Below are 72,089 nucleotides of genomic sequence, written 5' to 3' on the forward strand. Positions count from 1 at the left end.
CTTGTTGACCCATCTCGCCAGCTCTGAATACATGTTCCTGAACAACAAGCCCTCTTCCCTCACCCGTGGTTCTTGTGTGCATCAAACTGGAAGCATGTTGATGCTGTGCTTTGGTGTGCTCTTTTATTTCCCTGACACTTGGCTCTGACATAGAAAGATTCAAAAGCAAAAAGCTGAAGGTAGGTTAGTTTATTTTGTTTTTGAACCTTAAAATCATCTAACATAATCGCTACATACAATAGTGCTTGTATAAGATAATATGGATATTAAGCAAGACAAGAGATGAATCTTTTTGGCTACCGTGTAATAAACAGCCAATGTACTCATAGGTAATGAACTGTACTTCATATAGTAGGAAGAGTGGAGACCTGTTCATGCACCCCCTTCCAACCTTGACATTCTGCAGGGACAAACGTTACCATGACGTCATACGAGTCCCTGAGAGTCCTGGGGCTAACTCTGGATTAGTGCAAACCTGATATATATGAAATGTTTAAAGTTTAGACAGAGTCCGAGGGGATAATTTATATAAATGGCTTATGTCACTCAAATGTGGACACCTGTCAATTTAAACAGTCAGCCATTGATCATGTTCCCGATTCTCAAATCTTTGGGACATGCTGTTTTTAACTTCATCCTGTCCTAACTCAAAGTTGTCTTGGTTACCCTAAGATTTTTCTCACATGGTTGTTCTTTAACTTCTGTAATATTTAACAATTGGCATGGTCAGAATGTCACGCAAGGCTGAGGTCCTGCCAGGAAGCAAGTCCAGGGTCTTGCCAGCCTGATCCAGGGCTCTCTCTCCCAGCTCTGTAACCCCATCCACTCCTGTCAATCCTAGGCACCCTTTCCTTTGCAAAAGAGCCAGTTTTATTCAGTGTGCTAAACAAAAATATATCTGCTTTAGCCTACTGTCTTGCAGCTAGAGATCATGTGACCCCGTGGTGCCCCATGAGAGAGACCCTAGACACGTGCCTTCCTAACATGTATTGAGCCCTGCCCATCTCCTGTCTTCTACGTAGCAGGAATCAGATTTAATACTTAAAGATAAATAGCTGTCTTGCACAAAAAAGGAGGAAAGCACTAATATTCACCTTATTATAACCCTCATTCTGAGGATGGTGGATGCAGAAATGGGAAGTGACCTGTTGAGATCCATCAACTTTGGATTGCCCTTGATTTCTTCTTCTTCTTCTTCTTCTTCTTCTTCTTCTTCTTCTTCTTCTTCTTCTTTTTTTTTAAACGAATCATTTTTGCCTTTTAAATTTCTTTATTTTTGTTTTATGTGCATTGGAGTTTTGTCATGGGTGGCCTGTCCCTTGGAACTGTTGTTACCGAAAGTTGTGAGCTGCTGTGTGTAACTGACCCCAGGCCCTCTGAAAGAGCAGGCAGTGCTCTTAACCACTGAGCCATTTCTCCAGTTCCTGATTCCTTATTCTTAATACACAGAGAAAACTTTCCCTTTAAGTTTTGGTCTTCGGGTGTCTGTTATTTGCAGCTGAACGCGTTCCTGAATCCTATTCTGTCACAACCTTTCTCCCTCTTATTTTTATGTGTGTTGACTGTATTTACGTCACACCTGCGCTCTGTGATATACTCGCTGCTAGTTACAGGTAGAAGTGTCTCTGGCTTGCTTTAATTTTCAAGGATACCTTTCATTCATGAGGCAGGATTAGTTCATTACAGATGCTTTTACCTGCTGCTCTTAAGTCACTCACCTGCTGTAGATATATGCTCACTCGGGTAGGGTGCTGCAGCTATTCTTGTAAGTCCTTGTTAAAAAGAAAAAATAAAGCTGTAGGAGCTGAGTCAAAAAGTTTAGAAAGTTTAAAAATAATTCAAAATTATTGCTGAAAAATTCATATTTATTTACTGCAGCTTTCTCTGACCATGTCTAGAACAAAGTTTGGTAATAATTATTCAGCTCAGTTCAGCCCAGGTCAAACTAGTGCCTTAATCCAATCAGTTCTGTTTCAAGCTCATGCCTTTCTCTAAACGTCTTCCCGTTGCTGTAAATCCCCTTCTTCCTCTTCTCCTTTGAATTTAATGAAATCATTGCTCCATTATGTGTAGTTCACCGAGTATGACACTTTTTAAATTATTATTATTAAATATATGTGCCTTCTGTCTCACTTCTTAGTCTTTCACTTCCTGAGGACGTATCTCTGGAGACACTTATTACCGTGTGTTCATTTGGCTTCGGCTTCTAGAAGATTCATTAGGAGTTGGTTTTGGCTGAGTAAGCTGGGCTTCCATGCTGTTCTCTTGTCTCTGTATAAATACTACCTTTGTCCCTTGCCTGGAGGGTTTCATAATGCGGAGAGACAGATTAGGAGGACTCAGAGTGACACCGGGTCACTGAGTCCTCTGCCAGCACTTGTTCCTGAGGCTCTTTCTGTTGCGCTCAGGGTAAGCCCTGGCTTCCATGCCATAGGCAGCAGCCAGGAGGCAGAGTTTCTGTGGAGACAAACCTTCCTAGCTTCCTGTTGCCAGGGAGTTCAGAGCCCATCTCCATGAGGTCCGTCTCCTAGTCTCTGTGAATTTATTCTGGCCAGTCACCCCACTATATCTGCAGTGTCAGCTTCCATTGCCTGCTCCAGACAGTTCTGATGCCTTCTTTGGGAGCTTGGATATCCATATCAAAAGCCCTGCTGTTTGTCCACTACACGTGATTGGAAGGTGGGCTCTCACATCAGCAGAGTCTGCTTTTTCTCCCCTCTGATTCATCATGCTTCAATTCACTTTATGTAAGATCAATGTGATAAATGTAGCAGTTACTAGCATTCTTCTTCTCGAGTGTTTGTTATATATGCGATAAGGGTTTGATATACATTGCTCATTTCTCCTTAGTCACTCTCTGATCCTTATCCTGACATACTTAGATGACCTCGTTATTCTGCTCATAGAACACAGGCCAGTGACACTCCTAGGTATATGCCTACAAGGACTGAAAATATAAGCCCACAGGAAACAGAAACAACTCAAATGTCTATCAACTAACAGAACATGATCATTCATACAAGAGAATGATAGTCACTTAATACTACATTCTAACACATACTACAGCATGAATAAATCATGCAAATCGTATGTAAATCGAAGTAACCAGGCACAATGGTCAGATATACACTTTACATATAACTGAAGAGCTAAGAATAGGCAAATCCGTAGGGACATAGGCTCGATATTGTCAGTAGCAAGGGAGCGCAGCTCCACACTGTCACCCTCAGTACTAACCTGAGGAATTCTCTTAATCTTTTAGGGGCCTCATCCCAGACAAACCCAAGGGTAGTTTGGATGCAAAGAATTCAGGGCTAATCAGTGCAAAGCAGGGCAGGGGCTTTGCTAAAAAATAAAAGAAAGGCACTTAAGAAAGGAAAAGCTTATGCAAGGGCATAGATTTGGGCTTCTCAAGGAAGAACGGCGGTTTATTAGAGGACATTTTAAACACAAATATTAGCCATGAACTGATGTGGGAGTGTCATATATCAATCTGTTGATTTCATTGGTTAAGCAATAAAGAAACTGCTTGGCCCTCATAGGTTAAAACATAGGTGGGAGGAGTAAACAGAACAGAATGATGGGAGAAAGAAGCTGAGTCAGTGAGTCGCCATGGTTCTCCCACTCCAGGCAGACGCAGGTTAAGATCATTCCTGGTAAGCCAGCTCGTGGTCTACAGCAGATTATTAGAAATGGGCTAGTCCAGGTGCGAGAGCTAGCCTAGAAGAGGCTAGATAGAAATGGGGCAAGCGGTGTTTAAAAGAATACAGTTTCGGTGTAATTATTTCGGGTAAAGCTAGCCGTGTGGGCGGCCGGGTGCCGGAACGTAGCCCACCGCTCCTATTTCAACAATGAACATGGGGGAAAGGCACTCGGGAAGAGGGGTTATACACAGCATGTGGTACAGGCTTCTCAAGGGAGGGTCGTAGTGCAAGAGTCCTAGGGGTTGTCTGTATACGGGGTTTTAGAAGCTTTTGGGATTTCGTGTACAACAGGCTCTTTTATTTGTTTGTTTTGGTTTTTTGAGACAGGGTTTCTCTGTGTTACAGCCCTGGCTGTCTTGGAACTAACTCTGTAGACCAGGCTGTCTTCGAGCTTCCCGAGATCTGCCTGTCTCTGCCTCTCCAGTGCTGGGATTAAAGGGATGAGCCACCACTGATCGACTGTACAAAGGATTCTTAAGGGCCACCTCCATACCTTTAGTTGTTACCCCCTTAAGTACAAAGGCCCAGGGGGTGACTTTGATGAGATATTAGTATGAGAAGGAAAAGCCAGGACCCAGTAGGGTTGTGTAGATTTCTGATGGGAGTCCTAGGACACTGCAGGTTTCAGCTAGGAAGTGAGAAAAGCCTTAAGCAAAGCAGTTGTTAATTGTGCTGGAATTCTTGCTTAGTGGCTGGTGAGAAGCTAAAGCTAGATTCCAGACTGAGGGGGGCTCCTCTCCCCTTTCTCATGTCCCCACGGTTTCCCACGTCCTTCCATTCTGCTTCAACTAGGGATGATTATTGTTATCTTATAGACAAGCAAGGCCAGGGCTTTGCTTAACACATGCTTAAGAAGATTCCTAACCCCTTAGTATGGAACTGCCTTTCATTCCGATATCTGTCCAGGACCCTAGTTCCCAAGTTGCTTTCTTCTTTAGGGTAATGAACTAGAGCAGAGTTCCCCAGCTGCGTCCACAGGCGGACTTAGCTCTTATAGAGCAGAATTCCCAAGCTGGGGGCCGCAGGCAGAGCTTAGCCCTGAGATGCAGTCTGTGTAACTCATTATTAATCTCTTTTAGATTCAAAAACCGAGTTTGTTGACAACGTTGCAGCCTTCCACCACTTCACTAACTGTAGACAGAATACAGCGTCCATACTTTTTATCTCCATGACAACCATTTGATGAGGGGAGTGGTGATGAGCCTGGGATGCTTTGTCCAGGCTGCTGCTGGCATCTCCAGTCCTCATGTCATGGCTGTCATTTATCTTCACGTTGGTGGTGTTTTCCTTACAGTACACTTCACAGAAAATATTTCTTGCAACTGTGTTTTTAGAAGAGAGCACAGGAGAAGGAAGATTATTCATGTGCAGGAAGAGTGAGTAATGATTTGTATATACAAATCATATTTCATGTCTCTTTCCAGTTAGCATGACTGGCCAGCTCATTCCTTTGTCAGCCTGCCTTCTGCGGATACTAGAGTTTTGTTTTGTTTTGTTTTTACATAGATTAGAGTCAACAATAAAGAGGCCTTGAGTGAGTTAGAACTGCTCGGAATCTCAAGATCATCATCTGTGAAACCAGAGTTTAAAACTGCGTAATATCGAAAGCAGGGAGGGGATGTAGAGGCGGAAAACGCCTTGTGAACTACAGAGTGTTATTAAATATTGTATATTCTCTGGGTCCTTCCTGGAATGCATATGTTAAGATTGTAATCTTGAAGATAATCAGCACTTTTTGGAGATGACTAGGCCATGAAACTGAAAGTAGATTAGTTTGCCCAGTCATGGTGACAATGCTTAGTTCCTTTATAGATAATCTTTCTCAGTTACTAGATGTAATTCCTGGGAAATTCTTTCATAAGCGATTTGCTGTCATGTGACAGCATTCGGGGATCCCTTTCCTGTGATGGAGACAGAAGAGAAGGTTAAGAAGACCCTGGCACCGAGATTGTTTCTCTATAAGCATGCCAAAGGACTATACTTAGGGAGGAGGTGTTGTTTTCTGAGACTCAGCATTTCCATGGAGAGATGCTTACTGGGAAGGGGCGTGAGAGGACATTCCGGGAGGAGGAGAACAGAAATACCCATCTCCAACTGCACGGTGGTACACAGGTAGTGTGCTAAGAAAGTCTCCAACTCCACATCAGTGTTGTGGTAGGGATGCTACAATTTCGTCATGGATATATTGTTGGGACTCTCACAAAATGGTACCTCAAGGCGTGCGCTTTGACATGTGGAGTTGTGGGAGTGGTCTTAAAGAAGATCCTTCTGAGCCTCCTGCCCCCTTTATCTTGACTTTCCCACAGGTGCAGCAAAGGACTTCCTCTACATGAAGACGAGACCCGCAAAAGATCACAACCGCCTTCCATTCTCAAGAAGGAAGCTCATAGTCTGTCAATGTGCATCCGCACAGGGGAGGACTTTGTCCCAAGATAACATCTCTTTCTGGCTCGTTCAGATTCCAGAGGGTCATTTATCATCTCATCTCTGTCTCCAAGTCTATCCAGTCCCTTGATAATTATTTACCATCCTTCTAAATTGCCTCTATCCCCTCCCCCATTTTATTCTCTATATGGTGAAGGGTATCAGGCATCCATGCCTCACTGGGTCAGTTGGGGAAATCACACTTCTGAGTCTTACTGAGACAGTGCAGAGTCACGCTGAACTTCGGAACCTCACTGGCTCAGTGGAAACACACGTCCATGACTGTCCCTTGTGCACACCAGAAAACTGCTGTGTCATTTCTCCTGAAAGTCTATGTCTTGTCAGTTCATCTTAGTCAACATTCAGAGGTCGAAGGGAGTGAGGGGATCCTCTACCTTTCTACCATATGAATAATGAGAAAGGCAATTAAAATAGCTAAATAGTAACCTCTTGCGTGCCCCTTGCTCACTGGAGTCTTAGTTCAAGTCTCAACTATTTTTCCTTTTTAACGAATTTTTGTTTTATTGCGCTGTGACACTGGAACCGAACCCAGGGCCTTACACACGCTAGGCAAGTGCTCTGCCGCTGAACTCCATTCTGAATTCTGTTCTTATTTTTAAGCAGGACTTCACCAAGTTTCCAAGGCTGGCCTTGAGCTCACTCCTAGCCCTAGCAGGTTTTGAAGTTACAATCCTCTTGCCTCCATCTCCTGAGTAGCTAGGATTATAGGCTTGCCCATCAGGCCCAGCTTTTAAAAGTTTTCAAGTGAGACTATGAATGTATACAGGTTTTATCAGTACCCATGCTGAGAGGGTTTGTGGATAATTTATGGGTTTTCTTGGTATTAAAAATCACCCTTCACTGACCTTGCTCAAGGTACACTTATTTCATTTTTATGCACTCACCACGCATTCTCAGCACTCTGTGGGTGTAGCCTCAAGCTATAACTTAGTACAGCCGAGGACGACTGAGTCGGGGAGTGTTATCTTTAAGGGCGTTGTCTCTCTAGCTCACATTGCTAGGTTGCCCAGTGCAACCTAGAGTAGTCACAGGGAATCAGCAAGCGCTTAACTGCTTAGTGTGAACCGGTGGCCCATTCCGTTGAAAGGAAACAAATCGTTCCCGCTGCTCTGCCGGCTCTTCGCTTTCAGATAGGTATGGGGGACCACCTAATACACGGGCAGTAGCTAGAACAATGCGTTACTTGAATCGACATGGCTTTCCTAACAGGTCTTCAGGTACAGTATGACAATAGGTACAAGCGGCAAAAGGATGGCAGGACGTAATCACTGTGCTTTGAGGGGACCTAATAAAAGGATGAGTGTAAAGGCTCTCCCCGATTTCCTCCTTTCCCTGAGTACTCTTTGCAGTAAGCTGACAGCTTCCCTCCCTCTGTAGATCCTGGTGCCTGTGGACCCCCCACAACTCTGCACCTTGACCTCATTCGTGACACCCCTAAATGCCGTGTAGCTTTCTAAACCCACTGGAAAACTTACATTACCAGAGAAACACTTCCTCCTGTTTCCCTGCTGTAATGGCTCCCACAGGATTTATGTAAACTGTTTATCTGTACCCAAGGACTCTTTCTTCATGGACTCTTCTCCCCCATCCAGACACACAAGTGACCTTAATGGTAGATACTCCCTAAGTGTTGGATGAAACTGAGTAACAATTAAAAATGAAATATTTACTTCTGTCAGCTGGGTAAATATTTAACTTGCTTAAGAGTGATTATGGCCACCGCCCAGGCAATGCCATTTCCTGCTTTCAGGGAACTATTGTCTGTTGCTAACTTGTTCCTCTGGATTTTCCTTTCCTATCTATCTCAGATAAAGCTTCTGCGGTTTATGAAGTTAAGCAAGACATTACACATTCTATCTCTACTTAAACTAGGAGGAACAATGGTGCAGGAGGTCCTTCTGTTATGTGTTGCTTTCATTGGTTAATGAATAAAGAAACTGCTTTGGACCTGATAGGGCAGAACTTAGGTAGGTGGAGAAGACAGAACTGAATGCTGGGAAGAAGGGCAGGGAGGGAGCCGCCATGGAGCCACCAGAGTCAGACATGCTGAATCTTTCCCGGTAAGCCACTGGCACGTGGCGATACACAGATTAATAGAAATGGCTTAAATTAAGATGTAAAAGTTAGCCAATAAGAAACTAGAGCTAATGGGCCAAGAAGTGTTTTAATGAATACTGTTTCTGTGTGATTATTTCAGGTGTAAGCTAGCTGGGCGGCAGGGACAAACAAACACCCTCTCCTTGCAACAGATCAAAACCCAGGTTTCTATAGCCAGCACAGAACATTCAATCCAGTTGTCTAAATTCAGACAATGTTTCCTGTGGAAAACAATCATGCCAGTACAGTCTGACACTGACTATCTAGAGGATAGATCTCACAGATTAGGTGCTTCTGTGAGACTCATCATTTGAGATTTGAGCCAATACATATGGGTACCCACATCTTTCTACCATTAGAGATAGGCTCGGGGTCTTACCTCTGTCTCTACGAATTTGATTAGTCTGCAAGCATGGCTCATAGACCTTATACTTACTGGTTTATGGCAAAGGATATAGATAAAGAGCCAGATGAAAGTCATACGTAGGGAAAGGTTTATGGGAAGAGAGATGGTGCTTCTCTATGCTTTCTGGGCCTCAAGTGTTTAGCTACATGGGAGCTTTTTGAACACTGTGTATGTGTACGCACACATTAGTGTGCATGTGCTTGCATGTGTGTGTGCATGCATGTCTGTGTTTGTTTGTGCATGCATATGGGTATGTATGTGTGCATGCATGTGTGTGCATGCATGAGGGTATGTATGTGTGCACATGCATGTGTGTGCGCATACATGTGTGTGCATATATGTGTGTATGTGCAAGTGTGAAGGCTGCACGTGCACAAGCCAGAGGGTGACCTCAGATGTTTTCCTCTATCACTCTCCACCTTACTTTTTGAGACAGGCTCTTTCTTATTGAACCTAGTGCTCACTGTTTGCTTAGGCTAGCTGGTGAGTGAGCTCTGAGCATCCTCCTGTCTGTCCTGTTCAGGGGTGCCCTTGGATTTTTATGTGAGTGCTGAAGATCAGAACTCAAGTCCTCATGTTTGGGCAGCAAACACTATTTGCTCAGCCATCTCTGTGGCTCCTTTGGATTTCTCTGAAGATTTTTTAATCGGCCCAGTTGATCAGATCATCTGCCATTGTAAGCAGCTTACCCCGCACTGCCTCTCCTTTGCACAGAGGGAGAGGTTAGGGCTTAGAACTGAAAGTTCCAACCCTCTAATCATACTTAAGTCTCTCCCATACCCACCCTTCCTCATTCTAATCACATCAAAGAGCCTTTAACCATCAGCCATCTGAGCTCACAAAAGGACTTGGCACTTCATAGATTCTGAGAGCATTTAGGATCTGAATGTCAGGAAACAGGGAGGGAGGATGAGTACATTTCTCGTAATGAAATAGCCATAAATTCCAGGTATCCACTGCCTTTTGTTTTTCAACTTGACACAAGCTATGGCCAACTAGAAAGAGTTAAGTTTCACTGAGAAAATGTTTCCATCAAATTGACGTGTTGGCAAGTCTATGGGGGCATTTTCCTGATTAATGATTGGTGGTTAATAAATAATCCTAGGTTATAGAAAAAAGCAGGTTAACAGGTTCAATTCCCGGCACCCACATGGCAGCTCCAGGATCCAATAACCTCACACAGACGTACCTACAGGCAAAACATCAATAAAATAAAAATACATTTATTTTTTATAAATCAATTTAAAAAAAAGAAAAAAGAGCTGGTTAAACACTTCGTGAAGAGCAAACCAGTAAATAGGATCTTTCCATGGCCTCTGCTTCAGTTCCTGCCTTCAGGTCTTGCCCTGGCTTCTCTTCATGGTGGACTATAAGCTATAAGGTGAGATTACATCCCTGCACCCCAGGTTGTTTTGGTCTTGATATTTAGTCACAGCCCTACAAAGCAAACGCAGACACCTACTGGCACAATGCTTACAAAGGAGTGGATGAAGCCGAAGAAAGCAGGAACTGGGGGGTCCCCAGTGCCAGACCGCTGGGTGGACTACAGGGTTCTCCACAATCTAGCACAGTGATAGCACCACGTTCTCTCTGCTTCAGCTGTGGGAAAATGGGGGTGTCATCCCCTGTTGCTATGAAGAGCAAATGGCAGCTTGTACAGAACAAGCTCTGTGTAAGCACCACCAAGACCACAGTTACTGCCACTTGAAAGTTTGCCTTGAAGTTTAGCATTGGATAGAGGTTCAGATATTGTGACTATAGATTAACAACAATGGCTCACAAGGAATGCATTCTGGAATATTAGAATCACAAACCTATATCACATAGCTATAAATATGAAGGCAAAGCAAACTCCTAGATGGGTGGTGGACAGTGAACCTTGTTCCCTTTGTCACTCTGCCATCTGCAAAGGTGTTGCTGTTGGGAGAAAGAAAGGTCGAGGAACTCTGCAAGTCAAAGCAGGCTACAAAGTGTGACAACCAGTGCAATCTCCTTGTGCTGGCTCCCCTGCTGCAAGACAGGGTGCTGAGAAAAAACAGAAACATTTGAATAGGACCTATTGGATAGTTATCAATATTTAATTTCCTAATTTGATAATTGCAATGTGATTTTTTTAAAAGAAGGTACTTATCAGGAAACATATAATGACATATTTGGATACAAAGAGGCATGATGTCTGCAACTTACTCTCATGTGATTCAAGGGAGAGGAGAGGTGTATGTGTTTGTGTGTATGCATGTATATATGTGTGCATGGAGATACAGAAAAGAAATCAAAGCCTGACAAAGAGAAAGAGAACTATGGGAAGATGTTAACATTTGATGAAACTGGTCAAGGGTACTAAAGCTTCTATCTATCATTTTATTTTACAAATTTCAAATGAAAAGTGAAGAAAGTACACCTAGAGTTTGGAAATCAGAAAACTCTGAACACTGACCTCCAAAACAAAGTCTCCAAGCCATCCCAGGCAGATTTCTGATGGAGGAAGATCATTGGTTAAAATAAAGAAACTGCCTTGGCCCTGATAGGTTAAAATTTAGATAGGTGGAGTAAACAGAACAGAATGCTGGGAGGAAGAGGAAGTGAGCTCAGACGCCATGCAGCTCTCTCCAGGGCAGACTCAATGCAGCCAGCCACCAGGTCAGACATGCTGAATCTTTCCTGGTAAGCGCACTTCGTGGTGCTACATAGAGTATTAGAAATGGGTTAAGAGACTGAAACTAATGGGCCAGGCAGTGTTTAAAAGAATACAATTTGTGTGTTGTTATTTCGGGGTATAAGCTAGTCAAGCGGCCAGGAGCCGGGCTGTGGGAAGAGGCCCACAGCCCCTACAACAGATTTCCATGTACCAAGTAGTGCATTATTAACTCTTAGTGGTCAGAGTGCCCAAGAAAAACCCTCAGGCCAAAGCTGCTGCAGTTATTATTCAAATTCTGGTATAATACAAGGTTTAAATTTTTATGTCTTTATATGATTTGTTTATATGTCTAATCCTGGCATTCTTTCGTCCTTTACTTGTATGACAACACAGTAGCACTGCATGTGCTAGCTTTGCTAAGAAACGGAGGTCCTGACACCTCATTTTTTTAAATCATCTTTCTATATTATTTTTTAATCATCAATATGAGTCTCTGTGTAGGGCAGAGGTTGCTTCAGCTAATCTAACTGTGTTTCTGTATATGCCACATCATTGCCTGGAGTGTGTAGTGGGAAGAGGCATATAACCTGAACTGTGGCCAGCCCCTCTCGCCCACTGAATCATGTTGACTTTTTTAGTTTACTTTATTTTGATTATCTTGTTCCTGAGTAAGTACAGGGATAGATGTTTCAAGAATGTCTTTTTTTTTTTTTTTTTTTTTGTTTTTCGAGACAGGGTTTCTCTGTAGCTTTGGAGCCTGTCCTGGGACTCCCTTTGTAGACCAGGCTGGCCTCGAACTCACAGAGATCCGCCTGCCTCTGCCTCCCGAGTGCTGGGATTACAGGCGTGTGCCACCACTTATGTCCTCATAAAGAGACCTCTGGCTTCTTTATGTGTGTCACAACTTCCAAGGTGTAAAAAAGACCTTCAAGTACATAAGGCTATCTTCCTAAAAGTGGGAGAAGTAGTATGTTTAGGTCTTTCCTGGGGAAGCAGTACTTTTGGAAGAAGGCATAAATGATTCATAAGAAATTTCCACCAATCCAATATCCCCAAATTGTGCAAACGAAAGTCTCTCAAGTATGCAACAGGAGATGAAGACCAAAGGTGGCACAGTGGGCATCATGTGGCTCAGCTTTGTGGATCTTTATCAAGCAGCTATGTTGGCCTTATGACTTTTGCCACTCCCATCAGATCTGGCTTTGCCAATTATTATAGATGGCTATTAATCTGTATTTCTTAATTATATATTATATTTTTAAAGGTGCTGCACAAACACAATATCCCAAACAAGAGTAGAAACTTACATACAGTATAACAAAAATAACTTTAAATTTGTAGCAATAAACTAAAATTCAAACTTATGTAAAGTTTGAAATTAATAGCTGCTTTTCTAGATTAAAGTAGATATAACAATCTATACTTTTATCATTTCATTTCTATATCCCCTCTTTTTTCTACTTAGTATTTTTTTCTTCATTTAGCTTTTTTTCTGACTATGACCAGTAACAATTTGTAACCAACTTGTCTTAAATGATGACAAACATCCATAACCAATCTTTTGGGAATGTGGATGTCACTCTCTAGACTACTTCCTGTTGTTTGTGGACACTGTTATCTTTGGGGGAACATTGAGAAAATTGGGATAATAATGAAGTCCCAGCTGGAGTAGTCTGTGAGGCTGGAATATCTCAGCTAACAACCTTGAAGCTGTCTTAGATGCTGGATCACTTGGTCCATCTATTTTCATTGGTGTCTGGTTCCCTTGCTCTGAAAATACATAGACTTTTAAAGGTAACATACATATCTGTATTAATACAAGCATAGACTGTGCATTGTAAATAAGTCTGCCAAAGATGAATTATTGATATGTGTTTGAGCAGGTAAAATATACATCATATGTCTTGTAGTTTTTTTCTGTTTTTTTCTTTATGTTTGTAACCAGCATTTTCAGGGGATCCTCCTTGATCAAACCTAACTTTCTTTAACCTGGAGTAAATCCACAGCTTCCCACTTCCTATGGAAATAAAAGCATAACCTTTCCCCTAAAGCAGTACACTTTTTGGCTTAAATTTTGAAGCAAGATATTTTTAGAATATATAGGTTAGTTTAATCTAGCAGCTTTAATCCTATGTCTCTTAGCAGTTCCTTTTTCAGCAGTCAAAAAAATTCAAAGACAACATAATAGCATTCAGTATCCAGACTCTGTGTATTTTCTATCTTTATGTGGCTTTGTTTTTTATATAACTTCACTCCCTTTTTAAGAACTTTACTATTTTTAAACTATATTTTTAAGTCTATGACTATGTATATACTCTTTGTCTTCTCTCTCCCACACTTGTGTATACTTTTAAACACACTGTAACCCGTTTAGAGGTTTTTCCTGTCTGAATTTGTCTTTACTGAGTAACTGTAATTCTTTTCTGTCTGCATGAGCAAAATTCCAATCCCGCCATGCTGTGTGCTGGTGGAGCTTGTGTGGCAGCTTAAGCCTGCAGGCAGCAGCTGGATGAAACAAGACTGCAGGAACCTGCCACGTGGTTTAGCTCACAACCATTGCTGGCTGGCTCCATCTTGAAGGCAGCTGTCAGGAGACATGTCTCTGCACTGCAGCTGGCATGAGATTGTGAGACTAGAAGCTGTGTTTGTCTCTGTTTTTGTGTGTTTAGAACCTTTTGTAAAGCTTTTTCAGGTTTTATGTGGAAATTTTTGCCAAACATTTGGGCACCATTTGTAGGGGGAGCTTTCTTCTTCGGTAGCTCTCACATAAACACACTGAGGCTTATATTAATTATAAGTGCTTGGCCGATAGCTCAGGCTTGTTAGTTCCTGACTCTTGCACTTTAAATTAGCCTGTATTTCTTTTTTTTTCTTTTTTCTTTTTTTTTTTTTTTTTTTGGTTTTTCGAGACAGGGTTTCTCTGTGGTTTTGGAGCCTGTTCTGGAACTAGCTCTTGTAGACCAGGCTGGTCTCGAACTCACAGAGATCCGCCTGCCTCTGCCTCCCGAGTGCTGGGATTAAAGGCGTGCGCCACCACCGCCGGCTAGCCTGTATTTCTTATCTACACTCTCCCATGTGGCTCGCGGCTTGTTACCTCACTGCATCTGCTGGTGTCTCTCTCAGCTCCACCCTTCTTCATCCCAGCATCCTTGGTTTCGTTGCACCACCTATTTTTTCTGCCTGGCTATCAGCCAATCAGCATTTTATTAAACCAATTTAAGTGACGAATCTTTATAGTGTACAAGAGGATTACTCCACAGAACCTGAATACCTGGAAGTATGTGTGCTTAGGGAAGGCTAAGATCCTGAAGGCAAGGCACGTCTGAAGTTTACAGTGTGACTGCTTACCCTGAGACTGTAACTCCAGAGTCCATGAATCTGAGACCTTATTGAGACACATTCAAGGACAATAGCTTGTTAAGTGGGGTGGTTATAGTATGTTTAAAAATCTTAGAAGTTTGTAAAAAGAATTTGCAAAAAAATCTACAGGGATTATTTTTATCTTAAAAAATTATAGACAGAAGCCAGGTGGTGGTGGCACATGCATTTAATCCCAGCACTCAGGAGGCAGAGGCAGGTGGATCTCTGTGAGTTCAAGCCCAGCCTGGTCTACAAGAGCAAGTTCCAGGACAAGCTTCAAAGCTACAGAGAAACCCTGTTTCTCTCCCTATCCCCCCCCACATCTAGACATACTCGTATGCCAGTTCTGAGGAGGTCACATTGTAACTGATATTTCCTTTCTTACAGGGTTTCTAAATGGCATGATAGCCCTATTTTGAAGATGTTGGGTAGAAGCAATAGTTTACTTGTACAGTGAGATTTGACTTTGATTGTAAGAACCCTCATGTAGCAGACTGAATGAGAGAGTGGGAACATTTTTACAATGTCTTTCAAGCAGACAAAGCTTAATCTAGAAAGAGCCAAAAGTTAAACTTTATAGATTTGCCAAAAAGTCACCTATTTTTTCATCACCTAGTTCAAAAGTTGGTACTAAGATCCCTAAATAGTACAATGTAGTAAAATTAAAACAAATCCTTTTATTTTGGTTTATTTATAGTTTTATTTTATGCATAGTACTTAGTTTTACTTTTATGTTGATAATAACTTATTATCAAATTATTTTATTTATTATTTATCAAGTTATTTTTATAAATCCTTCTAAGAAGTTTTTATCCTTTAAGGAAAAACAACTTAGAAATAACAAACTAACTAGTTAAGTTTAGAAACTATAGCCAAATGGAGATGAAACTGCTGTGGAATATTAGTTTAAAATATGCTACATTTGTTTATGCTGCAAAATATTTGCTTAATGATGCAAAGATGTGTTGTATTTTTTATGTTACATCTGTTTAACTCTATAAAGTTGTATTACTTTGCCTGTCTGACACACCTGATTGGTCTAATAAAGAGCTGAACAATCAATAGCCAGACAGAAGAGAGAAATAGGTGGGGCTGCCTTGCAGAGAGAATAAATAAGAGAAATCCAGGGAAGAGAGAAGGGGGGGAGGAGCGAGAAGAGGAGAGGAGGACACCAGGCGCTAGCCACACAGCCAGCCACAGAGTAAGAAGGAAAGAAAAGATATATAGAATAAAGAAAGGCAGAAAGCCCAGAGGCAAAATGTAGATAAAGAGAAATGAGATTATTTAAGTTAAAAATCTGGCTAGAAACAAACCATGCTAAGGCTGGGCATTCATAAGTAAGAATAAGTCTATGTGTATTTATTTGGGAGCTGGTAGGAGGCCCCCAAAGAGCAAAAAAAAAAAAAAAAAAACCCAAACCTGACTACATAAAAGTGTGCTTTTACCTTTCTGCTAGCAATTTATCAGAAGAGTAATTTTAAATTTCCCTTCTACTCAGCATATTAAAAAAAAAACAATTGAGAGCTGGGACTGTATCTCAGGGTCAGGTAGAGCCCCTGCCTAGCATGCTTGAGGTCCTTGATTCTAAATTTCCGGTATTTCCAATGTGTGTGGGGGGTCTTATTGGCACCTTGGAGTGGGAATCAAGGTAGTTACCAAAATAAGGTGGAAATGGAATACTTGAAGAATCAGGAACAGTGTGCATTTCCCTCCTAGCCAGGTTGAGTTGGAACTGTTTAAGAGGAGAAACCAGGCAACCAGACTAACCTTTAAACCAGAGAAAATTCTCTGAAAAGTCTGGTGTTTCCTTTGGTGGAGCAGGGCCTTTCTCTAATCCTAAAACCTTTTCGAGCTCCACAGGATGCAGCGTGTTTGTCTGGGTGGGGCTGTGTTTTGTTTTCTCTTTCCTCTTCATGCTATTTCATGCCTCTTTCCCCATTGCTTTATGCAGGTGTCAGTCACAGAAGTTGAAAAGAAGGCCCTCCTTTCCGACATGAGTAATGGCCCCATTCAGCAGAAGCCGGTGAGATCTGGTCACAGCCGACCCAGATGCCAAGGCAAACTTCCTCTCTTCCACCCTCTCCCACAGAACACACTCTAACAGCAGGAAGGCCAAAGGCAGGTGTGGGCCCTTTACTGGTCTCTGTCTGTCCTTCCCAGGAGAACTAATTCAGAGTGATCTAGCCCAGGGCCTTTCGTTTGCAAGGAGAGAAAACAAACCTAAGCAGATGAAGATTGGCTTCTCGTCTCCAAATACACTTTACAGAAATACAGCCATGTCCACTCCAGACTCGCACATGCTCCACCTCCCAGAGCCGCTCCCGGGTGCTCTTGCATCTATTTCAGTATTGCTCTCGTAATACTCTTCAAGTTTATCTAAAAATATCAGTACCTTTGCTGTATGAATTTTTTCCTAAAAGTTAAAAAAAGTAACAAATAAATAAATAAAGCAAAGACTTAATGTCATCAACTTCTGGTGTGCACTAACAGGCACTTGCACACGCAAGCACACAGCATACACACACACATAACACACACACATGCATGCCATAAACACATCTTTTCTAAAAAGAGATGTTCTTTTTTTATCGGAAGCACTGCAAGCCGTGTCATGGTCTGCTATAAAGATCCTGCAATAAAAGTCCTGCTAATTCAAACTCATCGCAAAGAGAAATGAATCTATGCCTTGTAATTTCTTGTCATGTTGGTGCAGGAGTGGCGGTTGTTTAACTGAGGCTGAAGGGCAAACCCTTAAGGTGGTAGAATTATAAGTGAGTGAGGAACCACTATTGTTGGGGATAGTCCAAGAATTCGGTTTCCCTTAAGACAGGCTGGCTTCAAGCCAGCATACCTCGTACTTCCTTCTCTTTTTTTCCCTCTCACTCTCTCCTTCCTCCTCCTATAACGAAAAACTCTTAAACTTCCTTTTTTGGCAGTGTTATAGGTCAAACCCAGGACCCCACTCATGCTAGGCAAGTGCCCTATCACAAAACCATACCCAGTTCCCCATTTACCTGTTTAACATCCCAAAAGTTATTTCTGAGAAGCTTGACGACCTCTAAGGGTTGGCTATACTTTGAAAGCTTTAAAGTCTCTTCTTCATCCTCCTATAGTGACCAGGGACTAGGTTGAGCACAGTCAATGGTATACCAGAGCATGGTGACTAGCTATTCACTGGGGGACACTGGATCTAAATAGGTTTCAAACGAGAAGCTAAGCTCAAGGACCATACAAAGCATATTTAGAAAGAATAAAAACCTAAAACAGAGCGCGAGGGTCAGGGAAATCAGGGAAACCAAGGGCTCACAGTCGTCTTGGACTTCTGGTAGATGCACGGTGCTGTGCTTCTGGTCTCGGTGCCATTAACACTAATTTTTCAGGCTCCAGAAGTTGGACCTTGATGGATCATGCCCATTTCCCATGTCAGGAAGACACTGTGAAGTGCTAGCATAGCTAACACCATTGGCATAAGTCCCTTGCCTCCTACTTTGTTCATTCTTTTCTAACCACTGAGATTATGCAGAGAGCCTGGGTAGGGGTTATTATGGGTAGGAGGTAATTTGGTAGATTAGGGGCAACTCACCTCTGATTTCACCACCCCATGGCATAGGAAAGTGGTGGTGGGGAGATCCTAGGCATGAAAAGGCTTAAATGGGGAAGAGAGTGGGAGGATGGGGGAAAGGTGGGGATGGAGGATGGCTAATAAAAGAAAGGGGTTATGAAAAAAACCACAAAGAAACTCATTGCTTTATGAGCTATTTTAAAATGTTAAAAAGGAGCTGAGAATGCAGGTACTCTACGTGGGTAGAAAATACTGCTCCCAGAGCTCACGGGCTGTGTTTGGGTTTTCAGTGAAAATCACAACATGTGAAGCACACCTCCATAAGGGTTGTTGGGCAGACAGGTCCCAGTGGCTCCCCAAAATAATATATGGTCTAGTGATGTTGTTCATGATTGCCCACCAGAAGTAAATGGTAAGATCGTATTCCTGAAGAGACCACACAGGACATAGGGAAATCAAGTTGGAAACGTGCTGGGAGCTTCCTCTCTGTGTCCAGGTCGTGAGGAGAGATGGCTCATCAGGAGTCCCTTATTCAGCTACGAGCCCAGCATGCCAGGTTCTGCTAGGAAGCATCTAACCCGCTGGGGCATAATGGCATGACGGCTTTGGGAACAACCAACCTCTTCCTGGATGGATTGGAGGCCCACTCTGAGGGAAGGAAAACACACTTGGTACTGTAAACCAGGTCAAAACTCTAAGGCTAGGGAGGTCATAGGGTCCATGGAGGAACTGGCTGCATTTGGGTTTGCTCTTTTCTTCTTTCTAGGAGATAATACACTTAACTGCAACAAACATTTGTGCGAATCCCTCCAACCACTCTTGACTGGATTCCGTGCCACCTGGTGGTGTTGGCAGAAGTTTCATTAGTCTCAACTGTTATTTCAGGGCTCCATATAGAGACAGTTTTAGTTTTCAGGTCCGTGTGTGCAAGCCCAAATGAACTAGAAAATGGGAAGATACTACTATTTCTCCCTTGGAGGAGTCCCTAAATTCCCAATAGCAGCTCAACTCTTTAACCTGACACGGTGTGAAACTGTTTAAAAAAAAACATACATTTGATTAACTGATTGACTGCTGAGTGTGAAATGATGTGGTTTGACTCTAACAGAGATCAGTGTTTAGTGAAGGAGATAGATAGAAACACATATTCCGGTATAAGGATGGCAGAACATCAAGCCCATGCTGGAAGTATCTCCTGGATTTGTGTTGAACAGGATGAGATCTGCCACCAACAGGCAAGAGCAGGCCCTCTCCCGGCTCCAGTATTCTAAGAGACCCATGTCTAAGGATCACAGGTTACCTCATGCCTGAATCATGCCCAGCACCTGAAATTTCCCAGCATCCATCAAGCTATTGCTCTGGTACTCATAATCCCATTTGTTAGCCCAGCCTCCACCCCACATTGCTGTTTCTGGAACAGAGACTCATTATAAGTAATCTTAAGAACAGAATAATTTGTGTTTTGCTCAGGTGATATTTGAGTCATACCTATTTCCAGTCTGGCTCTTGCCAGAGAACTGACATCTCCCTTCCTGATTCCTGGCTCACTCCCTGCTGGAACTCAGTCTCCTAGGGCTGGCTGTTTGGAGAGCGCAGCTGGCATGAAATCAGACATGTAAAACTTCATGCTCAGGGAATGAGCACTGAGCATCCATCTTAACCATGGCTAATCTAGCACCACGTAAGAGTGGATGCCATTTGTCATAGAGAAGGTGGGCGATGCTGGGTAAATATACTGTCTGTCTCTCCGAGCAGTTCTCTGTAGTATGTGGGAGGAAATTCTTTTGTTTGTTTTTTTTTTTGTTTTTGTATTTTGAGACAAAGTTTCTCTGTAGCCTTGGAGCCTATTCTTGAACTAGCTCTTGTAGACCAGGCTGGCCTCGAACTCACAGAGATCCACTTGCCTCTGCCTCCTGAGAGCTAAGATTAAAGGCGTGCACCACCACCGCCCAGTTTGTGGGAGAAAATTCTTACTGCATGCAAAAAGACAACAATTACTTGGACAAGTCAAGCTTTTATCGCTGTGACAAGTACCTGAGAAAAATTAACTAAAGTACAAAAAGGAGGAAATGTTTATTTTACCTAGTGGTTTCTGTCCATGGGCAACCGGTTCCGTTGCCGTGGGCTTCACGGAGGACTGAATGTCAGGATGCGGGCAAAGCCGCTCACCTTGTAGCAGACAGGAAGCAGAGGCGAGGATCTTATATCTCTCTTCAGAGCCTGCTCTGGTGACCTGTTCCCTCCTACTAGCCGCAGCTCCTGCTCTCTGACCCCTCCTCAAACTCACAGATCAGCGCCTTGGAGCCCTTAGGACCCAGTTACTTCCTAAATTGGCAATAATGCCACCAATAGATAAGCCTGAGGGGAAAACTCACATTAAACTATATCCCCACTGGCAATGGCAGCAGGATTTATCCCTACTGCATGTACTGGCCTTTTGGGAACCTATTTTCTTTGGATGAAACTTTGCTCAGCCTATATGAAGTAGGGAGGGCCTTGGACCTTCCCCAAAGCAATGTGCCTTACCCTTTCTGAGGATTGGATAGTGGTGCAGTGGGAGGGTGTATGGAGAGGATGGGAGGAGGGGAGGGAGTGGGAACTTGGATTGGTATGTATAAGAAAAAAGATAGTTTGTTTTTCTCCTCCTCCTCCTCCTCCTCCTCCTCCTCCTCCTCCTCCTCCTTCTCCTCCTCCTCCTTCCTCTTTAAAAAACTATGATATCCCACTCCTGATCCTCCAAAGACTCATATGCATTTCACAATACAAAATTAATTAAGTCCACCTTCAAGAATCTCTGGTAGTCTTAATGGTTTCAACATTTCTCAAATTAATTTAAACATCTCTGCCACTGAAGGCACGCTTAACTGCGATTCTCTGCACAATTTAAAACTGAGGTTATGTTTAATGTGACAGTTCACATTCAAACCATACTGTTAAGACAGAGGTTCTCAACCTTTTGGGAGGGATAGACCGACCCTTTCATAGGGGGTCACCTAAGACCATCAGAAGCACAGATATTTCTATTATGATTTGTAAAGTAGCAAAGCTTCAGATATGAAGTAGCTGTGGAAAGTGTATGGTTGGGGGTCAGCACAACAGGAAGAACTGTGTTAAAGGGTCACAGCATCAGGAACATTGAGGACTACTATGCTAGCGGGAGAAAATGCTTCTTAGAGAAAGCTTGTGTAGGTTCAGGGTCATCCCCAATCTGGCATAAGTGAGTTTGTCTTAAAAACAAGAACAATGGATGCCATAGTCTTGCCTTCTCATCCTACTTAAAAGCACATTTGGAGGGTTTTGTATTCATTGTGAAAGCAGAAATTGAAGGATTTTCAAAAGACGCTCTAGGTGATGTCCCAGCAACCTAAAACTGAATCCTGTTCTTGTAAATGTCTAAGTTCATAAACTCTGTGAGCGAATGTAAGAGTTACGGAACTATTCATATATTTTGGCTCATATCTTACTAAGATAACATTCAACATAACAGATATTATTAAAATACTTGCTATAGTCAGGTGTACTTGAAGTACTGTGTACACACTGATTTATATCCTACCACAGGAGAGAAAGGATCAGCAGACCTTTAGGTTCTGATAGGTTCTGAGGTGAAATAACCTAGAAACAGTAACGGAAAGACAGATTCAATATAAAGGAAATAGCCAACGTATTACGTAGATGTCCCTGTGGCTTAGAGTAGAGACTGGACATTTGTGCCTTAGGGGAAAAATGATGAGCTCAGACAAACTGGAATAGATCAAGCCTGGCCTTTTTGCTGTAGATCTGATGGAAAGCCAGGCAGGCAGTTCAGCCGAGGCATTGACCCATGGGGGCTGGCCAGGACGCCCCGTGTGAGGTGTGACTGCATTCCCACAGACCAAAGCAAGAGAATGGAAAGACGGGAAAGAATGCAGATGCGGGATCCTAAAGATCGGCCCCCTGAGACCAAGCGCTGGTGTCTGAATTCATACATACTTGGTTTTCATTAAGTGCAATTCAAATTATGGTGCTCAGTCACATCCATGCTACCTTCCGTGCGTTCACAAGCTGCCTGGGACTGCCCACAAATGTCTCATTAGTCATAGAAGACTTCTATTGGCACTCCAATTGGCACTGTTGATGGGCCATACTTGATTCTGGTTTTGGTATTATAAATACAACAGAACATAATTAAAATATTCTCTCTCTCTCTCTCTCTCTCTCTCTCTCTCTTTGGTTTTTCGAGACAGGGTTTCTCTGTAGCTTTGGTGCCCGTCCTGGAACTAGCTCTTGTAGACCCGGCTGGCCTCGAACTCCCAGAGATCCGCCTGCCTCCGCCTCCCAAGTGCTGGCATTAAAGGTGTGCGTCACCACTGTCCGGCTCTCTCTCTCTCTCTCTCTCTCTCTCTCTCTCTCTTTTTAAGAAGAGGCCCATTTTCTACTCTCCACCTCCAATCCATTAAAGCTCCTTGCACACAGCGTATCTCTGGGAGTAGTTTATTGACCTCTGGATGGCCTCTAGTCTATCTTTCTCCAGCTTCATTGATGATAGTGGCCAACTAAAGAGCCTTCATAATTTTGCCTTCTTTCAAGTAGCTTTCACACATAGTTAGTGAAAAGTAAAGCAAATATAACCTTCTCTAAAACCTAGAAAAACACAAAAATAAAAATTCAGTAAAGAGGTGAATACATAGCCTAGGGGTCAAGAACACTGATTCTTCTTCTAGAGAACTCAGACTGGATTCCCAGCAACCACATGGTGACTCACGACCATCTGTAAGTCCAGTGCCAGGACATCCAAAGCTTTGTTTCTGGCCTCCAGGGGAACCAAGCACACATACAGTGCAGAGACATACATGCAGACAAAACGCTCATACACAAAAATCAAGTAAATCGCTGGGCAGTGATGATACATACCTTTAATCCCAGCACTTGGGTGGCAGAGGCGGGTAGATCTAGATAAGTTTGAGGCCACCCTGGTCTACAGAGCAAGTTCCAGAACAGCTAAGGCTACATAAAAGAACCCTGTCTTGAAAAAGAAAAAAGAAAAATTGAAAAATAAATAAATAGGAAGAAAGTTAAATACTAGCAGAAAGGAAATACCCTAACTATGATCCCATCCAAATTCTTACTTTCTTTGTCTTGGAAACGAAGATGTTTTACAATGGGAAGAACTTGATACACTCTTAATTCTTCTCAGCTATTAACAGATTTACCACCGTCCAACGGTTGAAATGGATGGGTTGAAATTGTGAATCAACGGATGGAAACATAATCTTTGCAAGTATAATCAAGTTAAAGTGAGGTCATCAGGTTGGGCTCGCATCCAATCTGATGGGTGTTCTCATGAGAAGGAAATTTGGCCCTGAATAATGAGAGAGTAAGGAGAATACTATTTGAAGACACAGAAGCACACAGGGAAAAGATGCTCCTGAGAAAATGGGTAGAGATTGATGTGAGGCATCTGTCAGCCCAGGAATGCAAAGAGTCGCTGGCTGGTGGCCACCAGAAACTGGGAGGCTAGCGTGAACCAGATTTTTCATGTGGAAGGAACCAAACTTGCTGGAATCTTGATGTTGGGTTCATAGCTTCCAGAACTATGAAAGAGAACAGTTTTCTTGTTTCAAGCCGCCCAATTGGTGGAATGTCAGGAAACTAAGGTACAGCACCATGGCCAAAGGCACTCAAATTCTGTAGTGCGAGGAACATTCTGTCCCTGCCATTGAGGTATCTCAGTGCTAGCGCACAGTTAGTAACCGAGCTCTGTTCTTTGGTTTCACTTTTATTTGTCTTTCACTAAGATAATCTGGGGCTTGTAAAAGTCAAATGGAAAGTGATAATTCCATCCTTTCCTTTTTGTTGTGTGAATTCAGGGCCATCGCCGAGGGCAGTTTGGCAAACTGTCAAGCACTGATAATATGGCTGACAAACCTGATATGTCACCTATTGTTCGACTGTATTAGCTTTTCTGAGTTCCATGAGCTCATAAAATATAACAAAGCATTGTACTGTTTAAACTGCCCTGGACATACGGCCAGTGTTCATGTAACTCCTATTGTCTTAGTTTGTGGCCTGTCAGAGAAAAAATTCTGATGTCTTTGTTCTCTCTCAATGCCTTTCCCCTTAATTTGATCTATATTCGATGACTCAAATCCGAAGAACACCATGCACCTGGGATAGCGGAAGCATACATACACACTCGTAAAAGCCATGATTCAGTGTTACAGCCTTCTAAGGGCCTCACTCTAGAGGCAGAGGTCGGAGGTTGCACAGGAAGAGGTGTTACAGTAACTAAGGTATATTGTCTTGTCCTCTAGGTGTTTGACAGCAGATGAGTCTTTCATCCTTAAACTACTGAAGTTCTCATCATGGAGCTAAGAGGCTGATACTGTACTGCAGGGTGGATGTCAGTCACAGCTAGGATTATGAACTCAGGTCATATGGTTACAGAGTCTTATCTTTATCCTTGGCTTTCCCCTGGGATATACTCCATATTGACCCGAATATTGAATATTTTCTTTACCCACACCCCACATTTCCTTTCTCATAATGCAGAATCTAACTCTGTAGATTATGTGAAGGTTGCAGGATGTTTCTTGTGTTTAGACACCAGGTCTAGGGGACTTACGGACTGCTAATGCTATAGATGTCACTCAACTAGTGAATGATTAGGGCCATGTGGGTACCATATAAAGTTAAATTTTCTCCAATTAGGCCAGCTCACCAGAACGATCCCAATATAATCAAATGAAATGTTTCAAATTTATTTATTTATTTTTGTATGTGTCTGTATATTTATTTCTTTGTGTGTCTGTATGTGTATATAACAATAATAATTTTAAAGGCCATGAAATTAAGAGGAAGTACAGGAAGTGGTGGAAGGGTTATAGGGAAAAGAGGGAGTTGAAATGATACATTTTAAGTAAAGATAAAATTTAAAAACAGCCAGCATGACTGCTGTTTGAACAGCTACATGGAAATGTTTCAAATTTAAGATAGTGATAGTGGTTATTTGCAGCCTTATTGTCGGAGAGGAGGGCTCAAGCCCAACATGTCTTTGGGGGAAGAACTTAGAGTCCAGCACCATCTACTGTCAAAATGGTCCAGAGAAGAAAAGCTGAGTCAGAATCGCTTCTTGGACAAGGCAGTAAGTATTTCCGCCTGTCTCCACTCCCAATTTATAATTAAAATTCTAAAATTTCTTTCAGTTTCTTCCCCCAAATTGCTTCTGGTCAGCCACATACAGCGAACTAATATATCCTACACTAGCTAAGTATGTTTCTAGATTTGCCTTCAAGGGTGTTCCCAGAGATGTTTAACAAGGGAGGAGCCTCTCTGAGTGTGGGTAAACCATCACCGTAGGTTGGGGGTTCGTTAAAATGAAAGAGGGGAAGAAGGACTGAGCTAACAAAGACATCCTGTCGCTTCACGTCCACCTCGTGGTGAGCTGTTGCTCTACTGTGTGATCTCCTGCCGTCATGCCCAGGCCTGTATCAGCGGAGGCAGCCAGCTAAGGCCCAAAGCCTCTGACGCTGGAGTCAAAACCCACGTCTGTGCCACACTCCCCCCCCCCCCCCCCCCAAGCCTGGATAGAGCTGATGCAGGAGACGGAGACCTCGAGTGTGGCCATTACGGTACGATAGTGAATCTGTTAATTGTTCGTTTTAGCTGGCAGAGCTAGGATAGTGTCACGCAGCGCATCACTGAGCCACTCTTGTTTACTAACTGTGACCTTTGTACGCCCACGGCCATTCTTCTCACAGATCCACTTCCCGCTCTCAGGCTCCCCACTTCCTGTTATGTAATATGTGAGAACGCATGATAGTTTATCTTTTTAAGTTCCCCATTATTTTGTGTTTTTCCCCTCCTTAAACTCCTTCCCCACCACAGGTCCACTTTTATTTTCATGTCTTTTCTGTATATGAATATGTGTATTCACAATATAGGTATATATCCCTTAGATATACATGTGACATTTGTGTGAGTCCAGCTTATTGTGCTAACATGATGAGCTCCAATTCCATTCATTTCCCTGAAAATGACATCATTTTATTCTTAATAGCTGAGTAAAACTGTTGTAAAGGGCATTTGCTATTTCTTTTCTTTTTTAAATGTATTTATTTTTATTTTATGTGCCTTAGTGTTTTGCCTACATGTATGTCTGTGTGAGGGTGCCATATGCCCTGGAACTGGAGTTACAAACAGGTGGGTGCTAGGAATTGAACCTGGGTCCTCTGGAAGAGCAATGTTGTTCATTTTAATTTGCATTTTCCAGAAGGCTAAGAATGTTGACTTTCCCTCCCCCCAAATATTTATTGGTTATTTTTTCCCTCCTTTGAGAATTTTCTAATTTATTTTAACTAATTTTTTTCTTTTCTTCCTTCCTTTTTTTCCTTTCTTTCTTTTTATTTATTTATTTGGTACTTAATACTTGAAGTTTGTTAAAGTCTTAATCAATCACCTTTTGATGATGATCTCTATTGTTTAGAAGTTTTTAATCTATCACAATAACACTGGTTAATCTTTGCAATTATTTGCAGAGTACAGACCTCAATAAAACTTCATCTCAGTGCTTTGTTTTCTTTTTTTAAAATAAAAACAAACCTTAACAATTTTGACATTTATTTAGCATGTGGGGGGGTATTTGTACATGCCATAATGGCAGTATGGAGGTCAAAGGACAACTTGTGGAACTGGTTCTCTTTCTTCACTTCATATGTTCTGGGGATTGAACTCACGCCATCAGCGCCTTCGCTGTTGAACTACCTCACTACCCCGTGCCACTGGCCCCCATTCACCTCTGAACTTACTGTCTAATGATGGCCTTTGAGCACAAAGAGAGTAGGCTGAGCAGTTTGCATAAAAAGCAGATGACACCAGGGTCCGTAGGTGGCAGGCGCACCCAGCAGCTGGAGGAGGGGTGAGTAGTTCCTGAGTGCCGAAGAGCTGAGTGCCGAGACTTAGAAAGAGCTGCAGGCCCTTGTCCCCGGAATACTCCTAGAGACCCACTAGTAATTACTAGTTCTGCCTGCTGAGAGTAGCTGGAGGCTGAGCTCAGTGCACTGAGGGCGGAGCTGCAGCCCTCGGCTCTGTTTGTCTAGCACAAGTACAGAGGTGTAATTCCATAAAACCAATGCCTCCAGCACACAGATCTTGGAGATGTACTAGAAAGTGTGGAGTCATTAGCACTCAAAGTTCAGAACTGTTAGTGCTATTGGGACTATTCTGTAGGTCCACAATTTCTATCTAAGTAGAGCAAAGTTCATCTCAACCAGCTGGTGACACTGAGAGTTCAAGATTTTAAATGTTCAAGATTGGCTCCAAAGTCCAAGTCCAAAGTCTCTGAGACCACAGAGCAGTTAAAATTCAAGTAGTGTATTGCCTGGATACAATGGGACCTAGGCACAGGTAGTTAGCCCATTCCAAAGAGGAGGAATAAGAAAATCAAATAAACAGATAAGGAAATGGAGAAACTCAGCAGGTAAAACATTAAATCTTAAACTACTTCCCTGTCACGTGGGTCAAACTGTGGAAGGATATTAGCTCCCAGTTGGAGCCAACAGAGATATTTTCTTGGATATATTTTTCACACTGCCTTCAATTCCTATCCTCAGGATTTTGGACGTTGTGCCTCCTCTATCTTCCCAGCCTCTCCCTTGTGGCTTCAGTTTCATCACCATGGATCTAGGATGCTTCCACCCTCGGGGAGATGCTTGTGGATACTTTAACCCTGCATCACATGCCTGGCTCTCTCAAACTTTCTTTTTAGAAAAGAAGAAAAAGGCAGTTTGGCAAACTTAGCATTTGATAATAATGGCTGGAAAACTTGATATCTTAGCTGTTTTCTACTGTACTAACTTTTTTATGTTCTGGGTTCATGAAATATAATAAAGTTGAGTATTATTTGACCTTTGGAATTTATGGCTGGTGTTCATATGACTCTTATTATAGGATCTACCATGATCTCATAACTCTTGCATTTGCAAGCATGCTAAAGCACAGTACCATGTAGGTAATGCCAAAGTCTGCTAGCAGCATGAAGAGTGTGTGGATCCCCTTGAACTGTAACAGTTGTGGCCTAAACATTGGCAACATAATATTGAAGCAGTCTTAGGTGAACAGGGTACTCACGAGGCCCTTTGTGAAATGATTTTGCTCTGGACAGTTGTGGTTTGAATGTGGAATGTCTTCCACAGGCTCTTGTGTTTGGATACTCCGTTCCCAGCTCGTGGCACTGTTTGGATAAAAATCATGAATGGCTGGTGGAGATGGGTCACAGGAAGCAGGTCTTCAAAAGTTAGAGTGCAGACCTGCTTCTGGCCTGGGTGGTCTGCTTCCAAACCTGCCAAGCCGTGCTGCAAGCTGCTGCTGCTGTGGATGGAGGTGCCTTGCTGTGATAGACGTGTACCCTCAACAACCGTGAGCCAAAATCAGTCTTCCTTCTCTTATGGCGCTTCTCTCAGGTATTGTAACAGTGACAAGAAAAGGAATGTAAAAGTCTTTGAAACAATTCAACAATGTCACACTTAAAAATATTACTTATTTTCTGGATGGGTGTTCTGTCTTGTGGTAACACACATGCTTGGCGCTCTCCTAGGCCACAAGACGGCATCAGATCCCTTGAGACTGGAGTTACAGTTTTGAGCTGCCGCATGGAGTCCGGGACTACAACCTGGGTCATCTGGAAGAACAGTCAGACTTTTAACCCTTGAGCCATCTCTCTTAGCCTAAATGCTACACTTCTGAACCTGTGGTGAGTGGGTGAAAAAGTTTGAAAAAGAATGGTTGCCATAGGCTCATGTATGTGAATGCTTCATCACCAGGGAGTCTACGACTGGAAAGGAGTAGAAGGATTTGGAGGAAGTGTGTCACTGGGGTGGGTTTAAGGTTTCAAAAGCTCAAGCTAGGCCGAGTATCACACTCTCTAACCTGAGGATCAGGATGTAGCTCTCAGCTACAGCTCCTGCACTGTGCACACTGCCACGATCCCTGCCATCAATGTTTTCTTTTATAAGATTTGCCTTGGTCATGGTATCTTTTCATAGCAATAGAACAGTGACCAAGACAGTGGTATTGCTTGTATAGCAGCTTGAATGAGCAATGTCCTCCACAGGCTCAATTATTTGAACACTTGGTCCCCAGTTGGTGACATTGTTTAGAGATGTTTGGAAAACTTTAGGAGATATAGCCTTGCCAGAGGAGGTGTGCCACTGAGGGCTGGCTTTCAGATTTTGTAGTTTCCCTCTACATCCGGTTCGCTCTCTCTGCTTTCTGTGTGTGAAGAGAGCTGAGCTCTCTTAGCTTCCAGCTTTGGCCACCTGCTGCCACTATGGACTTTCTCTCTGGAACTGTAAGTCAAAATAAATACTTTCTTCTGGAAGTCATTTCTGGTCACAGTGTTTGATTACAGCGACAGAAAGGTTCTTTTTGTCAGGGCTGATCTCTTTCTACCTATTTTACAAGTGCATCTGAGTTTCCCAATCTCGGTACTTCTCTCCTGTTTTCAACTCTTACTGTAAATGTGACCAAAAGCAGACAGTAACACCCATCTCACAAACCAAATGTTTATTTTCTTGAAATCCTCTGTTTCCAGTAAGCTAGTCCATCACTCCTGAGCTTTGTCTCTCACAAAGTGTTGGGTCTGAACAAGAAGCCAAATTATTTGTCATCGTGCTGTAAGCATGGCTGCAGGTCCAGCTCCTAACAGAGTCTTCATTTCCTCAAGAGCCCAATCAACGTGGACTTTGAGATCCATATTCCTACAGCATTCTGATCTGAACCCTCTTTAGAACTTCTCATCAAGCTCCACGGAGGGGTCAAACAGATCCTGCATGCTGTTCCAAATTCCCGCAGACCACTTCCAAAGGCTCGTCCTCATTTAGATACTCCGTAATGGTCTCATTACTTTCTACCTTTCTTTTTATGTTTGTCAGCTTTATGAAAAAATACCTAATGTAACTAAATGATAAAGAGAAAATATTTACTTTGGCTAAGGGGTTGAACATATCAAGGTCAGGTAGTGCCTCCCATTGGGCCTCTGCGGAGTGTGATCCCTTGTAGTCGGGACTATGGTGGCACAAAGCATTTACATCAAATCCTGAAAGACGCTAAGAAAGAGCTAGTCAGGGCTTTGTAACACCCCCCTCCACACACACACCACATTGCTGAAACAGTGTGTAACTATGTAGTTCAGGCCCCAAACTCACTAGGTAGTCTAGGGAGCCATCAGACTTGTGTTTTGGATTATGCATATACAACTCCGAGGCAGAACTACAGTTCCCTTTGGAGGTGGAGCTCCAATAATGTAAGGTTCTCCCACTAGACAGAATCTTCTAAAGCTTCCAGTGCCTCCCAGTGCCACCATCCCAAAGTTCAAGCGTCTACAGTTGTTCAAACCATAGCACTTGATCTTTATCTAAGTGCCAAGTGTCATTAACACCTCTATGATAGTCTTCATATATAGACAAGAGCTGAGAGGCTGGGAGGTTGCCAAGCAACAGTAGGTCTGAGATTTGGATGGAGGCCGATTGTCTTTGGGACATAAATTCTTATCTACAAGTCTAAGCTGTGTGACTTCAAGAAATGAAGACATTTCTGGCAGCTGTTATCAGACGTGTTGTTTGAACTGAGATTAAGGATGAGAGACAGAGACAATTGCTTGGGTGGAGAAAGGTACCCCTAGAATCCCTAGAGATGGACAGCAAGTCCCTAAGATAGCGGACCGTTGATACGGTGCACTTTGGTAAGCTGGGAGCATAGGAAGAGAAGTGTGCAGCAGGTGGGGCTTTCTTCTGCTTTAAACTTTAGAGACATAATTCCACCCTCAGTGGAACATTGGGAAAGATGAACTTTACTGCTGATCATGAAAACGGAATGTGTCCTTACCTGTTCTGGGTGGCTGCTCGAATATTTGGGAGAAAGCACCTCTCTCATTTCTTCCTTGTGTTCTGTGTACTTTGTGTCAGAAGGAATGTGATTTGGAGGAACAAGCAGGAGTTCACGTTCTGATTTGTCTTGATTTCTTTGGCTTCTTCATCTTCTTCATTCTTATGCAGGTCTGGGGTAACAAAACGTGCCCGGGCTTTTTCATCAAAAAAATGTTAGGAAATCCATCAAAGGCGTTAGAAAAACAAAGAGAGAACAAATATGCAAAACTTAAGAGGAAATGTGTCGTGGAATTCTGAGGAGCTGCAGATTTCTGATGTCTTTTTTTAAAAAATTATTATGACTACAGTGTTCTGCCTGCATGTGTGCCTGCATGCCAGAAGAGGGCACCAGATCTCATTATAGATGGTTGTGAGCCACCATGTGGTTGCTGGGAATTGAACTCAGGACCTCTGGAACAGCAGCCCATGCTCTTTTGAGCCATCTCTCCAGCCTCCTGATGTCTTGTTTTAATGCACATTGGTAACTAATGTTGGCTATAGGTAACTCAATATAGAAATGTCATGATCTTCACCAATGCATGGAGGAGCTTTATGTTTTCAGAATGTTTCCCCATGTTTCTTAATTTTAAATTTATAGCCATTTGATGAAATAAGTAGGGTAGTTACAACAGTGATTCTTGCTATTGTAGAAACTGAGGTTCAGACCCTTTAGTTATCAATTCTAGTTTTGCATCTCCCATTTTAGATTGCTTTTCAAAGACCACAGAAAAGGCAAATGGGTACCTGTCCTTGGTACATTTATTGAAGATTTCATACCATATGACTCCCAGTAATGCTGAATTTTCAGAGCATTGTTGGGGCAGATCTGGGAGGAGCTTGGGGAGAGGAAGAGCATAATCAGAATACATTGTATGAAGAATTTTTTTTTTTCAATTACAAAAAAATAAAAACAGAAACAAAAAAAAAATTCAGCTTGAGCCTCCCTCCTTTGCTTTGGCCTCTCCCAATAAAAGTTGCCGACCATTTAGCAGCAATCTCGTGAGATCCTGCACATGCCCGCATAATCACAGCTCTTACATCATGCAGCTATAATTTGTTTGCCTGTCTTCCCAGCCTCCTGCTTCATTTCCTTCCACCCCTAGGGATGGTGAGAGACGGTCTGCTCATCTCTGCTCCCCCATACCTGGAAGGTTGCTAGTCATAAAAGTTCAAAAAGTAGGTATGCCTCTATCTGTAATTCACCACACCCATAGCTTCAGGCAATGTGCATGCATCTTCCTTCCTTTAGAGCTGTTTGGACTTAAGCCTTTATTGTTTGAACAGCTATTATTTAATTAGTGCTGCATTGTCTGCTATTGACATGCAATAGAATTACAGTTTTTAAGATTATTTTTTCAAATATATCCAAATGCATATATTCATAGATTTTCATGTTTTATATATGTGTATGTACACATATATGTACATTCACATATATATGTAATTTTATTTTCAGTGCAATGTGGAAATACATAGCAAAAATAAACTAAATATTAAACATCTAAAATATGAAATAAAGGATTACAAAATGCCAACTCCCTTAGTTAATGCATTTAGGCTAACCATAATAAAATGTAACAATTAAATTTAGCTGAAGATATTGTTGGTTAGGGTTCTTTTAAAATTTATATCCATATTTTTAAATTAAAGAAATTTTATTTAGGTAAATATTAATTTAACTTAATTTATTTTGTTTTGAGACAAGAATTCTCTATCTAGCCCAGACTTGTCTTGAACTCACTATGAAGCCCAAGCTGGCCTTGAATTCAGCCTCCCAAATGCTAGAACTATAGGCTTTTTTTTTTTTACTGATTTCTAATAACTGTCATAGACTACAGAAATGATGGAGTGTGGTTTTGTTTTGTTTTTCCCCAAATTTTCCAACCCTTGAAAAAAAATCATAAGGACAAACCAATAGGAACATCACAGCTTCCCAAAGGTTTTTGTTGGAGCCAATTTTTCTCTTTTCAAAACAAGCACCTCTAGGTGGGACCAACAATGATATCTCTAGTCATGGCCCCACTATTTTCTGCGTTTGACCAACAATGATATCTCTAGTCATGGCCCCACTATTTTCTGCGTTTGGTTGCTCAGGTCGACCTGGGGTCAGGTTCCAGTCCAGTAAGTCATCTTCAGAAGAACGCCTCTGGGAAGAACTCTGAAGCCAGAGCTGGGCATCCCTGTGGCAGAATTTGACATCTACTTCTTTTTTTTTATTATTTTATTTATTTTTAAATTTATTTATTTATTAAGGATTTCTGCCTCGTCCCCGCAACTGCTTCCCATTTCCCTCCCCCTCCCCCGATCAAGTCCCCTGTCCTCATCTGCTCGAAGAGCAATCAGGGTTCCCTGACCTGTGGGAAGCCCAAGGACTGCCCACCTCTATCCAGGTCTCATAAGGTGAGCATCCAAACTGCCTAGGCTCCCCCAAAACCAGTACGTGCAGTAGGATCAAAAACCCACTGCGATTGTTCTTGAATTCTCAGTATTCCTCATTGTCCGCTATGTTCAGCTAGTCCGGATTTATCCCATGCTTTTTCTCACCAAGGCCAGCTGGCCTAGGTCTGACATCTACTTCTTTACACAATATCTCGCCTTCCTAATCGGCTGGTATCTCAGACATAGAGCCACAGTATTCTATCACTCGGGGTTTTGCCGTGAGCGACTCATCCTCAGTATCTTTACCCGTGAGAGAAATGGCAGAACTGCTAAGGACGATTTCTCTGAGCTTTGGAAGGTCACCAGGATTTGGGCACAAAATGTCCTTCTCCTAGGAGACATTCTGTCTCCTATTCTTGAGGTAGAAATGGCCTATGGGTGTCTGTGTATTCTCAAATTTCTCAGACTTCTCTACACCATCAGGAATGTGGCTACCTATGAGAATCAATGGACATTACCTGTTAGCTGTTTTAGCTCTCTTTTAGGGTAGAAGAACCGGAAAGACTATGTATTACATACCTCATGCATATCAATACATAGACACGCACACACACACACTATTATACTATCAAATGGTTATGTGTATATCCATATATACATGAATTCATGTAAAGTGATCGCTGAGTAATCGCCCGCTAAACAGTGAAACTAGTTCTAGCATGTTTTAGAATATTTGGCCGTCGAAGGGAGAGAGCTATAATTAAAAATAATGAGGAAATAGTCACAGAGATATCAATCTTGTAAGGTTGCTTAATAAAGAAATGAGTAGTAAGGGTTTTGTTGCCTAACTCCTTTCACCTATGTTTCCAAGCAATTTAGTCTTTGGCCTCCAGCCAGCTTGGATAAGGTTTTAGTTATCATGATGATGACTTGATTGTTCTCACCTCTAGTGATTCCTGGGGTGAGGGGAGGTGCTTTGCATGTAGTGGACACTCAGCAAGTATTTGATGATGAAATGAATGTAACATTGGAATAGAAATCAGTGAGCAGTAGGTCACGATGACTCTACCGCTGCCCTCGTTCCCTCGCCCCAAACGACCTGACTTCTGTTGTACACCAGGCATTGTTCTAAACACAGGAAGCGTGGCAGTGAGTCAGGTAGACAAAACCTTCTCTCTTAGGACACGTATTCTTAAAGGGATGCCAGAGCATAAAACAAGAAAATACACTATGGCGGTCAACTATGATGGGTGATGTGAGTGCCTTAGAGACAGGGAAAGTGGTCCCCTGGCAGGAGCTGGGGAGAACCGTGATCCCGGCCAGAAGCACAGTGCTGAAGCCAAGAGAGTGCTGGAAAGAAACAGAAAACAACCACATCTGATCACTTGCTTCTACCTCTTAGAGACTCATGCAAAAACGGGCCACAGAGTCAGCCTGATGATCGTACTCATCATGATGAGTATGCAGATGATGTAGGTCATCATCTACAGTATGATGTAGCCCCTGGAGCTGAGGCAGCATGACAGGGTGTGTGATGTAGAGAAATAACCAATGAACCGAGTCAGCTAGAAACCCTTGACTAATTCTGATCCCTTTGAGGGCAGAAATTGAGTTGAATTTACCTTTCTCTCTCCTGGGAGAGGCCTAGAGCACAGAGCTTGCCAAAATAGGTGCTTGTTAATTTAATTGCTCTTCGTAGAGTTGGCTTTCCTCATCTAATCATTGTGTTCTGGGCAACAGAGCCACCTCCCGGAAGGTTCCAGCTCTTTACTGTCCCTGAGGAAGCAGTACCTTGCTTGTTCATGGGAGGATTCTTGCTTCAGATTGATGCCTGGCTGTGTTGAGTATTTGCTAAACAATAGAAAGAATCAGTCTAGCATACAGTGTTTCCTTGGCCACACACATGCAGAGCTATGTTTCCTTGGCTACACACATGCAGAACCGGGATGCCATAAAATACAATATTTCCTTGGCTACACATATGCAGAGCTGGGGTGCCATAAAACGTCTCTTAACTCACAACTCTGCTCAGCGAGAAGGATCAGGAAGGCCAGGAAACAGGACTCGGGAGACAGATCACAGTTATCTTATCCTCATTCCCCTGGCCTCCTCACCACAGCAGCCAAGAATATAGATGCACATGAGTCCTCTTTTAAGCTCTCTGTATGTATGCTCTTCTTCCCAGACTGCTAGATATGGAGAATTCCTAATATGGATGGAAGGAGTTGCATTAAGTTATAGACATACAATATGTGCTAAACCTTATGATAGGAGTAATATCAGAATTGTAGATGGAGAGGGAAATGGGGGCCCAGGCTAGAAACAGTGAAGATGACAGTTTACAAACAGTTGATGCTTCTTGGTGGTCTGTGGGATCTAGATTTGTGCAAACACTTTCTAGCTACATCCACATAAAACCTTTCCTAACCACGCTTGCCTCTAGGTAGGGTCCATAGGTACCGATTTGAGCAGATTACAGATAGATGACGTCCACATTCAACCTAGCAAAAACAGTTTTGTTTTTTTTTTTTTTTTCCCTCAGCTTTCCCCTTTAACCGAGAGTGGAGATCACCCTAGATGGAAGGAAGCAGAACGCTGGAATGTGGCTTCTCTGGTGAAGACCTAACTGTCACTCAAAGCAGCAAAGCCAGGTTAAGAGGCCTGGGCTGTTTACTCTTGTCCTTGGCATTCTTTTTAAGTCGGCTGTAAGTGAGGGGTGGAGAGAAAGAGCTTACATAAAATTTGTGCTCCTCACATTTTTCTTTTTTCTGGAAATAATAGTGAAAGAAAGCCTGTGATTTCAGCTCTTCAGTCACCTCTGAAGTTAGGACTCCGTATCAAGGCAGAGTCGCAATGTCGTCAGACAGCTCAGGGAGAGAAGCTGTGTAAGGTCTTAGGCGCATCCGTCCAATTATCTTTTCTCTCACGGTTTATCAAGGAGCCTGCTTGATCTAGAAATGGGTAGAAGATCAGTGTTGTCATGAGGACATAAAGCTTAACCCTGAATCAACCTGTGAATGTGGCTAAACATCAACAAATCATAATGTTCTTATAAAAGCTACTAACTTATTGTTAACTGTGAAAGATAAGACATGTAAGTTAATAGTTACCTCATAAAGGATCAGATTCTTTCATGTGTTCAAAATGATACTTGTAGTCATGCTAAGTATTAATGCAATTAATTATAGAAATTTCAGTGTATCTTGGCAACTACAACTATATTGATCTCGGTAACTGCCATTATATTCTGTTTCTGTTGAAGGTATAAAAAGCCTGATTGATCGGAACATAACTGCAAAGCCTCAGTGGTGCTGTGGCTCCCCCAACCAGCCTGATTTCATTCCTCATGGCCATATCAGGTGATCTTGGTCCACTAAGCAAGCTTGGGTACTTACAACAGGTAAGTCTCTTGTCATTTTCATTGATACTTAGGCCATTTGGATTACACTTTCTGCTGTAATTTATCCTCAGATCTCTGATAACACATGGCTAGGCTAACTGTAGCTTGTTCTGTTTAACAGCAGCAGGCAAGCAGCTCCTTTCCCCAAGGCTGCACCCACCTCCTTGGTTCGTTTCATATGCAAAGCAGATCAGGCCTCGCCTTTTCTAGAGCTACTACTTCTCCTTCTGAGAAAAGCAGCTGGGTTTGTCTTGCTGACAGGCTTCACATTAGAGAGTAAACAGGTTTCAGATGGAACTTTTTGCTGTTCCTTTATTTAAAAGAACTTGCTTTGTAAGGATGGCTCTCAGTAATTGTGCATCCGACAAATGATTAGCTAGAAAAAGAAAGGTGTTAACCCACACAAGATCTGAAGGTCTAAGGTCTATAAAGCTCTGCAGATCTGAAAGCTTAGTTAAGTTCTGAGGGAACAAGAAAATGATTCAGGGTCTCTGAACAATGGGAAAGGTTTCAGGTTTCTTTCCCCCTTCCACGCTACTGGTAAACTGAGATTTCTTACAGATACCTGTCAGTTGTGTTTTTGACAATGTGGATTTGTTTTACTACACATTGCAAACAGTGGTAATGCTAATATATTTAAAACTTTTATCTCTTTTTGTAAACTAAAACCTTTATGTAGGCTTTAGGGAACTGAGGGAATCATAAGACTTGAAATCCACCTCTCACAGATCAAATGGACTTCAGTTCAGTACAGCCTAAGTTTCCCCTGCCTCCTTTTACTGAGGATGTGATCTCTCTCCTGGTCTTGGGATTCTTCCCCTCCTACAACCACCACGGCTATGGGCCTGAAAGTTTCAAATGTAAAGTTTTCCTTTAAGTTCCTACAATTTAGCTTCTGTCCCTAGTCTATATCTGGCTCAGCAGTTTTCCACTTGGCTGACAGACACATCCAAAAGTCAGCTGTGGACTATAGACAGATGGCTGTGAGCTCTGGACTTGCCAAAAGCTGATTTGAACCAGTCCAGCCAATGTGATTGCTCTCTGTCCCTCCAGCTGGGACAGCTAACCAGACGCTTCTGATGAATGCCCCATTGCCTAATGCTGGCCTTTGACCAGCATTCCAGTCTTCCTGGACCTTGATAATGATGCCCTAGTCTCAGCAGGAAGTAGTTATAGAAGACAGTTTGTCACCCCCTTATCCCCAACAAGCTGGGATGTTAGATCTAAAGGATACTCCCTGGCATAAGGGACAAAACGCCTAACTATACTGCCTATTGGCATACCAGGAAATGTATCTGCTAAAACCAAACAGGCCCCCATCTATCAACAGGTAGATTCATTAGCTGAAGTAGTTCCACAATAGGATGGGGCACTTGGCCTTAATTAGATGTATAAATTCTCGGCTGGGTGCCATTAAGTTGATGGCTATGAGGATAATCAGATAGCCACTACAGAGTCAAGGGTTTGACTCAGGATGGAACTCAAGAGGGGAATGTGAGAGCAAAACAGGAACAACACACCTTGTAGCTTAAGGTTTCCGTTTGCAGTGAAGACAGTTGAGAGTAAGTTCCCGTTTGTCCCCTGTGAAGTCTTTGCAAGCTAAGGTTTCTATCTGTAATTAAGAACAAGTTTCTGTTTCTGAGATCTGTTGTAAACTGCAAAACGTGTTTTTCAACCTACACTAAACTCGGGATCCCATTCACATGATGCATATCCTGAGCCTTGTTCCTTCCTCTTCATTGTATTTCTCTAACAAGATATAACAGCCAACCTTCTTGCCCTTCTGAACACCTCATCTCTCCTACACAAAGGACCTCAAGAGGCTAGCAGGGGCTGCTCAGGCGCTGACTAAGGATGACACAGCTGCTGGCTAGTCTTCGATACACAAAACACAGCCTGTTTTAATTGGACAATTATAGATTTTATCTTTGCTCCTCATCATTCTCAGCGTTAGCAGATAGACATGGGATGAGAAGATACACTTGATGGAACTTGTGACTATCAGGGCTGAGTGACAACAGCTGGCTACTGTCTGGCCACCAGTGCTGTTTTACACCGCCTTGGATTGCTAGCCTCCAAGCTGCTGCAACACTTTGCAATGATCCTTTCTATTTTCCTGCTACTGTTTAGCTTCACCGAATAGTAACAACAACTAAATAACAAAACAAAACAAAACAAAACAAAAAAAACCCACTGCCTTTGATCCCAAAACATGAAGGGAGGGCAGAGGCAGGTGGATCTCTGTGAGTTCGAGGCCAGCCTGGTCTACAGAGAGAGTTCCAGGACAGCCAGAGATGTTACACAGAGAAACCCTGTCACGAAAAGCAAAACAAACAAATAAACAAAAAACCCACACACAGTCCAATCATCAAAGAAATAGGCACGACTCCCCACAGGTGAGCACTGATTAAACTCCTTTTGTATGCAGCTTTATTAACAGTGATGAGGTTACAAATTACACCACACACATTTTCTTTGCTGTTCTTTATAGAAAACCAGAATGGCTTAAGTCACCAAGACTTCTGCCAAAATTTGCTGGATAAACAACAACAAACATTTTTAGGAGTGTCCAAGATGAATATTTTGTGTCAAACTCTCTGGGAGGGAATGCTAAATGCGATGCTGTAGGGTAAACTGTTAATCCTTTTGCCCTAGTAACTCACAAGGGAAAGTATTGGGATAATTGTTATTGATATGAAAAGAATTCTTTTTATTGCTGCCTTGTGCCAAGAACACAGTCGTCAATGTTGGGGCAGGGGGGAGTCCAGCACTCACTCAGAGATGACAAAGGTTCATTCTGTTATAACTAAGGGAAATGAATGCCATGAATTGATTTAAGGCCATTTACTTAGTGATTTAGTTGAGTTCTGAAGACACTCGACCAGGTTAATGGGGGTCGAGTGGGAAGACCTCCTTCCTATTTCCACCTAACTTCTATTTACATACATGCTGTAAGGCACATATCATATAATTATCACCCTGTCTTAAAGCATAGCACCTTTCAGGATTCACTTCCTTATTACCTCAGCTAGATGCTTCCTCAGTCCCTACCATCCACTCATTCTAGAGACCCGTGTTAAAGTGCCCCTCATGGACCTTCTATTTTTGAGCACCTTTGCAACAGGAAGTGAGAATAAAATGCACCCAGGGTGCTGAAATTAACTCGTGACTTAGGGTCACAGCTTGGCCCCGGGGCCCTGAGAAGATGGACCCACTCTGAAGATCTGGCTTCCTGGAGACGTTCTTATCAGGTCTCTGGCCCACTTAGAGAAAGGCAGCTTGAGTTTGATTTGCTTTGGTTGCTGGGTAACATGCTATTTTCTGATAAGCTGAGCATTAATTTAATCAGAGAACTCAGGCATTAAAAACAATCACAGGCCATTTATTTTCTTCGAGCAAACTAAACAGAAGCTCATGTTTGGGTCCTAACTTGGGGCTGTAACTGGACAGAGGTAAGCACAAACCACAATAAAACGATGTCAAGTTTGCAGCTTGACTGTATGTCCCAGGGACAGCAACTTTGAGACGAGTTAAAGACCCTGAAGATGACACAGAACATTTAGCATCCATGTATGTGTGAGTCTTTAAGGGCAGCACAGGACATTCAGGTTCCCGAATGTCCACCGGTCTTCATGCACCACACTCCATCAGCCTCAATGCACCCAGGGCCTGGTAAGCCCGGCTATATGTTTTCCGAGTCTTCAGATTAAGAGCACAGAGAAGTTAAACGGTGATTGCAATTTACCCTGCTGTACCAGGCCTGCATTTTAGCTCTAGAAAGCAACTTCCTGGGCTTTAGAGCCTACTATACCAGCTGCGGTAGATGGAGAACCCCTCCCCCCACACACACACACTGTGCCAGCTACAGCTACTGTACCAGCTGCGGTAGATGGAGAACCCCCCCCCAATGTACCAGCTACAGCTACTGTACCAGCTGCGGCAGATGGAGAACCCCCCCCACACACACACACTGTACCAGCTACAGCTACTGTACCAGCTGTGGCAGATGGAGGACCCCCCCACACTGTGCCAACTACAGCTACTGTACCAGCTGTGGCAGATGGAGAACCCTCTCCCCGTACCATCTACAGCTACTATACCAGCTGTGGCAAATGGGGGACCCCCCCACACTGTACCAACTACAGCTACTGTACCAGCTGTGGCAGATGGAGAACCCCCCTCCTTTCCGTCTCTCTCCTGTTTTAAATCCTAAGATGTTACAGTGCATTGATTTGTACTTCTTCTGGAGACCTAGGTCCTTGTCCTCACACCCCTCTCAAAGTGAGAGGTATCTATTAGTGTGCATAAATAAATTACATCTGTTTGTTCCGTTATCTGCAACCCACATTCAAGCACCCTTTTCTCTTTCAAAATTAATGATATAATGTAGGCTTTTCAGTTGCAGGGGTGTGCATATATCACCATGAAAAGATACTACAGCCACCCTCACACAGACTTAACAAGTAGTGTCCAAAATGATGCATTGAAAACGGGGTTGATTTTACCAATGCAGCTGCACCGCTGATAATTTAGGAGTTCAGTCAGTGATTAACTTGGTCCAAAAGCCATTCTCTCTCAGTTTTGTTTTCCAGCCTGCATAGTTAGGGAGTCAAAAGAGCAGGCTCTGCTAGATTTTCCTTGACCTTGAAGAAACTCCTTTTTCTCTCTGTATTTTTATGCTAATGATTACTTATTTTCCCCCCAGTGTTTATAGTCTGTTCTTGAGTGTCACCATTGAATACCAAACTGAACTTTTTGTAAGGGATGATGAAGAAGGTTGTTTCAAAAATGTTTTATTTGAACCACATTTCACAGTTAGAATCAAATGTAGCCATTCCTCAGTATCCTTGGGAGACTGGTAGCAGGACATGCCCTACTTCTTGCTGGGATACCAGTTGATGTTCATGTCCCATCTACAAAATGGCATAGTATTTACATAGAACCTGCTCACATCTTCTTGTAGAATTTATATTGTTTCTAGGTCATTATAATATCTAATACACCGCAATAGTTAACTGTTGTGCTGTATTGCTTAGGGAAGAAAAGAAAGAAGAAAGGCTGTTCGGCACATGTTTCCTACATACGCAATTTTTTCAGATCTCTTCAGTGTGTGGCTGGCTGCACCTACAGAAGTGTAGCCCACAGACAAGGAGAGATGACTGTGTTTCAGACATATCCATCACAACCCAACACACAGGTAGGAAGGGATGGGATTAATGACAACCAAGATATAGTTCCAGATACCTTTTTATCCCCTTAAACTAACTGTACATAACCCATAATCAATAGGCACTTCCTTCAAAAACAAATATACTAAAAAGAGTAAAATGATATATTAAAAGAATACCTGCATCATTTACTACAGTCTTTCCCTTCTCCCCCAAACTTGGCAGATAAGAAAATATTCTTTGGCAGCAGAAAAATATACTTTGCCTGATATGATGGCACATGCCTTTAATCCCAGCACTCGGGAGGTAGAGACCAGTGAATCTCAGCGATTTTGATGCCAACTTGGTCTACCTAATTAGTTCTAAGAAAACCAGAGCTACATAGGGACCCTGACTCAAAAAAAAAAAAAAAAAGAGCGAGAGAAAGAGAGATAGTCTTTGATTTGCAAAGCAATTTGAAGTGATAACAATAAAAGTAAATCATAAAGAACATATATTATTGGCTTAATATTTTAAGTTAGACATCAGGAGACACAAACCACATTTCTCAATAGGTGAATCCATCCATTCATCCAGTCATTGCCAACTAGGAGCATCCTAAATGCTTCCTGCATCATCATCATGAGAAAGAGTGGGCCAGTAAAATTCCTGCTATTGGCTGTACAGCCGGAAAGGTAAGGCGAAGTTAATGATACTCAAGAACATAAGGCTATTTAGTGATCATTTGGGCTAATGTAGAAGCAATTTAACTTAGGGTAAAGTTGTACCTGGTGGTACAGATCTGTAATTCCCAGTTACTAGGGAGGCTGAAACTGGAGAGTTTTAAGTTCAAGGCTAACCTAGGTAACCTAGGAAACCCCTACTTTAAAATAAAGCAAAGGACTGGGAATGGTAACACACGCCTGTAATCTCAGCACTCAGGAGGCTGAGGCAAGCTGATCTCCGGGAGTTTGAGGCTACTCTGGCCTACATAGTAAGACTCTGTCTCAATAAATAAAACAAAACAAAAAAAAAGCTTCCTGGCAGAGCACTTATCCAGCATTCGCGAGGTCCTCAGTTCACCATTGGGGAGGGGGGGAGGGGAGATGTTTCCCAATATATAAGGATAAGTGATGGATAAGAGATAAAATCATTTCTAAGAAAAATGTCAAATGATTTAAATTTGCCCTATAAATTAAACGACTGGAAACTGCTCCTCTTCTGAGAGTAGGATTTTATTATTTTTTTTTGGTTTTTCGAGGCAGGGTTTCTCTGTGGCTTTGGAGCCTGTCCTGGAACTAGCTCTGTAGACCAGGCTGGTCTCGAACTCACAGAGATCCGCCTGCCTCTGCCTCCCGAGTACTGGGATTAAAGGCGTGCGCCACCATCGCCCGGCGAGAGTAGGATTTTATGATAGAAAATGATTGTAGCTTCCAGAGGATGAGGGTACACGCCCTTAACCACAAACTGCTGCCTTACTGTCTCCCAGCAGGATGTGTTGCTCTCCCGCCACACCTTGTTTAAAGCCTTCTGACTCTAACACGAGATGTCCTTGAAAGTTCTTTGTACTCAAGGAGGGGGAAAGAAATTTTTATGTTGAATTATGCAAATTAAGTCTTGATGGGTATAAACTATTTTCATTTGAAAATTTGAAATGAGTATTTTCAACTCCCCTAAAGGAAGCAGAGAAGAAAAGACATCTTTGAATAGGAAATTGCTTAGTCATTCATGTTTTCACGTGTACAGTGTACGAAATCTCAACAAGTAACTGCTAGGAATTTAGGAAGCCGGCCTCTCTGGAAAAGCGCCTGCAACAAACTCCATTTGCCACCCAGTGGCTGCAGAACGAAATTACTTCTGTCGCCTACAGCCCTTTATTTTGTTAGTGGAAGGTGGGGAAAGACTGAGGTAGATGATACCAAACTACGAATTTAGAGCCTCCCGGACATTCCTCTAGATCGCTTTGAGTCGCCATCACTGTAGTAAACGCTGTATTTATTTTCCTTGTGGCCCACTCGCAGTCTGACCACAGGCCTCTGGGAAGCAATGCGTTCAGATACTGACCGGTACGGAGGAAACCGAGCTGGCCCGTGACTCGCGGGACACGCTGTTGGGCATGGCCAGGGTGCAGCAGGACACGCCCACGGTGGCCTCGGGCAGCTCGTCGTCCTCCGTCCACTCGTTGAGCTCGGGGTTGAAGCACTGGATGCATTTTTTGTACTTCTTCTCGCCCTCATTCCAGCCGCCCAACAGGTACGCGCGCCCGTGCAGCGCCGAGACTCCCGCCGTGCTCACGCCCACGGGCAGCGGTGCCACGAAGCTCCACTGGCGCGCTACGGGGCTGAAGCTCTCCACCGTGAGCACGTCCACGCGCTCCCCGCGCGGCCCCAGCTGGCTGCCCCCCATCACGTACACCCTGTCGCCCAAGGCCACCGCGCAGTGCCAGCCTCGCGGCGTGCTCAGCTCGGGCAGCTCCTGCCACGCGTCGTGCGCGGGGTCATAGGCGCACACGGAGCGCGAGTACGCGCTGCCGATGTAGCCGCCCGTCACGATCACGCGGCCATCGGCCACGGCGCTGGCGTGGCAGCAGCGTGCCACCTCTAGCGGCGCCTTGGGCTGCCACTGGTTGGTAGAGGGCACGTAGCACTCCAGCGAAGCCAGGCTGCCCTCTGCGTTGCGGCCGCCCACCGCGTACAGGAGCCCGTTGAACACGCTCAGGCTGAAGTGCGTGCGTTTCTGGTTCATGCTGCCCAGGTGGATCCACGTGTTGAAGCGAGGGTCGTACCTGAGATGACAGAGGGCAGCTTGATCACCTAAGTGGGGGAACCCATGTTGCCCAGCATTGCATAAGTGGGAACCCTCCACCCCCAACACACAATTACAGCTATTACTCCTCCTCTCATTCATTAAAAAAAAAAAGTGATACTCCCTTCTCTCCCCATTCAGAAGACGTTTCCTTTAACCAGATCCCCAAACAAACAAACAAACAAACAAAAATCAAACCAACCAAACAACAACAAGAACAAGACCCCACAGGATTCTTTCCTCTAATAGCCACTCTCCCTTCCTGAGATTTAAGAGACATGCAAAATGGGTCGCAGGATAGAAGCTGGGCACCTGAAAGGGAAACCTGTACATTAGAGGGGACTCGACTTGTTTTTTCGGACATCAATGACCGCTAGCTCTTTCTTGCTGCTGAATTAGGATAGGAACTGTCTGCTCCGATTTCTACAAACTTCTCATTGGCATGTCTGTCGCGGCCATTCATCGCACTGACAAAGCTAAGCCGCCCCTCTGAGCCTGTTAGAATGAGACCAATGGACTTATGTCTAAAAGCATCAAGAAAGGCTTCATCTCTCTGAACAGTTTTCTACTAGTAAAAGTTCCATTTTGTAGCATTTTTTTTTAGTGTTAGTGTTTTCAGTATAGAAATCAATATAAAGAAAGCTGGCTTGAGTATTTAAGGGTGAGAAAGTCAGCAGAAGGGAAAGGAGACCCAGTGAACTCATGGTTCCTTGTTCACATAGTTTGGAAGTTCTGTAAACAGACTTCCCCTTTGTCCCGTTTCACTCCCAAATAAAGTCGTAAGTATAGATACAAACTGAGTACCGGAACTGTGGCTCAGAGGTAGAGTGCTTGCTTGACACAGGTGAGCCACTGGGTTCAAGACCCGTAACCGAAAAAAGCATAAAAAATCTGAAAATCAATTGCTTGAATTACTTTTTCAAAGAACATATTTATACAAATATAAAGTATATGAAAATAAATTGCATAGAATATATGCTATACTACCAAAATAACTTAATTGTATTGATATATTACATTTATATATAAATATAAGATTATATTATATATAAACAAATATATTTACATAGAAATGTAATATATACACATACATATGTTTACATACACATGTAGTATATATATATGTATGTATATAAAGAGTGTGTGTGTGCATGTGTCCTGTGAGTGCAGGCTCCCTTGGAGGCCAGAAGAAGGCGTTGAACGCCCTGGTGCTGGAGTCACAGGCTGGTGTGAGCCACTTGATGTGGTGCCAAACTTGGGCCCTCTGCAAGAGCAGTGATACTTTTAACCACTGATCCATTTCTCCATGGATTCTTGGTAAGTGGTGGGTACACACATATACTGAGACAATAAAGACATGTCATATAAATCTTGCTTCTTGGTCATGTTTGATGTGTATGTGTATGAAAATAGAAAGGTGACCATGAGAGGGGAGGAAGAGATTTTAAGGCAGAGTGATAATGAAACTCATGTGACGTGGATGCAAAGGAGGGATTCTGGGGAACCAGCAAGGGGACCAATAAGAGGAAGCAGGAGCAAGGGCAGAGAGTGGCCAAGAGATATGCGTAAGAAAGTGTAATGGCATGTGTGAATAAAAATGACAAAATTTAATCCATCCCTTTGTATGCTAACTGGAAAACATTAAAAAGTAGAAAAGAAATCCAGGGTGCATGTATCTCCGATGTGCTTTATACGAAACATGGTAAATATCAAAAGCTTTACTACCACTAATGACCTAAGATAACAGGCATTAATTCTGGGTCAAGGCAGTTTCTCCACATTGCAGTTCATTTGCATTACCGACAAAGCACTGGTACCTGCAGAAATTGCTGACAGCGTGCTTGGCTTGGTTTCTTGCGTCATTCTGGTCCTCACCACCAGCTACATAAAGGAATCCATCCATCACAGCCACACACTGGTTAAAACTCTTGGCTGGCATTTCTGTGAGCTTGCTCCATCCATTTTCAGGGTCTCTATACAAAATGTCTCTACTAAGGGACTTCTCAGTCAGGCCAGGGCGTCCCCCAACAGTGATGAGAACTCGGCAGCCGCCTCGAATTCTTGTTCGCCGAGATTGCAACGTGTTTTGATGATAAGGTAGTAAGTGGTAGTTCATAGCATCCACAAGCAGTTTATGACAATCGGCATCTTGCATCATTCTTGGTACAGTTTGAACATAAGTGACCAGGTCTTGTGCAGAAATGGTACCAAATCGAATGTTACTTAGAAGATCTGCTGCATGCTTCACTCTCTTGGGGTCGAACTCTAGCCATTTCATTGCAATCTGGAACGCTACTAGCTCAGAAGGCAACTGCAGGTCATCGTCTATGAGAAGCTCATTAATTTGTTCAAAGGTAAGCTTCATAAACTGCTCTGATTCTGCAAATTCGATGAAGTTATCCCGGATAAATTTCTGGGCTGTCGCTTTGGCGTTTTTCAAGCAATACGTTTCGGCGATATTAACAATATACATGCAGTTCTCAACGCTGATCTCTCGTATCAGAAAATCGCTGCACATCTTCACAAGAGTGTGGATCTGAAGGTACACGGCAGCAGAGATGATGCTTCCTATTGTGTACAGAGAGAGGGTCAGCTTCCCCGTGTATGCGTACGCGATCACCGTGGCTAGGCCTAAGGGGGCGATATCATTGAGGTCCACCCGTTTCGTTGATGGATCCTTTTTAAGGATGTTGTAAAAGTATTCACTGCACGAAGCCATGACTGATTTATGAACATCAAAGGATTTGGTTTTGGTACCAATGACTAAGTCACACAGGAAGCTCTCTTGCCGCATTTTACTTAAACCCTCCAGGAGGTTGGGGCCATAGGACGTGTCTGTCAGCTCAGAAGAGACACAGCTAAGGCTGTTGCTGCCTTCTAGGAACCCGTTTAGAGCACTCAGCTTGTTTAGCGGGCTGTCTTCTACGATGATGGTCATCTCGTTGATGTCTGCTTTGTTCTTTTTGATAGCCTTCTTCTTGGGTGCCATGTTCGCCACAGCGCTGTCGCCGTCAAGAGCTCACTAAAAGAGGAGGAGATGTTTATTTTCGCTGTGCTTTGGATTTTGATATATTACACTAGAAACTTTTATAATTACATAAAGTAGATTATGTATTTGAAGACATCGAGATGCACATCGCAGTGACATTATTTCATGCCTTAAACATTGAAAATGATTCTAGAAAGGTGTGTGTTTTCAAATGAAATCTCCCAAAGGGTGTATTTTCAAGCAATTATGACCCAGAAGCAATGAGCGGTTCTCTGGTTCGAATGCACTGTAAATTTTGGAATGGAAACCTTTGAAAGACTTAACCAAAAAGTGAATTATGACTACCTTGAAGGTTTTCTTCAAGATAAATATTAAAATTTAGGAATCCATATAAAATTACAAAATATCACGAAAAGAAGATCCTTTCAACAACATCAGTGAAACCTACGAAGCGACACACGTAGCCATCCTAAAGGATCCCTGTTCTTGTGACCCGGCCCCTAGCACAGCACTTGTTCCTGCGCCTGCGCAGTAGGGCTTATTAGAACTCCAGGATTTGCTGGCGTGGGACTATATTTTGTTTTCTCACTTTGCTCAAATCATATTCACATTCTTATTTATTTAAAGGACTTATACCCTTTCTCATTAGGTTTTGCAGTTACTTTCCTTGTTGGCCTCATTTGAGGAAATTTAAAAATACTTTGCTCAGCAAGAAGTTATAGGATAGCACTCCTACATGGACGGACAGCAGTTTTCTGGAAACGATGGAGCGGTAAACGTGCAATGTGTGCTCTCAAGACAAGATGCGACAAATGCAAGCTGCAAACAAGAAGCTACACTTATAGCCGAGCAAATGCAGGCCTTCTCTGGGTCCTCGGAAGAACCCAGAAAGCCAATGCTTTATTCATGCGCATAATGGGATCTCAAGGAAACCCTGGACTAAAAGGCTAAAGATTGTTGTGCTGCTTGGTTTTTATATCACCTTGATAAAAGCTAAAGTCATCAGAGAGATGGGAACCTCGATTGAGAAAATGCTTCCGTAAGGTCGGGTTGGAGGCAAGCTTGCAGGGCATTTTCTGAATGATTGATGGGGAAGAACCCAGCCCATTCTAGTTGTGGCCATCCATGGGCGAATAGTCCTAGATACTTTAAGAAAGCAGACTGAACAAGCCATGAGGAAACAGCCAGTAAGCAGCTCCCCTCCACGGTCTCTGCATCAATTGCTGCCTCCAGGTCCCTGCCCTGCCTGGGTACCCATCCTGACTTCTTTCATGATAAATTGGGAGGTGGAAGTGTAAGCTGACCAAACCCTTTCTTCCCTAAGTTTCTTTGGACACAGTGTTTCTTCACTGCAATAGTAACCCTAACTAAGACAATATGTTTATCCCATACTAGATGATGACTTTGCTAGTGGCATGTAGGTATAGAGGTGCTATTTAAAACACAAATATCTGATAAAAACAGAACCCCTCCTAATCAGAAAGGACTCAGGCTACAGTGCTGAAGCTGGATCTCAGATCCCTGTATAATTCTTCAGTTCTGGACCATTAATGAGGTCCAGGGCATGCTGAGAGAAAAAGGGTAAGAAGGATTGAGACTGGCTCGGGGCAGCTGCTGGCTGGTGTTTACAATTCTGTTTGCTTAATGCATATAAAATATTGATAGGCAGATCTTGGGTTTTGGACATTCTGATATGTCGGGGCTCTGAAGGAAAGGCCAGCAGAAGATTCTGAGTAAATGTGACTGGTGGACTTTCGAATGATTTATGTCTAATTTATAGTTTTAAATGTGTTCTTCTACCCTGTTAGTCTCCATGCACTCTTTAAATGAGCAATCCCCTTTTCCTTAACAAGTTTCTAACTAGCTTACAACATTACGATTATAATCTAGAGGTAAGAGTGGAGGTGGAGGGAGCAGGAGAAGCTACTGAAGACGGGGTGGAGCAAAAAGTGAGGACAATTTTGCAGCTGAGTCAGCAGTTGCAAAGGGCGTTGTGATGGCTGTTAGCCTAAGAGCAGGCTGCAGCGGGGGCTGCACAAGACAGCTACAGATCCAACAGGAACTGTTTCTGATTTGAAGAGCAGCTGGGCAGTAGAGTTTGTGGTTTTGTTTTGTTTGCTGTTGTCGCTGTTGGTCTGAGCTGTTGGGAATCACATTCTACGTGAGTATGCTACTAGCTGATTACACCCCCAGCTTAGTGTCCATATTTTCTGTGAAGGGTTACATACAGTGTGCATGTATAAATCCTGTGGAAATTTTATGTGCATGCTAAAGTATCTAGAGCAGTGGTTCTCAGCCTTCCTTATCTGAGACCTTTAATACAGTTCCTCCTGTTGTGGTGATCCACAACCATAAAATTATTTTCATTGCTACTTCGTAGCTGTAATTTTGCTACTGTTAGAAATCATAGGTAAATATCTATATTTTATGATGGTCTTAGGCACCCCCGTGAAAGGTCATTTGACTCCCAAAGGGGTTGTGACCCACAGGTTGAGAACCACTGGAGCAATGCTGTCCTATAAAAATGAATCATATATGCAATCTAAAAACCTGAGTGGCTGCAGTAGAAAGATAAAAATGGATAGTTGAAATTAATGCAAGTAGCTATTTATTCACCGTAGCATATACAAAATATTTTTCACATATAATTTTATAAAATTATTAATATGCTATTGCATGTTTTCATACTAAATCCTCAGAATCCTGTGTACATTTTAGATGTTAGTATGCCTTGCTTTGGATCAGCCACATTTTCAGCATTTAGTAGCCCCCAAGTGGCTCTAGAACAATCATTTAAGATATGCAGAATATAGCTGAGAATTCTAAAGACAAGAATGTTGGAGGGAACAAACAGCAATGTAATGTTAAACAAATGTATTGATATTAAATATTAATGGAAAACCATTAAAAGACTTGGTTGCTAGAATAGATAAACAAAAGCAAAATCAATATGCTAACTGTAAGAGATTCACTATACAGACACAGATAAGTAGAAAATAAGTGGTTATAAAAATATTAACCAAGGCAATAATTAACATAAGAAGGTCTTGTGGCTTTTTTAGTGTCAGGGAAAATAGACTTAAAGAAAAATTTTTTACTAGTAATAGAATTTCATAATAATACAAAAAGAAATTTTTTTACTAGTAATAGAATTTCATAATAATACAAATATAAATTCAACATGAAGATGTAACTATCATAATTATATATGTTTATAATTATTGAGCTTCAAAATACATGAACTAACAAGTAAAATTTTAGAGAGAAATAAGCAATTCACAATTATATTTGAAGAAGTTAATTCAACAACTGTTGGAACTAGAAAAAAAATTTCAGTAAGCAAAATCTGACCATTCCTAATCACTGACTTAGTAGACCATTATATGCAACTGTAAAGATACAAATTCTACTAATGTGTACATGGCACATTCACGGAGTCACTAAAAATGCCTCAGCCAACAAAAAAAGCATTGAAGTCACATGGCTTCTATGTAGACTACACTATTTGATAACAATAAATAAAGTTAGAAGTAATTACAGGCTGTCCAGGAAAACCACTTAACTTTCAAACTTTGGAAATTAAATGATATACTTCTAAATAATTTATGACTGAAAGACGATATTATAAGGGAAATTAGATCCCATTTCAAACTGAATAATAATGAAAACACAGTACTGATACCAATTCCATTACTTAGCCGTTACTTTTGACCTCTTTCAGGCTCTGTTGACTACAGGAAGAAAACAATGCGCTCACCTGCTGGGTCAACTAGCCCTGAGAGTGGATGATGCAGGGGCATTTGTCCATTGTCAGTAGCTGGACTGGGATTGAAGTAGCGTGGTGCATGTGTAAAACTGGGGTTTGGGAAGGGTTGAGAAGGGATAACAGCAGGGAGATGGAAGAGAGGAAGTGAGGGAAGAATTAACCAAACCTTGGGAGATATGTATGAAAGAGCCATATGGAAACCTACTATCTCATAAGCTAATTAACAATAATTTTTTACAAAGGACATAAATAGAGGTAGCATTGGCTATTTCAGTTTCTAAAAGCTGTGGCTTATTTAACTAAAAACCCCAATCCTAGATTTGCTACATATCCTTAAAAGTTGCTGGTCGGGGGACGCTTAGTTTAAGCTAGAGCTGAGCTGAACCGGAAGCTTCCTCTCTGCTGGCTAGCGCTGAAAGGTACTAACCGGGCTACATGGGAAGAAAAGTCACTGCTACGCTCCCTGAGCGTGCTATGATTTACTGTGCCACCAGGCAAGCTGTGCACAGCGGTGCAGCAATGGCATAACTGCGAGGGGGGCAACTGAGTGCCTTCTGCTTGGAGCTGAGTTCTCTTCTGCAAGAGGGAAGTCATACCTGATACACAACCTGGTTAAAAGCCAAAGATCAAGTAATGCATAGGCTTAGGGAGGAATCTACTACTGATGCTTTGGTATGTGGATGCATTGTCAAACTGTCTTCTAAATACTTATGTTTATAGTTAGCCGAAGGCCAGTGCTGCTTTCAGCCTTGGTCGGAGACACGTGTGTGTGTGTGTGTGTGTGTGTGTGTGTGTGTTAATGCGGAGAACCTAGTTAAGTTAAGGAGATGTGAATTGAGTGAGCTGTTGAGTGCTCTGTCCTATATGGGACATGTCTATTATCTTCACCTCCAAGGCAAGGTCCAGGGGACATTGCGGAAGAGGGGCAGACAGAATGTGGGCTGAAGGACGAGGAGGAATGCTGTGAATAGACATCTGGAAGCAACTTGGTCATTAGACTCGCGAAATCGCAGAAGTTCTCGTTATCTTTACATGGATGTAGAAGATGAGGTCTGTCGCTATTCCATCATGGATGGACGGGGCTTGGTAGTTAATGGTTGCTGGGGGAGGGCAGGTCATTTTATTAAAAGCTGCAGTCACTGGGTAGCTACTCATGCTCCAGTAAGTAGTTCCCTGCCCATACTCACACAAGCAGCCCTAAGTCAGTGATTCAGTGGGTCAAGGCAGAGAGAGACGGAGACACAGAGAGGGACTTCTTGGGAAGAAGGTGCTCAGTAAAAGTGAGAGGGGATAAGAGAGAGTGATAGCAGGTGTCTGTGTTCAAAATAATTTACTTGCACGTAGGAAATTATTTAAAAAATTAAAAAGAAAACAATGCCTGCTTCACAAGGTTGCTGGTGAATACAAAGGTAAATCTTGATTGTCACCTTGACAGGACTTAGACTCACTATGAAACACACATTTAAAGGTGTTTACACAAAGGTTAGCTGGGCAGAGACCCTATCCTGAACATGGATAGTAACATCCCTCAGACTCCAGTCCTGGCTGAATTTAAAAGAATGCCATTTGAGCATCGGTGTTCACCGCCGTTACCTGACTCTGGACGCAATGTGGACAGCCGCCTTAGTCTTCTGCCCCAGGACCTTCCCTGCCACAACGCTTTGTGCTCTCCAACCATAAACCAAAACAAACCCTCCTTCAAGCCGCACTTGTCAGGCATTTGACTTCATTAATAAGGATCAAAATGAAATTCTCAAAGAACTGATAATTTTTTTAAAAAGAAGCAGTTATAAATAGGCACCATAGGAATATATATGTGCACATATATAATATACATATATACGGAAAACTGAACAACTCAGCCTATTTTAATTTAGTCATTTGCCTGCCATAATCTAGAATATTCCTACACACTGAGGAATAAATTTTGAAAACATTCTATTCTTTTTGATTCAACTTATACATGAGCTGAAAGACAAATGAAGATTTAACTGGTTTTTACAGCTTTCCCCCCTATAAGCCAAGCTCATGCTTTGTGGCTGGCCACTCTGAGTGCCAAAACTTGGAGGCCGGGAAATCACCATGCTTCCCATTCACTGCGACTTCTACTCAGATCGCAGAGCGTCGAGGAGTGAGCCCTGTGCTCCTGGAGCTCCTTCCCCGGAGAGGAGCTTCAAGGCTCTATCTCCATTTTCCTGAGTCACATGCTTGAGCTGTTCTCATCAATGGGGGTCTGATGAGCTGACACCTGTATGCTCAAAGAGAAGAACTTTCCATTGGTCTTGCTCTTTTCACACGCTTCCTACCATAATAGGACTGCTGGAAAGAGCAGGTCATCCACAGCAGCTGAGGTTGCGAAACAGGATGAGCACATCTGAAGGCACTGCCAATCCCTTTTCTGCGGCTTCCTTCTCGGGTCAAAGAAGAGACTTTGCACCGGGTGCAGAGGGTTAAAGGAGACTTCCGGTCCTACTGGAGCCTGCCAAAGCTCTACCTTCATCCCTCGGAGGGTACCCAGGTATGATAACTATTAATAATAATCCTGATGATGGGTGCCACTGCCTCTTCTCCTCCTTCCTCCGTCCCTCTAAGAAGGATTCTCACCGGAACTGGGGAGAATGGTAACAGACACTATTCTCTCTCCAGGCCCGTCCTCACTGCCCACCCTGGCTCTTGTCTCTTAGGCAATTTCCACAATGATAGCATAAGGTATTCTAGACCTGATTAGCAGCTAGGCAGGTTTATGCAAATCATATTTTCCATTATCCTTTGTACCTGTCAAATTTAAGTACATTATCAATTAAAAATATAAATAACCAAGTATTCATCTAACATATTAAGTGTAAATGGATATCGCCATCTCTCCCTATGTAGTACTGTATACCTAGGATTTACTTAGAAAACAAGGATTATGGTATGCTAGAGACCTGGTTACCTATTTTATACAATTTAATTTATTATACACTTTAATATACCATATATATATATATATATATACTTTAATTTTATAAGTTTAAATGCTGCAGAAATCTTAAAATGAAAATCTTGTCCTGTTTTCATTTTACAAATGGAGAATTCAAAATTTAGAGAGTTTAAAAAACAATCACACGAGTCACATGCAATGTGTGTTGGAGCAAAGATTCAAACACACACAACATCCGTCTTCTCTATTTTGCTTCCCTTTAATCCAGGGTCAGTTAAAGCCTGTGGAAGATGAAAAGCTAGCTTTTTCCAGCATAAAAAAAAAATGAGATTGAGGGAGGAATACCCATGGTTTGTAAAATCAAATTTGTAAAACCAAGATTTGTAAAATTTATAAAATCAAATATGGAGACTGTGAAAAAGTTCTTCCCAGCCCCAATTATCAAGATTAAAGTGCTTCTGAGTGCAAAATAAAGTTTTTGAAGACACAAACTCTGTGGGTTTCTTTTTCCTGCTAAAGGTGGTAAAGTTACAAAACTTCAGGTTGGGCCAGTCAAAAATGTAAGTGCACAGAAGGGCGTCTATGAATTCATTGATGAAATAACTAAGTACTTCGTTGTAAGGGCCAGACTGAACATGAACTTCCCACTTTCTTTCTTTAAAATATAGAGTCAAGCCAGGCGAGGGTGGCACATGCCTTTAATTCTGCCACTTGGGAGGCAGAGGCAGGTGAATCTCTATGAGTTCAAGGCCAGACTGGTCTACAAGAGCTAGTTCCAGAACAGGCTCCAAAGGTATAGGGAAACCACCCTGTCTTGAAAAACCAAATATATAATATATTATATATATATATATATATATATATATAACATATATAGTCAAGGTCATCTGTTTAAATTAGGTGAGAGCTGCACTTGGACTTAGAGACCATGACATTGAGACTCTAAGCACAGAATTAACTACTATTCTAGTCTCTGTATTCAAGATAGAGAATCCCAAATTATTGGTATTGGTTTTTGTTGGAAAAAAATTATTTTTGAGGCCTTTTTGTAGAGATTGGATTGGCCTCAAAGTCACAGAGATCTACCTGTCTCCTCCCGAGTGCTGAGATTAAAGGTATGTACCATCAGGCCTGGAAAACTTTAATAAGAAGGCCTTTCTTCTCTGTATTTTATATTTGCAAGGAGTTAGAAGTCAAGTTTCTAATTCTTTCTCCCCAACGGAGTCTTAAAGACTCAAATTTCTTTGCTTATCACAGAACTGGACCTGAGTTTTGTATCGACGTTGCTCTAACCATTTGCAAGGCCTGCATGAAACATGCAACCTTTATGGTTTTAGTTTAACCTCTTGTCAGATGGGAGATTTTAGTTCTGAACCCTTACAGTTACTGCATAGCTGGCGTTTTCTGCTAGAGGTGACAGGATTTAAGCCACTTCCTCTCAAACAGCTGTTTGGATCCCTAAAATTAACTTTTTCTCAGACAGAGATAAGCCAGTGGAGATAAGATTCCGTACACAGGATCTACTCAACTAGTTCTGAGCTGTCAGAGGCCACAAATAAAATACAAATGTGCAGTTAGGGTTTCAGATAAACCAGGAAATATATATATATATATATATATATATATATATATATATATATTTGCATGTATGTATATAACATACACACAAGTGTGTACTTCAAACACACTTATATTAAAAGCTGTTTTTATTTGTAGTTTATAAGGAAGTTCATGTTTAATAGGATACCTTGTATTTTATCTGGCAGTTCTACACCGGGTTTGGTTCCAGATGGAGCCATGAGCCCCGAAGGCTGTTCTGAAACCCACAACACAGATGTCTTCATGTTACTTTTCTGTAAAATGACTCAGGGGTTTCTGGTTTGTTTGTTTTTTTGTTTTCCATAAAGTTCCTGAAAAAAATATGTAAGCCAAAACATGCCTAGAACCACCACTGGGCTGATGTTGCCAAGGAACAGAAACATAACCGTCCTTCACCTGTAAGTGGGCAAGTTGATACAAAAGTATTGACTTTAAATAAAAATCATTCCTGTTCTCAAGCCGATTTCTGGAGAAAGTCACTTGAAGATTGGTCACTTCGCCTGTGAGAGTGTTCTTCCCACCACACTGGGAGCGCACGGGTGCTTAAGTCACTGTCACTGTCCCGCACTAGGAGTGGGATCCCACCAGACTCCTGGCTAAGGGGGAGAGTCAGCTGTGCCTGCCCCCGTCCCTGCTGCATTCCAATGGCTGCATCTGTTGGGGCTCATCAGCTCTGCCTCCCAGAATAGAAACGGACGTGGCGCATGCTGTCCATTTTTAGTGAAGCCCTTCTGAACGGGGATTCCACTTTGCCATTCCAATACCGAAACGATTTGCAAAGTGAAACATAGACCATGATAGCCATAAATTCACATTTAGAACAAAACTCTACGTTTATTTTTGGTCAAAGAACAAATATAGGGTATTTACGGGGGCGGGGGTGGGGATTCGATTTTGTCAAAAAGTTGTATTTGGGGGAGTCAAAAAGCTCTTTTGAGTTCTGCACTACTAACTCAGTTAAAACGGATAAAACTGTATCTCTCCTGAACTATTGTATTAACTAAACCACGTGTCAACGTGGTTGCTAGTAACATTAAAGATGGAATTCTAAGTTTCCTGAGCAAACCCTAAGAATTTTCTTTATAAAATAGTGGGAGAAAAACATATAAGATTTAGAGAATTAAAACTACCATGACAAAATACATGTAATTTTACTTTTATAGGGTATCGCTCATACATATCAGTTACTGTGTCCGTTTCCTTGGTTATAGCATTTCTCAAATTCCAGGAAAAAGTTTTCTGCCTCTCAACTTGAGATCAAGGGACATGACCTGTGTCACCCAGCTGGAGATCCCCGCAGGAAAGTAGCTCTATTGCCACCAACACTCGGACACCCCCACCGTCTCCCACCCACACAGCCATACACACCCTAGGATCCGGAAGGCACGAGCTGGCAGTGCGGTCCCAGCTTCTCTCTCCCGAATGAAGTGAGAGCCCCGCTGGTAGTGATGAAGGTTTAACAGCAGCCTCCCTTGGGGAGGAGGAGATCTGTAGAGAGAAAGGGAGGGCGGGAGAAGGAAAACCCAGTGAGGAGTCACCAGCAGCCGCCCGACAAACCCTAGTGGCAGTAATTTTTAGAATAGCCCTTTGCCATCCCACTGGAGGAAAAGGGTTGAGCCTGTGCGCTCGCCTGGAGCAGGCTGAGCCCTCCTCTCCCTCTTTGGTCTTCAGCTTTGTGGGCAATGCAGGGGAAGAGGGCGTGCTCTGGTTGGTGGAGAGGGGTTGGGTTTCTTGACCTGGCCAGGTTGTTCACTTGTTTTTAAGTCAAGGACTCAACGGATGCGAGGAAAGAAAATTAGCTGAATGGATGTTCAGTTGCAATTCACGGAAGCAGGGACTTGAGTTGTAAAAAGAGAGATAGATAGTGGCAAAAATTAGCTTCTAGGAGGGTAAATTGCTGTCGCCTCAGGTCCTGTGAGGCGACTGTGTATAAATAGACTCTGTGGAGGAGGAGACATGTTTACCAGGACGGGAGATGTTCTGCAGCACTTCAGTATGGGGCTGACATTTCATAGTTTAATAAAGCCAGCTTTGTGATCAGCTCCCCACCAGCCATTGATCCTCAGGAGGGTCTGTAATAAACACACTGGCACAGAAGCATGTTGGGAAATATCTGCTTTGGCGACATTTCATACAAGGAAGGCAATTGAAGTGATTGTCATCGACAGAGGGTTTTTAATAGGCTCCTAGGGTATAGAATGACTGCTCTAAGGTTCAGTATGGTGGCAGCTTCAGTCGTGGGTGAATAGACCACTGAAAAGCAACTTCCTAATTATCCTTTATCAGTTCGATGTCATCTTGGCCTACTGAGAAGCCGGTCTGCATCTTTAATTGCTAGAAGGATGAAAACATCAGCAGCCAGACATACTGGGTACAAGTGAAAAAAAAAATCATAGCCAAGGGAGGAATTGGAGGTGAGCTGGGACTGCCAAGAATTTCAAGTTGGGGGCTGTTTTGCACCAAGAAAGTGCAATTGAAATTCATTTAGCCTACTATGTTACAAATAGGCCCCAATGAGAAAACACCAGGAAAAACAGTGAAAAATCAGGAGGAAAAACTGTGATCAACTGGGTTCTAATGAGAAAACTGCAGCTTGATCAAGACCCAATTCTCTGAACAGAGAAGGGTGGAAGTCGGGGAGGTGATAGACGGGTGCGGCATAGAAGCGACATAGAAAGGACTTTTTCTTCTGTTCACCCTGCCTCCCTTCCTTCATTTTTCCCTCTCTCCTTCTCTTTCCCCTCTTCTCCTTCCCCACTTTCTTTCTTCGAGACCCAATCCTACTATGTAACTTAAAGCTAGCACGGAACTCTCTACGTAGCCCTGGCTGTCCTTGAACTTGTTAGCTTCCTGCCTCAGCCGCTTGGGTGCTGGAATTATAGGCTCAGGCCACCATGCCTTGTTTGATCTTAGATGTTTGGATTCTACTCATGGATCTTTAGCACAGAATCTGGGAGAAGCAAACTAGGGAGGTTTATTTAACAGCCTACATTGAAATCATTCTATATTTGGTTTTGAGATACGGTCTTGCCATGTTGCCTGGGCTCAAGAGATCCATCTCCAGAGTACTGTGGAATACAGGTGTGGAGCAGTGAGCCCCCCCCCCCCCCCCCCCAGTCTTGATGCAGGTAAAGGGTCAGAGCATTCAATCCTGTTTTCACCATACTGTAAAATCCCTGCTGGGCTCAACCTCTGGGACCTACACAATGCTGGACGTCATGGCTCCCATCTGCAACTCCAACATCCCTATGGCAGAGTGGGACACAGGGACAGGGACCCATCCAGAGACTTACAGATCAGCTTGCAGTGGCAGCAGAGGCACGGGGCCTTGTGTGGTGGTGTGTGCACAAGCTTCTAGCTGTGTGCTTTTGGGAGGAGGTGGCACAGGACAGAGTCAGTAAGCAAAGTTCTTATTTCACTCAGGCTGTGAGGAATCTAGCTGAAGAGACCGAGGCCATGATGCAAGACACTTTGGGAACTGTTCCTGTGGAGAAGAAAAAGGGAAAAGGATCAGTTCCATAGACTCTTTGTTAGTGGCTCACACATCAAAACCACAGAAGAAAGTCTGAGAAACACCCGCACGCAGTGGGAAAAGCACCCAGACTGTGTGGTGATGAGGGACCATGAAAAGAAATGATCAAGAGGATTTGGTTTTGGAAATGTCCTCTTCCAAGGCTGAGCTGATGTGGGCTTGACTGCAAGGCCTCTTTCAGCTGATGGAAGAGCCACTGAGCCAGAACAAAACCAGAGAGGAATCTTGAAAACTCAGCACCCACATGGCCCTGAAGAAGCTGTCTGTGGGGTTAGAGAAGATGCTAAGAACATCACTAGAGTTTTCTTTTAAAAATGTGGAAAAATAAATACTATTTAAATAACAATATTTTTAAAATTACTGATAGGCAGTCAGGGAAGAAAAAGGCTTTGACTTTGTTTTTCTTGATGACTAGAATCCTGTGGAAAAAAAAATCCCACAATTATCGTACCATCCACGGTCACAATGCAGAAGTTAGAACGGCAAGGAATGCAGAAGTCCAAAGAGCCAGGAGTGGACGAGGAGAGAACTCATGTTTGGGGGGAATCTCACTGTGGTGGTGGAAATTTTGGAACAGGACCAGGGAACAACTTTCCTGGGGAAGGGGTGATGGAAACGAAAGTAGACATGGATTGGGCGATGGCTACCATGGGTATGGTGGAGAGCCTGGAGTGGCCACTTTGGAGGTAGCCCTGATTATGGAGGAGAAAGAGGAGAACATGGGGATGGGAGCCTGGATATGGCAACCAGGAGTGGGCCGGTGGAGGTGATTATAACAGCTGCAGAGGAGGAGATGCTACAAGTGGGAAGGAGAATGGCTTTGGAAAGTGTAGTCAGTCCTCTTCTCTACAGCACAAGGAAGAGCAGGAATGGTGCTCTTGGTGGTGGCAGGAATGTGGAGGAGCAATATTGTATAGGAAGCTCTGGTCCTTAGTGGGGGAGGGAGAAGGAAGGTTATGGTGGGAGGAGCCAAAGCCAGTTTCCTCCTCCTTGCCATGGGCTTCAGGATAGAAAAGGGAGAGGATGAGAGCCCAGAGGACCTGAACAGCTTCAGGTTATCAAAATAACAGTGTCACAAGGGCTCTTATCTCAGTCATGCACAAATGTGGAGTGTCACAGCTGAAGACACCAGAACAGATGCAGACGGTCTATTCTGGAATAGACCATATTATCTGATAACATTACCTTACTGTGTAGAAAGGACACAGACATGCACATACACAGTTTCTTAGCTTTTTAATTGTTGTTTCTTTCTCACTAGAAAGAAACTTTTTGTAAAAGTATAGACATATTCTTTTGTTGATAATGTCAGATTTATAAGTTTCAGGTGATCTGTGAAAGCTTTTAAAGTTTTTTTCAAAGTTTTGAAACTAGCCAGGATTATAGTATAATAAGATACAATTTTTTTAAAGAAAAATTAAGTGTGTTTCAGGAGATCCCATTTTTTAATTGTTTCTCTCAGTGTTTGTGCTACTGGGGTTATATTTAGAAAGTGGTCTCCAGTGTCAATGCAGTGTACTTCCCACTTTCTTTTTTATGAGGTTCAGTGTGGTTGGTTTTATGTTGAGGTCTGATACATCGGTACTTGAGTCTTGTACATGACTATAGATATGGATCTATTTTCATTCTCATACATGTTGATATCCAGTTATGCCAGGACCATTTGTTGAATATGCTTTCTTTTTTCCATTTGATATATTTTGCTTCTTTCTCAAAAATCAGATGGTCATAGGTGTGCAGACAGATATCCTGGTCTTTGATCCGGTTCCATTGGTCTTTCTGTCTGTTTTTATGACAGTACCAGGCTGTTTTCAGTGCTGTAGCTCAGCAAAGGACATGATCAACAAGACAAAATGGCAGCCCACAGAATGGGAAAAGATCTTCACCAAACCCACATCAGACAGAGGACTGATCTCCAAAATATTTAAAGAACTCAAGAAATTGGTCATCAAAATAATACAATAAAAAAATGGAGTACAGACCTAAACAGAGAACTCTCAACAGAGGAATCTAAAATGCCTGAAAGACACTTAAGGAAGTGCTTAACATCCTTAGCCATGAGAGAAACACAAATCAAAACAACTCTGAGATTCCATCTTATACCTGTAAGAATGGCCAAGATCAAAAGCACTGATGACAACTTATGCTGGAGAGGATGTAAGGTAAATGGAACACTTCTGCATTGCTGGTGGGAGTACACACTGGACAGCTGCTTTGGAAATCAGTATGGTGATTTCTCAGAAAATTAGGAAACAACCTACCTCAAGACCCAGTAATACCACTTTTGGGTATATACTCAAAGGATGCTCAATCATACCACAAGGACATGTGATGTGCTCAACTATGTTCATAGTAGCATTATTTGTCATAGCCAGAACCTGGAAACAACCTAAATACCCCTCAACCAAAGAATGGATAAAGAAGATGTGGTACGTTTACACATTGGAGTACTACACAGCAGAAAAAAAATAATGACATCTTGAAATTTGCAGACAAATGTATGAATCTAGAAAACATATCGAGTGAGGTAACTCAGATCCAGAAAGACAATTATCACATGTACTCACTCATAAGTGGCTTTTAGACATAAAGCAAAGAAAAACCAGCCTACAGTTCACAATCCCAGAGAACCTAGATAACAAAGAGAACCCTAAGAGAGACATTCATGGATCTAAGCTACGTGGGAAGCAGAAAAAGACAAGATCTCCTGAGTAAATTGGGAGCATAGGGCTCATGGGAGAGGGTAGAAGGGGAGGGGGGAGGGAGAAGGAAGGGATGGGAGTGGAGAAAAATATGTAGCTCAATAAAAACAATTCAAATATGTCCTTGTAATATCCTTGGCTTGTTGCCTTCTAAAGGAATCTTATTTTTTTTTCAAATTTTTACTATTGCCGTGTTTTTGTGAAATTATGAGGCCCTCAGCATATTTCCAATCAATAATTCATTGATTTCTGCATTACCTTGTGCTAGAGGACCTGGCCGACCTGTATGGGATTGGATATGTGTTATGTATATGAGATGATTCTTATTCCTGACTGTATCTTGTAACTGAATAAATGATAAAGTCAAAAATATTTAAGTGTGTGTGTGGAGCTAAACTGTTAAACATTTATGATTTAATAAAGGTAATTCTAAAGAAAAAAAGAAGTATTTATAGTTGAAAGCACAGTTGAATCATAGTTAATAGCATTTGGGCACACCTGGCTACTTACTGCAGACCATAAACCTGGCTATGTAGTTGCGGATTTACCTATACCACCAGCAGTAATTAATTGTCAATGCTATTTCTCACAGTAACACATGCAGGAATTACCTGAGAACACTGTAGAACTGATTTTATAAGGTGGGTCTGGAGAAGGGCAGTTGAGAGCCTGCCTTTAATCGGGCTCGTGGGTAATGCTGATATTGACAGGCCGAGGGTCATATTTTGCTAGCAGCAAGGCTTATAGCACTTAGCTACTCAGCAGCGGCTTTACTGAAAAGGAAGTGGAAATCTGGTGTGGTGGCTTCCATCCTCAGCTAATAGGGAGGCTGAGGTGAGAAGATCAGCTGAGCACAGAGTTTGAGAATATCCTGGAAAACAAAACAAACAGCCGAAATCTTGATTTGGGAGAGAGAGAGAGAGAGAGAGGTAGTAATAAGGGAGGCGGGGCTGTGTCCCCAGCACCCCAGCCGCCTCGCTCGGCTAGCTTATGCCCCGAAATAATTACACGGACACTGTATTCTTTTAATCACTGCTTGGCCCATTCTCTTCTAGGCTAATTCTCACATATTAATTTAGCCCATTTCTAATCATCTGTGTTGCGCCCCTAGGTGCGCTTACCGGGAAGATTCTAGCCTATGTCCATCCTGCGTCGGAGCTTCATCCCGGGAGCGAGGCATGGCATCTCTCTCAGGCGTCTGCTCCGGAGAGCAGAGCTGTGGAGTTTGACCTCACTTCCTCTTCCTCCCAGCGTTCTGTTCTGTTTTCTCCTCCCACCTATCCTCTAACCAATAAAATGGGCCAAGGCAGTTCCTTTATTAGCCAATGACCTTCCTCCATCAGAGAGAGAGAGAGAGAGAGAGAGAGAGAGAGAGGGAAGGAGGGAGGGAGAGAGAGAGAGAGAGAGAGAATGAATCTCAAAAAAAAAAAACAGTTTTGCTTTCTATCTGAAATGTCCCCCACAGGGTCGTGTTTTGAGTGTCTGCTTCCCATGTGGGGACACTGTTTCGGGAGGTTCTGAAAACGTTGGAGGGTTGGACCCAGCTGGGGCAGGCCATTTGTTCCTGACCTCTTCCCTGCTCTCTCTGCTTCTTGTCCATCACAATAAGAACAGCCATCTTTCTCCGCATGCTCCCATTGTCTTCATGTTCTGCCCAGTGACTGTGCATGGGGCCCAGTGACCACAGAATGAACACAGAGACCATTCGCTGGAAAACAGAAAAACAAAAGCCCTCTCTCCCCCTTTTTGTTTCTGTAAGGTATCCCGTGGCTGTTTGCTTTGGACTCTGAAGTATTCTCCATGGCCCAACAGTGCCAGTAGAAGCCACTACACAATTCTCTTGGTGGGTGATTGGAGTAGCAATCAGCGACCAGTCACCCAGCGTGACACAGAGCTGGCACAATGGGAGAGCCATGGCCAGGCTAGGGCTGGAGCACAGCCAAGCAGTGACTTGAAACCAGGGTGACAGACACAAACCTAAGGACATAGGCAAAAACCCGAGATTCTGGCGAAGAACTTCCCGAGGCTGGAGACTTGGAAAGGTCAAGTCAGTTTTATTTGCATATAAACAAGAGTCGGGGAACTAAACTGACATGCGCACTAGACAAGTATCAAGCCATCTTTTTTTTTCCCTAACTAAAAACAACTGGCTTGAAGATGGGTCACAAGAGACAAGAAACCCTATTTCTCATAATCAACACAATCTTTGCCCGAATGATTGCTGTCCGTGGCTACTCACTCCCTCAGAGAAGAGGGGTGAGGAGAAGAATCTTTCAGATAATAGATTCGAATCACTTTTTTGTCAAGGGGAGAAAGGGGGTATGCTCTATTATTTCAAACACATGATTTCTAAGCAAATAATAAACAATTTTAAGTTTCATCAGAGAAGTGAAGCCCAATGACATAAAGCCTTTAACAGAAACCATAGCTGTCTCTGTAACTCTGCACTGCCTTCCAAGACCGTCTACAGCACCGGCTTGGCCTGTACTCGGTGTGCTGAGAGGGCTCTTGAGTTAAGTCGAGCTTGCCAATCACATGCTTTCTCTGACATTTCAAAGGCAGCAGCACTGTTTGGTGCAAACTATCCTTGCAAATGTGGAAGCGATACAGCAAATGTATCACAGGCTCTTTTAAAAGTATGGCTTGGTATTCAAAACACAGATCATGATTCGCTAGTAATCGCAAGAGCACATAGTAAAGGGAAGTTGCCAGAGATGCCGAATAACAAAGGAAATCTACATAGAACATTGAATTCTTGTTTTGTGCAGCCATGGAAGACTTGGCCTTGCTGAAATGTAGAAGCTCAAGGTTCAGAGAGCTCACTTTCCTAGCAGAGCAGCTGGCTCAAAGTTAGGCATTATTCTCTAGTTAAAATGGTGTAAAGCTGTCTACTGACAACTTTTGAGGAGTGTGTTAGTAAATTTTTCACCAGTCTCCTTTCCTGACTCTCCTGACTCCGACTCCATGAGCCTGCGCTAATTGCTTCCTGGTTCCCACAATGCCATAAGCCTAGCTGTCTCTCCTGGTGTTTCCCATATTGCAACAATGTGTTGTCTTTTCCCTGATCTGTGAGTTCCTAGCCGACAAGTTCCTGTGGTGTTCATTTCCTGTACCTCAATACTCAGCATGGTACCTGGTACCTGGTTGATGGCTGACAGCCTACCACTCTAGGAACCACCCATTGCTTGCCCTAGGGACTCCCTCACTCTGGAGATAAACACGGTCAGAAGACATCAAGGCTCATTCTCTCACTGGAGCATTCCAGATCTACCTTCAGGAAGGAGGAGACGATCAGAGTCCCCTCTACTCATTGTTCTAGGTCAGTGATGGTCCCACCATTCTGCTTACCTCCATGCTCCTCTTTATCATCCACTGAGCTGTAGTTTGAACTCTGTTTCCATGAAAATATCTATGTTCTGCTTCATCAAAATCAAGAGCTGTATTGTTGAAGCTCGAGAAAGACTAAAAATAAAATTCAATACCTCCTTTGTTAAGTTTTAATATTTTTTAAAAGATTTATTTTTACTTTATGTGTATTTTTATTTTATTTATTTATTTATTTATTTATTTATTTATTTATTTATTGTTTTTTTTCGAGACAGGGTTTCTCTGTGGTTTTGGAGCCTGTCCTGGAACTAGCGCTTGTAGACCAGGCTGGTCTCAAACTCACAGAGATCCGCCTGCCTCTGCCTCCCGAGTGCTGGGATTAAAGGCCTGCGCCACCACCGCCCGGCCAAGTTTTAATATTTTTAATAAAAAAAATCATGCTCAGTTAAAAAAAAGAAGATCCCCCCCAAGACTTTAAGAAATCTTGAAACAATGGTGGCTTAAGATTTGAAAATTGAGATGAATTATATGTTGTCTTCAAACAGCTTGAATTGTAAATATTTCTGAAAATAATTAATTATTTTCTAAGGTTTGATAGTTGCCTCTGGATTCTTCTGTGAGAAACAGCAACTCCTTATTGCCTAGAAAACAGCTGGGAAGGTTGTGACAGTTAAAAAATGTCCTGGTTGCTAAAATAGGTACAGGATCCTTTTTCTGAAATTTATGCTAATTCTACATGGGTAAACCCTTTGTGTTCTTAGTCAATGTATTTTAGGATTAAATTAAATATTAAATATTATTTAAACATAACAATCTAGCTAGTTCCTATATGTCAAGAAGAGAATTGCAGTCAATTACCATGAACATACTAGACATTATAACCTTCCCTTCAATTTGTCTAAGTTGAATACTTGAAATAAATGAAAAAAGTCTCAGTAGTACTCTACTGAGTATGCAGGGATGGGCCAAGGGAGTTGGGGAAGCACAGCTCTTGCACAGGATGCTCTGGGATGATCTAGCTGAGCATGGGAATAAGAGATTTCTGCAGGCCATTCGTGGGTGTCTATGAGTCCTTGGTAAGAATTTGATGTTTGAGTCTCACTTTTAGGATTTTTTAAAGTTATGTAAGGCAGTTGTTTGAATGAGAATGCCTTCCCAACCCCCAAATAGGCTTGCATATTTGAATGCTTGTTTTCCAGTTAGTGGAACTATTTGGAAGGATTAAGAGGTGTGGCTTTGTTGGAGAAGCTGTGTCATTGGGGGTGGCCTTTGAGATTCTGAAAACTCTCACCAGGCCCAGCTTTCCTCTCTCTCTACCTGCAACTTGTGGATCAGATTGAGTGGACATTCTTTGAGTGAAGGGCTGGAAGAATGAAAAAGCATTTCATGCAAGTAAGAAATCATATTTAAAATAATATGGAAGAAGCCGACCAACCTACCCAAACACAAATCATATTTACATTGTGCAGTGGAAGCCCCGTGAAGATATATTTTGGAAATCTGAATTACATGGGTCATGATCAATTCAGTAATGACACCTGTGTGTCACCAGAATTGTAGGGCCATTTCCAAGGCTCGAAATGGAATGCTGAGTGTGCAGTGAGGTCAGCATCTATGTGTGGTGTGGGAAGACAGCACTCCATTACACTGAACTATAATTGGACATTCCGAATGCTAGCAAGCCAGGCCCACAGCAGAAGGGGGTCAGGCCCAGAGCTGTCAATCTCAGTAGCAAAAGTTATGTTAGCTGGAGGCACATGTCTCCCTATGGAGCAAATAAATCTCCAGCAAGATGATTTTGCATATTAAATGCATTTATTTTTTTCAAAAATAAAACCAGACCCTGAAAGATGCCTCTGTTGGTAAAGGTGCTTGCCACAAATACCAGTTACCTGATTGTGAACCCCAGCTCCTAGATAATGGAAGGATAGAACTGACTCCTACAGGTTGTCTTCTGACCCCCATGGGTGCACCATGGCAAACTTGTATGTGCATGCATACACATGCACGTAATCGTGTGCACGCACGTGCATGCGCGCACACACACACACAACAGAACAAATAAATAAATAAATATCAGCTGTGATATGGGTTGCCCCTCTGTATGCTGTGAATATGTTTTATTACCATTGGTTAATAAAGAAGCTGCTTTGGCTCATGACAGGGCAGAATATAGCAAGGAAGGAAATCCAGGCAGAGAAAGAGGAGGAATGCAGGTGAAGTCAGAGATGCCATATAGCTGCTGAAGGAGAAAGATGCCAGAACCTTACCAGTAAGCCACAGCCTTGTGGTGATACACAGATTAATAGAAATGGGTTAATTTGAGATATAAGAACTACCTAGGAATACGCCTAAGCCATTGGCCAAACAGTATTGTAATTAATATAGTTTCTGTGTGATTATTCGGGTCTAGGTGGTCACAAAACAAAGCTCAGTCTCCTATTACACAGCTGATTATGCTTTGTGATGGCAGCTGTACTGAATAAAAATTTAAAAATAATAGCTTCAACCTCTCTGTCTAGGTAGATCCTGCACATCCTCCACCTGACCCTCCCCTACAAAAATCTTCCCTAAACCCCCAGATTAAGCCCAGGTCCCATATCTAGAGGCTCAGTCTAGCTTGGCCATCCCTGCCTGTGCTGCCACAACTTTATAGGCTTCTTCCAGGACTCTCCCTACCTGTGCACAGCCTACAGGTCCTTCCCACACCACACCCAACTTCCCTGCCCAGCAAGATACTATACATCCTTTATCAGAGTCTGGCCAGGTGAGTCTACCTGACTCTGCCTATCCCTCAGCCCCCAGATCTACCCCTAAACTCCAGGTAAAGGTCAGGAAGCATATAATGTACACCAGCTCAGCCCCATGACTTCATTCCACTGAAGCCATATATAATCTTTAGGTTGGACCTAGTCCACATATCCTGTCTACATCAGACACAGAACTAAAAATGAAGTCCACACACCCATAGCTTATAGAAAAAAGTATAAACAGCATGAAAGATCAAAGAAGTATTTCCCCCTCTCTCCCTGCTCTGCTGTAGGAATTCCTACAGCAGTAGCCTTTAAGTTACCTGCCCACTTGGGTGTGGCCTTTTATACTATATATGCTGATGTAAAGCATGCATTCACTCTCTTCTGGCTGCATGATTTGGTTCCTGTTCCCCTTCCGTGCAAAGGATTGTGATCCGTGAGTCTACCCCTAAATAAATAACCCTTTACTATACTCAATTCTGAGCTAGTGTGGGATTTCTTTTTAGCATCCGTCTTCACCTCCAATCAGCTCTATGCAAATGTTCTCCTATTGGGGGAGACCACTTGTTTGTTCCCAGCTGCCCAGACCATGAAATATTCACACAGAAACTATATTATTTACAATATTGTTTGGCCACCAGTTTAAGCATATTTCTGGCTTACTCTTATATCTTAAATTAACCCATTTCTATTAATCTGTGTATTGCCATGTAGTTGTGGCTTACTGGTAAGGTTCTAGCATATCTGTCCCCTGCCGTGGCTATGTGGCTTCCCATGACTCTGCCTTCTTCCTCCCAGCATTCAGTTTAGTTTTCCCACATAGCTCTACTCTGCCCTATCATAGGCCAGAAAAGCTTCTTCATTCATTAACCAATAAAAAGCAACATATATACAGAAGGACTTCCTGCATCATTCTCCCATGAGAATGTCCAAGATGATCCCAAGGACACAAGATTAAAAAAAAAATCATAAAATTCATTAAAGGATTCAAAGAGCTGAAGAAAAACACAAAGAAGGAAACACATGAACTTAAAGAGAATAAACATCTGAGGGATTGCCTAAGAAAAGAGAAGCATATAGCCAATGGAAAGACGATGTAACATTTGAAAACAGAATTCAGGAAGGGTGGTGGTGGTGCATGCCTTTAATCCCAGCACTTGAGAGGCAGAGGCAGGCAGATCTTTATGAATTTGAGACCAGCCTGGTCTACAAGAGCTAGTTCCAGGACAGGACAGGCTCCAAAGCTACAGAGAAACCTTGTCTTGAAAAACAGAAGAAGAAGAAGAAGAAGAAGAAGAAGAAGAAGAAGAAGAAGAAGAAGAAGAAGAGGAGGAGGAGGAGAAAGAAAGAAAACAGAAAAAAACAGAATTCAGTAAGATATATAAATATTGAAGAGGACTACAGGTGAAATGAAAATGGAATTAAAAACCCTACTAACCCAATGAGAAAACTGAGAGGGTCTGCGTCAATGCTTGTGGCTCCTGATACCATCAAAGGCTATGCCAATGACAAGGGTCTGGGTCTCCACCTGGGGCCATGTTGGTGTCTGAGGGCCACACTACCAATAGAACCATACCAATCAGAGTGGTGTGTGCTACCACCTGGGGCCATGGTGTTGTCTATGTCAGGGCTATTGCCAAGGGCCATGTCTGGATCTGTGGCCCCATCACAGCCAGGGTCTGAGCGGATGTCTGTGGCTCCTGATACCATTGAAGGTCTTGCTGACATCAGGGGCCTGGACTGCCACCTGGCGTCATGTTGGGGACTAAGGGGCACACTGCCATGGGACATGCCAATCTGAGTAGCTCATGCTTCTCCCTGAGGCTATGGTAACATCTGAGCCTGGGCTGCTGCCAGGGACCATATCTGCGTCTATGGGCCTATCAGAGTTGGAATCTGTGATGTCCATGGCGCGTGGTGCCACCAAAAGCCACATGGATGCCTGGGTTCTAGGCCACATCCTGTGGCCATGCTGGTATCTGAGTGCCATGCTGCCACTGGGGCCATGGTGTCATCTGGACTAGGGCTGCTGCTGAGGGCCATATCTGTGTCCCTGATCCTACCATAACCAAGGTCTATGTCGATGTATGTGGCCCCTGACACCATGGAAGGCAATGCCAATGTCAGGGGTCTGGTTCGCTACCTGGGGCCATATGAGTGTCCGAGGGCATTGCTGCCAGGAGGGCCATGTCATCTAGGTGGCTTGTGCAGCCACACAGGGCTGGGCCTGGATTGCTGCTATGGTCGTGTCTGGGTCTGTGGCTCAACAGCATCAGGATCTGGGCTGATGTCCATGGCTCCAATTACACAGGGTGTCATAGGAACCATGCATGTTGAAATCCAAGGGCTGTGCTGAGCCAGCTCAGGCCCTCACTAGCCCCAAGATAGCTGGTCTTTCTCCTCTCTGGACACTGCAGGAGGGGAGCTGGTGCTTCCCCCCACCCAGGAGAGCTGACCCTCATACTCGGGAGAGATGGTCCTAACCATCATCACAGGTGAAGGAAAGCTGACCCCAATGACATGAGCCTAGGTGAGCTGGCTGTCCCTTGCCTGAGGGGATGATCCCAGTAGCTTGGATTCATCAGCTGCAACCCAGACACACATCCTAGGCCTTGGGTTGGCCCATCCTCACAGCTGCCTCATCTATGACCTCTTGGATGAAGTGCATGAAGGGACCAATCATGGGAATGATAGCCACAGGATCTCCATGAGCCTAGGTGAAAACAGGCCATCCGAGAGGAGTTTCAGTGAGGGTCCAATGATGATGGTGGGCCAGAGGCCAGAGGCCTTGAACCAGGTCAGGGACTCATTGCAGTGGACATTGTGCGGGTGTGGCTGATTGGACAAAAGGTTCTACTGCGTGATACACTGCAATTCTTGATGCTGCTAGGATGAATGTAGAGGTGTTGAAAAGATGGAGGAGTGAGCTGGGTTTTTTGTTTGTTTTTAATTAATTTGGTGGGGCATACTTCAGGAGTGAAGGGTAAATGTGGAAGGACTGGGAGGTGAGTGGGATTGGAGCGTGTTATGTGAAATTTCCAAAGAATCAATAAAGAATTATGTTTTTTTTTGTTTTTAAAAAAAGACATTGGAGAAACTGGTATATTTAAAATAAATATGTTTTAAATAAATCAAGTACATCTGTGCTACTAAAACATTCTCTCGGGCTTACAATCAAATAAAATCTAAATGTTAGGTTCAAAATGATAGATCATTAAGGATAGAACTCAGGTTGTTAAGGTGCTTTAAGAAGGGCCAACCAAGAAACATCAGATCCAAAAAAAAAAAAAAGTTAGGAACAGGGTATGATGGGCTACACCTGTAATGCCAGAACTATGGAAGACTAAGGCAGGAGGAGGGGCAACTTCTAGGCCCACCTGCTCTAAATAGTGAAACTTCGACTGGAAAACAAATAAGAAATGCTTCAATGAACAGCATAGACAGTGTAACTCAGATTTCCCCTGAGTGCCTGTGACCTGACTCCTGCTCTTTTACTCAAACGTTTGTGACTGCTTTCCAAATCTGTACAGAGTATGACAGCAGGCTTTCTTTCGGGCCATCAACCAGCTCTTAAAACATGACACTGAGACTTATTTTTAGTTATGAATGCCTGAACTTAGCTTAGCTCTTGTTTTAATCTCTTTATCTGTTTT

The 72,089-nt window shown here is 42.8% G+C and overlaps 1 protein-coding gene across 1 annotated transcript; it reads right to left on the reverse strand.

The window, feature by feature from the left end:
* Nucleotides 1-40,927: 40,927 nt before the first annotated feature.
* Nucleotides 40,928-57,628, reverse strand: Klhl31 (kelch like family member 31). The gene is made up of 3 exons (XM_041679685.1): nt 57,491-57,628; nt 46,663-47,867; nt 40,928-44,825 (listed from the first exon to the last, which is right to left on the reverse strand). Exons 2-3 carry the CDS (start codon nt 47,832-47,834, stop codon nt 44,093-44,095), a joined length of 1,905 nt encoding a protein of 634 aa, XP_041535619.1. The 5' UTR covers nt 47,835-47,867; nt 57,491-57,628; the 3' UTR covers nt 40,928-44,092.
* Between the last annotated feature and the right edge of the window lie 14,461 nt (nt 57,629-72,089).

Source organism: Microtus oregoni, unplaced genomic scaffold (assembly GCF_018167655.1).
Source record: "Microtus oregoni isolate MIOR12 unplaced genomic scaffold, Mior012 000032F_ref0000030, whole genome shotgun sequence".
In the NCBI taxonomy this organism is placed as follows: Eukaryota; Metazoa; Chordata; class Mammalia; order Rodentia; family Cricetidae; genus Microtus; species Microtus oregoni.

Bases quoted from the DNA above. Each gene is read 5' to 3' on its own strand.
- Klhl31 (XM_041679685.1), bottom strand. From the start codon at position 47,834: ATGGCACCCAAGAAGAAGGCTATCAAAAAGAACAAAGCAGACATCAAC. The intron at 44,826-46,662 runs GTACCAGTGCTT...CTGTCATCTCAG, and splicing joins GCTGTCAGCAATTTCTGCAG to GTACGACCCTCGCTTCAACA.